The sequence below is a fragment of the Eublepharis macularius genome, chromosome 3, assembly GCF_028583425.1.
Source record: "Eublepharis macularius isolate TG4126 chromosome 3, MPM_Emac_v1.0, whole genome shotgun sequence".
NCBI classification, from domain to species: domain Eukaryota; kingdom Metazoa; phylum Chordata; class Lepidosauria; order Squamata; family Eublepharidae; genus Eublepharis; species Eublepharis macularius.
Window position 1 is genome coordinate 18,298,058 of NC_072792.1, and position 72,089 is coordinate 18,370,146.

Sequence of the window (72,089 nt, forward strand, 5' to 3'; positions counted from 1 at the left end):
CCCGAATTAACGATCCACACCTGTCATCTCCCATTTCCGATCTGTGGATCGTGGATCGTGGAGGCAAAAGAGGAGGGGCGCCCCACTGTTCCCAGCGATACAGGAACGGTGGCTGATGCCGGCGGCATCTGTGTTTGCGTTTGGCTGTCTGTGTTTGGCCGTCAGAGCTGCCTATCAGGGTTTGCAGGGATGAGATTGGAGTGCCCATGGCTACAAAACACCCCCTTCCCCCTCCCTCCCTTGGGTGTCTTCTCCCAGCTGGTGACGGCTTTGCTGCTCCGTGGTTGGAAGGAAGCCCTGCTGATCAAGGCAAGCTGGGCTTCCATTTGGGTTTCCAGGGCGACAGAAGGAGGGCAAACACAGCTCAGGCATTCCCCTGGCTCCATTGCCTGGGGAATATATTGCTGGCACCTGAGTATCTGGCTTCCTGATCCGAGCACGATCACCCCCATCAAGCCCTGATCCAGCCCCCCTCTGGATTGTTGGCCATGCCTGAGCACGATCCGCCGGGTCCCGATCGCGTGATTGCCATTATCATGGGTTTTTTTTTATCGTAATGTGGATCGTGCCCATCTCTAGTTTCAAACAGCATGAACAGTATTTGCCGTGCTCTGTCCTTCTCCAACCATGTCGCTTCTTCTGACAACGTGCACTTAAAAAATAAAATGGAACCAACTTTTGCCACTTTGGTGTAGTGATTAGAGAGCAGGACTGTAATCTGGAGAGCTGGGTTTGATTCCCCACTCCTCCACTTGAAGCCAGCTGGGTGACCTTGGGCTAGTCACAGTTCTCTGGAGCTCTCTCAGCCCCACGCACCTCACAGGGTGTTTTGTTGTGGGAAGAATAATAACATAATTTGTAAACCACTCTGAGTGGGTGTTAAGTCATCCTGAAGGGCGGTATATAAATCGAATGCTATTGTTATTGCTATATACCAATATATGATACTATATGCGTTTTTTAAAAAAAGGAAAGAATGTGCTGCAAATGGTTGGGAAACTAAAAAGGCGGTATTTTCAGAAGTGCCACAGACATTTCAAACAGTACTCTAAAGAGAATCAGAAAACCACAGAACTCTTGAAGAATGGGAGAAAGTTTTTTTAAAACATGACTCGGCCCTACATTGCAAATGGGACACAAACAGCTTTTGTGTGAAAAGGTTAAGAAAAAACCTGTTAACAACTAGCATCCAAAAACAGTTTACAAAGACAGTGTGATAGTAGCCACCAATAAGAGAGAACTTTGAGATTTGCAGTAGGATTTGGGGGAGACTATGAGAAGCAGCAAAAAAAGAGAACCACACATCCCATATGATTCTGGAAATGCAGCTCATCTGCTTGCTGGCTGAGGGTTGGCACCAAAAAAGATGCGGGAGAACAGCACAATATGTAGCTGGTGACGCACCTAGTTAACTTGCTAGTGCAAGGGCATTGCTATGCTTCCATGCACTAGTGATGCTACATCTACGCAAACAGAATTTTCAGGCACGTGTTGTGGTCTATCAGCTTCATAACATTTCTATTTTGGGGGGGTCCCTTGGTGGGTGACCACTTATAGCTGGTTGGCTTCATGAAGTTTGGTCTGTAGCAAGTTTCAGTGTTAAATTTCTCTTTGCATTTGGTAGTTGCTTGGCTATGTCTGTGGGCTTAAGTTCTCTAACTGGGAAGCCCTTCTTACTAGATCATGCTTACTTAAAATAAACCCTGACCATCCATTTGGAGATGGGGCAAAGTATACTTCCTGCCACCAGATCACTATTGGGAGGCTAGTGGCTCCTGAGATTATGGTATCTGGCTATCCCTGGTTTAGGCAACAGTTCTAAAATCAATTGGAATTGTTGGGGGGGGGAGTACAACAGGAATTACAAGTATGGCTCATTTTATCAATTGATCCAAACTAAGTTTGTGCAGGACTTCATCCACAAATACTACCAGTGTAATCAACACCCTACTTGTTTTCCAAAACATTTTCCTGATGTTCCAGCAGAAGAGCGGATCCCAGATTTGCTTTGGACATTGCTTTATTCAAGTTAACTTAGGGCCAAGCTACAAGTGACAAATGACACTTGAATGGCAAGTGTATTTCTCCCTGTTCACTTGCCCTCCACTCAATCCACTTGCCAGGCAAGTGTCTTTCGTCATGTGTAGCTTGGCCCTTAGAATTCTAAAGTAGACTTGTCAATGGACCGTCTTCAAGACCAAGGACTTATTCTCCAATAATGGCCCTTATGACAGAGAAAAATGTGCAATGCATAATTAATTGAATGAATGATGGCCACAAAATAGGACAATCCTCTAGCTTAGTTGCTTTTGCAGAGGGGAAGTATTGTAGACATTTAGGGAGAATTTGTCTAGCAACGGTTATAACCCCTATCAATGAAATGAAACCACCATGTCTTCAGCCAGTGCTGCCTATACATATTGCCTTGTAGCCCAATATGCATTTCTACCAAAAGTACTATCTGCTGAAAAATAAAGACAGAGCTTCAAGAAGAACATAACAAAAGAAAAAAGGGGGCATAAAAAGAGCTTCATTTAGCCATCTGCCTCTTCCCAGTTAGAAATCCAAGGCACATTTTCTTTTTCTTGGCCCCGTGTTCTTTCTCCTTTGAGATGGAGGTGTTATGTTATTTTTTCAAAGTGTTCTATTCTTCTGTTGATTGTAGTCTCTGCATATGTAGTCTAGACCAGAAAACTGCTGGAGTTTCTACCCACTCTAATTCAGGCAGAAACACAGGAAGAAAGAGAAAAATGTATAATCAGGAAAAAATTGAATCTCTAAGTACAGAATGTTTAGTTTCCTTGTGCTCATGACACAAGGCTATCGTTATTTCGTCTAAATCCCCACACCATGAAAAAAATCAATGTCGATATTCATTACATTGAAAAAGCGTGGTGGAAAAACTAGTAAACACAGCATAATTTCTGCATTCTCCCCACAGGGGGCGCACTCTGAAAAGCTGAACCATTCTTAAAGATTAACTGTGCATTCTTTCTATTTTGCATTCCCATAGAGATTGCTATAGCAACTCAGCAAATTTCATATGGTGTCAACAATTGAGAAGAGAGGAAAAACAGCTGAAATTGATAGATTTTTTTAAAAAGTAAAAAAAACAAAAAACTTGCCATAAACGGGCTCATCAGTACTATAATTTTTGAGAAAGGAAAGACTGTTCTATCACCCTCATACTGCTGAACATAAACATTTTTACAATTGTCTCCATGAACTTTGTAAGTGATCCGATTTTGTACAATCCTCTTCAGAGAGATTATCCCTTACCAATCTTCAGTTAAAACTAACTGCCTTCCAGTTTTAGGGTTTTTTTTTGAGGGGGTCAGTTTAGGGGGAAAGGGGTTGTATTTGCAACCTGTTAAAATATTTGCCTTTAACAATTTTACTTGATGTGTTCTGCCAAGGAAAATCGTTACGAGCTGTGATTTTTACAATGTTATAGCACCTCCTGTATTTTCTGCTTTATTATTATTATTTTTTATGTGTACCCTTGAAAGTTCAATAGTTCCCCTGCAATTTGGGTGTCAATTAAGTGAAAAACAGCAACTCCAGCTATCCTGGGGGGGGGGGCATGGAATAATAGAGCTGCAGTTCACCTTCTCTCTTCCCTTCCTCACTTTGTGAAAGGAAACAAATTATTTTCAGTGGAAAGATAATTTGGCAATCCCGGCCAGCGGCAACAGCCTTTCAGGCTGGTGGCTGCTTTTTGCCTCCTCGGAAGGAGGAAGGCAGAAGGTGCACCCTGGAATCTGGGGCTTTAGCATGGGGGCGGAGTCTGTAGCCTTATCAGGCTTCTCCGCCCCCGTTGCTCTCAGTTGCGCCTCGTGCTCAGCCCACCCACCTCACCCTATTGCAGTTCAGGATTAGCCAGTCATCTTTTGGGCCCAGGTAGGAATTTTTCTCTCCTAGTCCCCGATTCGCACTTGGGAATTGAGTTTTTTACCTACCTTGCACGGTGAGAAGAGGGACGTAATTGGCATGGTGAGGCCGAGGTAATTCCCTGGTAGCAGGATTTAAGTTAGGGGAAAATTTGAGCAGGCTGGTGAGCACCCTTGGCACCTCCCCATTGGTGGGGAATAGGGGTCTGTCAGGAGCGGCTGGCTGCTAAACAGCCAAGTTGCAAGAACAGACACCCTGGTGGGAAACCCCTGGACAAGCTAGTCTCCCCCTGCTGCTGTACAGCCAGGTGGGGGAGCTTTAAAGGGGTGAACCACTTCGCCTGGCCATGCTGGGTCCCAGCAATACGATGGATGGCTTGCACCCAGGGCAGCGGGTGTCTTACCCAGACAGGTCACAGTGGAGATCCAGGAGTAACCTCAGGACCTGACCTGTACCTTGCCATAGTTGATGTTTGCATATTGTAACTTTAATAATGTGGCCCATTTTAGAACCCAAATGTTGTGTCTGCCTTTCATTCATTTTAGAACCCAAATGTTGTCTGCCTTTCATTGCGACTGAGGTGGCAATACTTTTATTGACAGTCACTGAAAAAGCAGGTAGATAATGTTTATTGCATATGGCCATAGACATTTACAAATTACAACATATTTATAGCCCTAAAATTTTAAAATTTCAAGTATTACAATCATCTCTAAAATGTCTCATTCAGACTCAAAAGTTACATATCGTTTCATTTGGCTGCTTTCTTGAAAGCCACACTTGCTCTGATTTTCCTAGTGGCTAAAGCAAAGACTGCCATCTTGTAGGAGACATAAGAATCCACATCTGACAGCATAAACATTAATTTGTCAGAAATGGAAAAAGTTAAAGTCTCTAATGTTTTAGCCAGAAATTTGTTCTTGGGCTCCAAATTTAAAGGGCAAAACGAAACATAGCTAAAGAAGTCTTCCATCGAAATTCACATATACAAAAGCATTGTTCCTGTGGTATTTTTAAATATTGTCTAGTAGGTAGCTCCATTGGCATAGTTTGAAAGTGCAACTATGTAAATGCTGTTATGAGATGGTATGCTATAATATCTACCAAATATGGAGCCCCGTAAATGTAGGAAAATAAAATTAACACTGACAGGTTTTTTTTTTTAATGTCCTCGGCTGGCTTGTTCTCTCCTGCTAAGCCACTGCTTGACTGCCATTCCCCCCATAGTAATCAGTAGGGAGAAGTGTGCCTGCAGTGAGAGGTACCTAATTCATTTCTCTGTACAACTGAACACCTTTGTTGAATTGGTTTGAAACTTAGGGGGTCAATTTGAAACTTAGGGGAAGCCAGTTTGGTGTAGTAGTTAAGAGCGCGGGACTCTAATCTGGAGAACCGGGTTTGATTCCCCACTACTCCACCTGAAGCCAGCTGGGTCCCTTGGGTCAGTCACAGCTTCTAGGAGCTCTCTCAGCCCCAACCCACCTCACAGGGTGATTATTGTTGTGGGGATAATAATGACATTGTAAACTGCTCTGAGTGGGCTTTAAGTTGTCCTGAAAGGTGGTATATAAATCAAATGTTGTTGGGTTTTTTGTTGATGTTATCTTTAGATTAGAGGGAGGACTATACTCTGTGCAAATTTGGTGCCATCAACTTTATTTAAAGTTGTAACGGACTCTCCAATACATTCCTCATTGGAAGTAATGGCCTCCAAATTCAGACAGATTTGAATCATGAATAGAGATGGGCATGAACAGCAATACGAACCAAAAAAAAAGACACAAACACCCCAATCTGCTGTTCGTGAACAAGCTGTTCATGAGGCCCCATTCTAAATGAACAGGTGGTCATTGCAAGCCTCGTTCATTGCTGTTCATCAAGCCAGACAGTCTGGCACTTGCAATCAATTCCCTTGGCAACTTAGGCAGGGATTGTCTGAACTCTGTCTGAACTCCTGCTGTTGCCCCGGAAACCTTACTCCAAGCCCAATTTAGCTTGATAGACAGGACTTCCTTACAAGTGTGGAGCTCCAGATTTGTTACAAGGGAGCAAAGACCAGGGGGAAGGGGGGCTCCCAGCTCTGGCTTAGTTTGTAGACAGTGGAGAGGGAGAGAGTTGCTGTTGGCATTTCGATAGGGAGAGTGCACTGGAGCTTGAATTTTCTTTGTGTGTGGTGGGATAGGGATCTACCCCTTCAGGTTCCAGGGCTGCTGCCAGGCTCTGGGCCAAGCTATTATTTATTATTTGTACCTTTCCTGTTGCCTGCTCAGGTAAGGTTTCTGGGAGTGGTGCAGGAGGGATCTTGACTTGAATGATGGCTGGAGGAGAGTCTGCTGGCACCCACGAACAGCCAACCACGAACATGTTCATGAACAAGGGCCATGTTCGTGGTTGTTTGTGAGTCCCTGTTTGTGGATGGCAACGAACAACATATATCATGTTGGTTTGTTTTTTCTGTTCGTGTCCATCTCTAATCATGAACCAGTAATGTCCTCCCCCCAAATCAGCAATCATGATAAAATTTCCCCCAAAATTCCATATCCAAAATTGTAAGTTTTTTTTTTTTCCGTACAGCACACCTCTATCTTTAAACATATGCCAGGCTGGCTGACTTCTCTGATTACATTTTTGGTTCAACTACTTATTGACCTGTTCGTGGTTGTTCATGGTTGTTCATCCTGTAATACAGTAAAATTGGCTTTTCATGCACGTGCATTCTCGTATAGCCCAATTGAGTTCTCCCCTCCCCTTGCTCATTGTGCAACTGTTCCACTCAGCAGGCAACTGTATAAATAGGCCATTAAATCAGTCACAAATCATAACACATAAATAAATGCTGTTTTAATAAAATTCTACCCATTGGTGTTCATCTAACTAGTCCCCAGTTGCTAATGGCTGCCAATTGATTTGAATTGTCAGTTTATTTGCTCAAATGATGTTTTGAAAAATAGAATGCAAGCCTATGTGGCAGCTATTTGCAGCTGCTGCGCATGAATCGAACAGACTAGGTGATCAGCTTTGATACGATTGACAGCATCAAATGGCATGTTTGATCTTCAGACATGTTTGTGGTGAAATTCACAGCATCTCTAGATGGTACTCTTGTCCCTGATGAGGTTCAACTCTAGTTTTGTGCCAGGCAAGTTTTCATCTTACAGGGTTTGACCTATAAATCAGTGAGGTAAGCAGGTTTATTTAAGAATAGCTTGATACCCATGCTTTGCTATGGTATTTAACTAAATCCAGGTATAATACTTACGGGTATGTAACATATTTTTTTGAATTGGCAACCCTAGTGGACTTTGAGGGGAAGACTGGGAGGTGCATTTTACCTCAGGACACATTCAATGATTCCCAATAGCAACTGCAGACTGTTTAGAATGTGGGGGGTGAGGATCAATCAGGCCACATATGCAAATGACCTCTGTGTTCCAAGTGTCTGGGGGGGGGGGATGAAGTGTGGAATGTCATGACCCTCAATCAGCCCTCATATGCAAATGACTTTGAAAGGTTGGCCCAATCAGGGAAGAGTGACTGAGCTGGCTGTGGGCGGGGGCGCAAACAGGCAGGAGCCTGCCAGCCATGCAAAGAAGCTGTATCTCTTTGGGAAAACACATTTTACTTCTTTTTACCCCCTTAGAGGGTGAATTTCTTAAAATTCCTTCTTAGTGGGTGTTGACATCATGAAAGGAATGTTCTCCCCAAATTTCAGGTCCAGCAGTTAGGGCTGGGCGTTGATGAGTCAGTCAGGACACTTGTCTTTATATATAGCCTACAAATACTATGCCAATAAATTATTGCTGCCATGTAATTAACTCCGTAACACTCTCCTGTAAGTGTAAGTGCTGCTCTACAATCCCTATTCAATGATATCCCTCCTTATTTTGTGGCTAGCTTCCCTTGGATTACTGAGAGAATGTACGTAAAATGGTTAGAACACTACAAAGCACTATAGGAGGGCCAGGTGTTATTACTCTTTGGTCTTCTACCCTCGTGTAGGCTTGGTAGCCGTACATCTTTGACCCAACATAAAATTTTATTGCGAAGGACCTAATTTCAGATAGTAATGCCATAAATAACACTAATACTAACAAGAACCACAAAAGCATCATCAGCAACAATTCATAGACAGACGTACAGATGTACAGAAAGACAGATAGATACTTACACGTATAGTATGTGAATCATTCTTTCTTTATAATGTTTACAACGGACTGTTATAATGGAACACATAGTTATGACATAACACTGTGATAACTTTCAAATATGTCACAAGGCAACTGTGTTGCTGTACAGTTGTGCAACTGAATTTTAAAAATTTACTTGTTAGTAGCTTGCTGCCGTTGTGTTTATTTAAAGAATGATATGTAATTATATATAGCTATGTCGTGTTGAAGGGATCCAGCCAGATTATTCCAGACACTGCAGCTTTTGATAAAAAAGGTAAGGAATGCACCAGAGGTGTGTTTGTCATCACATAACCATTTCCCTTCAGCAGTAAAAGATATGAGACTTAACAGTATATCTGTAATTCCCAAGGGGTATGATTATCTCCTGACAACCATCCTCTAGATTTGCCTCACTGCTATTATTTTTAAAAGTCTGTATTGTGCGAGATAATGGAGCTTAATTTTTATAGAAGGTAAAGTCAGTTTGACACCAGTTTGGGCACATTTGCGTTATGCCATAATGGTCGCTTCCACATGTTTCTTTGGGGGGGGGGGCTTTCTCTGTCCCAAAGCGAAGTCTTCCCAACCTGGTTTCATAACCCATCTTCCATATGCAGCATCCTCAGGTGTTTCTTGTGTGTGTTCGTAGTGGAAGAAAAAAAGATCCTAAAACAGAAAGCACGTTCTTTCTGCACCTTGTCACAAATGACGTTGGTGCAGTCCCGTTCAACTTTTCTTTATTTTTTGGAGCACATGTGGGATTGTGCTATATTGTTGTCCTGTCTTCTAGTTTCTGTAGTAATTGGGCATGCGTAGTACTCCGTTCTCTACCGTTGATTTCCCAAAGTTTTAAATGCAAGTGTTTAATAAATATGTGAACAGTAGAGTAGGGCAATCACATGATTCCATATCCTACTATATAAAAGGCAAACCATGTTCCCTAGCACTCACTCCTTATCCCCGCGGAGGTGCTGTATGCAGGGATAAGAAGTGAGGGAGGGGCAAAAAGGTTTGCCTCTCCGCTGCCTCCTTGGGGCCTCCAGAGGCCTAGAAGAGCTCAGCACAGGCTTCAGGAAGGCTCAGTGTGGCAGCGATGCCCTCCCAATGTCCCACAGCAGTGGGGGTGATACTTCCCGCTGCCTCCGTGGGGCCTTGGGAGAGCCGCACACAATCCAAGCAGTGGCTGAAGGATCAGAGGAGGAGGGATCCCCTGTTCTCTTCCCCATTCCCTCTTGACTGATGCCGCCTTTACTACCTGTCAAACTGTGGGTGTTGTCTATTTAATACTATGTAAACGCAATATGGTGTGTGTAGGTAGCACAGTTAGACATTTAAAAACCCGGTTACTGGAACATATGTCCAGAATTAGGGCCAAGCTACACGTGACGAATGACACATGAACGGCAAGTGTATTTCTCCCTGTTCACTTGCCCTCCACTCAATCCACTTGCCGTTCAAGTGTCATTCGCCATGTGTAGCTTGGCCCTGAGACTCAAAGTAATGGATGCACCTATGGTGGAACATTTTGTGAACAATAACCATAGACATGATGATTTCAAATTCACTGTTTTGTTCTTTGATCCAAGGATCCCTAAATATGATCTTCAGAAAGTATTACTTAGGGCCAAGCTACAAGTGACAAATGGCACTTGAACGGCAAGTGGATTAAGTGGAGGGCAAGTGAACAGGGCGGAATACACTTGCCGTTCAAGTGTCATTCGTCACTTGTAGCTTGGCCCTTAGAAAGGAGGCACAATGGATATTTACCTTAAAGAGCCTTAGACCCAGAGGCTAGAAAAGTGACCTTGATCTCTCTTGTTTTTTGTAAGTTGTATTTTGTTGATGTATATACAAAACAGTAAGTTTTGTCAGGATCTCTTCCCTGTTATTATTCATTGATATATAATTGCCCCGGTGGCTTTGCATGGTGCTACTATGCCATATGATACTTGCTGAGACTCATTTTTGACTGTTTGACTTCATGTGCAGTCTGTAAGAATTTACTTTTGACTGGTGGTAAGTCTTTCATACTTTGTTCTTTATATGTATCATGTTATGGTTGATTATATGTACACTGTTACACTTTTTTATGTTGTTAATGATAGAATTTCACCCCTGATGATGTGAACATCATAAAACAGCAGTATTCAGCTGGTCCTGACTGTTGGGCGCAGCAGGCAGCTATTCAGCAGGGCACAACAGGCAGCTATTCGGCAGCCCTTTGGTTCCCTTTTCTACCTGGAAGAAAGGAAGTTTATTTGAAAAGAAATATTTACTCTGTTGGACTTACTGTTTTTGGACCCAATTTCTTCCTTGGAATACTCTAACCATTGTACTTATTTTGATTCTTTGTACACTGGTCAATTAACTGTTTTTGTGTTCACTGTTGAATGTTATTTCTTGATATACTTGAGAGTGTTGGTACTCCAATAGAACACATTTGATACTTTGTAACTGAGAGCGGAACTACAAGTGACAAAAGGCACCCGTTGGGCACTTGTCAGCTTCCCTCAAGTTTTGATGGGAAATGTAGGTATCCTAGTCTTGCAGCTTGGCTCTCTGACTGCTGTCCAATGGACTTTTCAACTGTCACTTGTCCAACATTCCGCCAAGCTGCCAACATTTCCCATCAAAACTTGAGGGAAGCTGACAAGTGTCCAACCGGTGCCTTTTGTCACTTGTGGTTCCGCTCTGAGTGATCCAGTGTAGCAAGCACTGTATTGTAATAGCATAAGGATCATTTTAAAAAGTAAAAAAAAAAGTGGCCAGGACTTATACTATCACGCATGCGAGCCAGACGCTTGTGTGGGAGGGGTAATGGCAAGAGGAGGGGTTGGAGTTTTGTGGGAGGGCACTTCAAAAGTGCAAAAAAGCCTCCAGATGCATTGATATGGTAGATAATCGTGTGAAAAAAGCGGCATCAAAAATGAAAATGAAACAAAACAAGTTTCATCAAAAACGCTCAAAACCCAGGATCATCACGACCTGCTTGCACATGGGAAACGATGACGCATGTAATGAGTGAGGGCCAAGCTACACATGACGAATGACACTTGAACGGCAAGTGTATTTCTCCCTGTTCACTTGCCCTCCACTCAATCCACTTGTCGTTCAAGTGTCATTCGTCATGTGTAGCTTGGCCCTGAGATAACCCGCCAAAATTCCGTTAGCAGGCCGTCTCATTAAGGACGTGTGGAAGTGACCAATGTAATGGTTTGGCTGATTGTTAGCCAATAGGAAGTCTAACCCCAGTGATAAAGCTAAATAAGGGTGGAAATACACATTATTAAGTACCTAGGGGCGTTCAAGTGAACCTCATTTCACGTGTCCCCCCTCCAGCTTTCCATGCACTCTCTCTCACAGTCACACTTCAGTTTGCTTCATGCAAATACATTCATGTGTTCTATATCAGTTCCTCCTCAACTCCTAAAAGAATCCCAGTTTCCCCCACCTCCCACCTCCCAACCAATACAGTTCGAGGCAGCACATGTGGAACAACAGAATTCCTCTGTTGTATGCCCTTTTGGACAACTATAATGTTGTTTTAGGGCCAAGCTACAAGTGACAAATGACACTTGAACGGCAAGTGTATTTCTCCCTGTTCACTTGCCCTCCACTCAATCCACTTGCTAGGCAAGTGTCTTTCGTTATGTGTAGCTTGGCCCTTAGAAGCTGGGAGAACTTTCTCTCCCCTAAAAAGAGTGTGCTTAATAATGGCAATAGAGAGAAAGTGTTCATTGAAGTTCTGAGTTGATATTCTCCTCAAGTAACATATTTTTATTACATGGTTTTTAGGACTGTGAAATGGAAAGAAAAAATGGTGTGTGTGGTGGGGGGAGAGACTTATGAGGCTGCTTTATTATTGGTACCCTTCAATCCTGCATGGGTTAAAACAGAGATATTGCAACCTGTGGCACCTTATTCTCTTCCCACAGAACACCGTTTTCATTTTAGTTTATCCTTCATTATACCAACCTTTATGTTAGGGCCAAGCTATAAGTGACAAATGATACTTGAACAGCAAGTGAACAGACTCACGTGTATTCCCCCCTGTTCACTTGTGCTCCACTTGCACTCCATTTGATCACTATGTGCACAAGTGTAGCACAAGTGAACAGGGAGGAATACACGTAAGTCTGTTCACTTGCTGTTCAAGTGTCAATCATCACTTGTAGCTTGGCCCTTAGAGTGTGTGAATGCATCTTTCCTCTTTTATCTTATAAAATATACTCTGACCTATGTAAACTTTTGCCAATAGAACCCCGTTAAAGTAGTTCAGTGCCCTTCGTTTTCCCCATCAAATTGTGACAAGTAGAAATAACATTAACATTCGGGAGAAACTGTGCTAACCATAGAGTACCAGTGATTCTGCACACGTTAGATAATGCACTTCCAATCCTCTTTATAGATCATTTGGAATGGGGGGGTTTGTGTGCAGAACAAAAAATCAACCTCAAATGATTGATAAAGTGCATTGAAAGTGCATTATCCAACGTGTGCAGAATCAGCCTACAGCAGCATTTGTATGGGGATTTTTGCTTGCTATTTCATGTAGTGCATCTTGTAACATGCTCAATGTGCATGGTTACAATAAAATGTGAAGTTAAATACATGCCAATACTTGTCACAGTGGAGAAAGTGTGATACCACAATGCTTCCTATAGCCAGGCAAAGAAATAGCTGTAGTGTATCAGATATGCTTTTGTGGCAACTATTATGACATTGATGCAATTTTAATGGCACTTGATTTTAATTATAAATATACTGCATGACTTGGAGCCATCCAATGAGAGATGCTGGCAAGCACAGCCTTGTTTTTTTTCCCACTGTGTATTGGAAAGAATGATCCAGACCGTTAAATTCAAATGACCTAAAACGGGCCACTTGTATGCTAATTTGGCATCCATGCTTGCAAACGGAGCTCTGTCATTGCAACATCTCTTGGCAAAGAGATACATCGAGCATGAAATGTGCCAACCCCAAAGAAAAGCGCAGATTAGAGGAAGTTGTCATTAGCTAGACCAGCCTGTTACTTGTGGAAACAGGAGAAAATGAACACATTGGCTTGACAAAGTTAGAAACGTCCTTGAACATTGGAAATACGTGACTGCTAGATTAATGTCCTAAAAGATCAGCTACGGTATGAGTTGGCAAGAAGGAAATAATATTAAAGGTGACAGCGTTCAAATGTGTGTAGGCTTTATATTGGCCAAGATAATCCTCCTTCCTTATCTATTGTCCGTTAGGTCCACATACACTGCAACTGAATTTTCAGTCTGTTTTATATCCTTGGCTTTCTTCATCTTTGGCTAAAGTTAGACAACCCACTGGCAGAAAACTATAGTATATTTATATCAACCGCTTCCTCTGGGAAAAAAAAATGGCTTCAACCAATAGCAACTGATATTACTGAACAGAAATGCAGCTGCAGTTAAAAGATGTATCAACATTTTCCTTTAGAGCAGAGGATGAATTATACACAATTACTATAAGAGGTGTAGAAACTTTAAAAAATAAGTGGCGGATGTACTAATCAGGGTATTTGAAGTCCCTGAAAAGTCCCTCTTCTTTTTTTGCAATTCATGTAAAGGACACAGGTGCTTCTCATGAGTCGCACCTGCCTTTTAAGATAAAGAGGGGTGAGTTAGTAGGAAAAAGCTAGAGTAACAGGTTGCTTGTACTTTCGGAACTGATATGTAAGCTGCTATTGGCCACGAGTTCTTATGGTTACATAGAAAGACATCATTGTTGTTCTTTACCTCTAAGGCAAAAGCACTCTTTGATTGACACTTAGAATGGTGTCAAATAGGGCTGTGTTGGAATTCTCTTTAGTAGTACTACCATTACTGGAGCTTTTGCGGCTCTGCAGTCCACAGAACCTCTTTGATCAACAATGACTGGAAAAATCCCACAGAATCTTGTACCAATAATTTACCACGTTCCTCTTTTCACCTATGCATCATTTAAATGGCGTGCAGTGGAAGAAGGGTCAGGAAAAAAAAGAAAAACTACAGTTCCCATGACGCATTGTAGAAAGCATACCTAAGTTATTCTAGAGCCAGACAGTTTGCCGGTCTTTGCCCTTAGGGAACACCGAATCAGACAGCTGTAAGTGACAAGGGGAAGCAATTCATATCTGTGTGTCACCAAAGTTATACGAATGTAAATGTTTTAATACTTAAAGAACGTGAGGATCTACAGGCAGGGAAGAGAAGAAATGGGAATGGATACTGAGGAGGAGGAGAAACTATGGGAAACTAGTGTAGTTTTTATTTTTTTAACTCCAGCATTCCCACCCGCACCACATGCTATTTGAAATGAAAGCTAAGATTCTTTGTTTGTGGCAGGGATAACTCAGCAAAAAATAAAGCAAAGAGTCTGAAACTTGGCCACCAGTATCAGGATGACTGTGGAGTTGCAGTGCCAAATATGAAGAGAATCAGAACAACCTGGTCCATGTTATCTTGAGAACCCATGTTATTTTGAGGTTACCCAACTCCTGTGTCCTGGCTCGGGGAGGGGTAAGGGTGCACCAACAGGTAAGAAGGAGCTGAGGAGCCAGCTGCCCTGGCTTCTTTGTTCACAGTGGCCTCCCGTATCCCCTCACTGGCACCCCTTCAAATGCTGGCCTCTATGGTTGAGGCTCGCCAGTAGGTGGAGTGTGGTCCCTGCACACAAGCTTGCAGGACTCACGCCTGCCAAAGAGGCAGTCACCCAGGGAGCAGCATTTGACATAGCTTGTTGGGGGGGCGGAGTCTAGAAGCTCTTGGGATTCCATTCAGACTCCCTTGGCCTGGCTTGTGTGGCTCTGCTGCCCAAAAGACAAGGGGTCCAGTGGCATCTTGGAGGCTCCAGCCCACATAGCTTCCCCCCTTCTGCCTCTCAAATTCACTGCAGGCAATGGGGTGGCACTTGGAGTGTTGCCTGGGGGGGCACCATGGAGAATCTCATTCTCAAACAGCACTGCTGGCATCTGATAAGCCAGGCAAAATAACGCTGCATGAGGAGGGTGAGGTTAATGCTGGGATGTGGGGGGGGGGGGTGTAGAACGATGTCCTGGGATCTCGGGGCTCCTCCTCCCCAAGGCCAGACCACTCTCCTTTTTGTGGTTTGCAGAGGTAGGGATGGACTTTGGGAATCTTACTCTGGGGATGGGATGATGGCCCCCAGAGCAGGTTCTCTGGTCCTGGAGGCCGTCATTCCATTCTGGGGACCAGCATCCCAACAACAGAGCACGACTCTCAAGGTGCACCCCACATTTCCCTTGCATCTTTTTGGTGCAGTAATACATTTCCATGGAACCACTGCAGGTTGATGGGCATTCAAGCCTCTCATCATATCCAATGGGCCTTCATGCCTCTCCCACTGTTTCCAATGGCCATTCTTGTCAATTGTTTCAGACCCCTCCCTGTCCTTAAGGAGCTCTCTCTCCAAGACTTGGGGGGCTGACCCTGAGTACTAGGGGCTGCAAGTGTGACCCTCGCTGAGCCCCACTGCCTTTCTGGCCTTACTGTTCTGGGAGGAAGTGCATGTTTCTGAGGGCCAAGCTACAAGTGACGAATGGCACTTCAACAGCAAGTGTATCGAGTGGAGGGCAAGTGAACAGGGAGGAATACACTTTCTGTTCAAGTGTCATTCGTCATGTGTAGCTTGGCCCTCAGAGTGGCAGCATGGAGGGGGAGTTTGTGACCAAGCAGTGCTCCAGCAGCCAGCCTGGCCCTGGTTAGAGATGAGGATTGGGCGAGCAGGTGGGCAGATACTGTGTCTGCACTTCAATGTAACTCACCCCCATAGAACAGGGCTCTTCTTGAGGCAGACACCTCAGGGTGTGAAGAGCCAGTTTGGTGTAGTGGTTAAGAGCGTGGGACTCTAATCTGGAGAGCCGGGTTTGATTCCCCACTCCTCCACTTGAAGCTAGCTGGGTGACCTTGGGTGAGTCATGGCTCTCTGGAGCTCTCTCAGCCCCACCCACCTCACAGGGTGTTTTGTGTGGGGATAAAAATAGCATATTTTGTAAACTGCTCTGAGTGGGCATTAAGTTGTCCTAAAGGGCAGTATATAAATAGTTATCGTTATCGTTATCGTTATCGCTATCGCTATCGCTATCGCTATTTGTCTGCCCTATGCACCTGCTCTCTGCAGGGCAAGGGAGTAGCAGCTGGTGACAGCAAATGCAGCCCAGCCCACGGAGTGGCTATGCCTTTTCCTTCCACTCACGGCATTGGCAACTGCATCTGCCCTGTCATTGGAGAATTCTGCCGACATTGCCAGGACAACTAGGGTGCATTCCTTCCTCGCCATGCCTGGCTGAGCTTGTCTTGCCAGTGTTACGTGCTTGAGAAAGTCCTTTGGGGGAAACAAGTGGCATCAGGGTTCTAGGATCGTCCATACAATGGTGAGGAGCTGAGGCTTAGGATTGCAGTGCATATGACACAACATCAAGAGTAACATAGGGCCAAGCTACAAGTGACAAATGACACTTGAATGGCAAGTGTATTTCTCCCTGTTCACTTGCCCTCCACTCAATCCACTTGCCAGGCAAGTGTCTTTCGTCATGTGCAGCTTGGCCCATAGATAAGCCTTTCTCTTTCCCCAGATGGATATTAGAAGTAGGGAAAAGGCCCCAAAGCAGTTTTATAGAACATGTGAGTTTTATTAGATGGGGAAATCAACCCATTTTTAAATACATGTTATTGGGATATGATTCAAAGCAATGTGTGGCTTTAAATTGGGGGGGGGGCTGCTAGCCCCCATCCCAATGAATATAGGATTTGAAAGATAAGATTGTGAGATGATGTGTTTTAGTTGCAAAGCTGGAAGTGACCCAGGTGATGAGCTTGCCATGAGGGCTGTTAAAACCCTCCCTTTGTGTACATGTATACTCTAAACTGTGTATTTACACCTCCTGCAATTCAACGGATATAAAAGCCTTGGCACAATTTATATATATTTTTTTTTCGAGCAGGAACTCCTAAAAGAGCATTTTTGGGTAAAATGAGGCTTGAGTTACACTCTAGCAGTGCATAATAGGATAATCAGAACAGAGTTTGAATTACCCAGATGTGAGCTTTACAGTGTGAATCCCTCAGATCTTCGCAGGGAGAGACAGCATTTGAAACAGAGAATGGAAAAGTTGGTGGGGTGGGAAAAGAGATAGCAAGAGAAGCCTTTGACAATGAAGTCAAGATTATCATCAGGGCTTCATTTCTTGTGGGAGATTTCAATATGGCTCTAGTCACTTCGTAAGAACATGGTTTATAGGCTGTAAGAACGCTTTGAGTCTTTCTTCAGGCCAAGTAATACATATGCTTAAATCCCAAAGATGCACCACTGTGCATTTTCCAATGTGTACTTATTCTCAGGAAATTCTAAAATAAATAGAGCTTTTCTTAATCCACATTGGCTCCATCCTACCCTGTATGCTACCTGTGGCACACAGATGTTGTTTGTTTGAAAAGGTGTTGGCTTGGTCCCTTAAAAAGCTAAAACAGACAAGCAGGAGAAGCTCGTGTGAAATCTGTATCATTTCATCCTCCAGCTGCGGGAGTCAAATATCCTGTGCCTCAAATATAATGCTACCTATATCCCCCTATCAACCTAGTTTTTACAGGAGCTTCAGTCTGAAGGGGGAGAGCCAGGACACCTCCATCCCCAGAGGAGGTTTGCCGTAAACTCCATCTCCACATCAGCAGTCAGTTCACAAATCTATCTTGCCTCCGAGATAGCTGGTACTTCTCAGGGGGGCTGCACTTAGGCATAGTCCTTTCAACCTCTGCTTGATTCATGTTTTAATTACAGTTTTATGAGGTTTTGTTTTATTTAACATCAGTGGGAGGCCGTGGCCTGTATGCCCCGTTTGCAACTGGATGGACCACTGGACTTATCTAGAAAGGCACCTCTTATGCATGTTCTTATGTAGATCAAGGAGGGTAGCTGTGTTGGTCTGTTTGTAGCAGTAGAAAAGAACAAGAGTCTAGTAGCACCTATAAGACTAACAAGGTCTTATGGTGGTAGGGTGTGAGCTTTCATGAACCACAGCTCACTTCTTCAGATACAGCTAGAATGCTAGTCCATCTGTCCTTATATCTTGGAAGGTGAAGTGATTACAGAAGCAGAATGACAACAGCGGATGAATGACAACAGCAGGCATGATTGAATAGGGTGGGGTATGCAGAGAGGTAGTAGGTGTGGAGAAATCAGCATTGGTAATGAGACAGGAAGCCAATGTCTCAGTTTGATCCAGGGGGATGCATTCTCTTGAGCTTCATTAACAGTTGCAATTCAGCAGTCTCTCTTTCTAATCTCCCTTTGAAATTCCTCTGCTGGGTAACTGCTACTTCTAGGTCAGCAGCTGAATATCCTGGAAGGTTATAATGTCCCTCTACTGGTTTTTGAATGCCATGGTTTCTGATGTCCATTAATTCTTTGTCGAAGGGACTGGCCAGTTTGTCCAATGTAGAGGGTGGAGGGGCATCGCTGTCACATGATGGCGTAAATCCCATTGGAGGATGAGCAGGAATATGAGCCCGAGATGATATGGCTGATGCTGTTGGGTCTGCTGATGATGTTGCTCGAATTGATGTGAGAGTAAAGTGGAGGTGGAAAGGGCATAGGAAGAGGACTAAGGCTTACATGGGTGCAAATTGCACTTACACAAGTGTAACCCCCCTTCTACCGGTGGGCAGGGAGGTGCACCACTGCAGGCAGGCCACTACCCATGTCATACAAACACACAAGTGAGGTGTAAGTCCCCACGCGGCACTGGAGGGGGCGGGGTGGGGGCAGGGCAACAAGTCCACCAACCTCTGCAGGTGAGGCTCAGTGGGGGAGGGAGCAGTGGTGGCAGCCCCTGCCTGCCCCAGAGGCAGTTGCCCAGAAAACTAGTCTCTGTCCAGACTGCCTCAGCCCCTTGACTTCCTCCCGCACAGGAGAAGAGCATCCCAATTCACAGCATTGTCTCGCCAAAGGGTCATGCATCATGTGCATGTGAGCTGCACCTGTGGAGCTGCCACCACGGCACTCAACCATGGGCACCTGCCCAGAATGTTGCAGATTGGGCTGGGCCTCAGCTATGGACTGGCCTGGGTCACTTGCAACACATGTCTCCGTTTCCCTTGTAGGCAGGTTGCAACTTGTCCAGGAGAACAAGGAGCATGGCTGTCCCAGCCCCCATAAACCTCTGTAAATGCTGTTTAGGTCCAGCCCAGGGAGCAGCCACCAGCCTGGCCCTCACTGGACATGGGGGGTGGACAGGTGAGAGGGTCAGTGTTCAATCTGGACCTCCACTGTCACCTCTGCCCCCCTCCCTGGATCTTCACTGTTACCTCTGGTCCCTGACAGGAGGGTTGTTGGTAGGCAGCGGGGATTGCGGTGTCCCCATTGGCTGCACCACTGCTTGCCCCTTGCCTGCCTGTCAGGGGAGTGGTGTGGCCATTGGCTGGTGTGAGCAGGGTTGTCAGGGGAATGGCGGGTGGATGCTCTTAGCTCTTAGCTCCTTGTCTTGTTGCACTCAGGTGCCAGCGTGGCTTTCCTGCTAAAGTCCATAGGGAGTGGCTGCACTGCACCCCTTATGCATTGACACATGAGCAGAGACAGTGACTCAGGGCTTAGGATTGAGCTGCCTGTTACAGCCATTGATTCCTTTTATTCTCTTTTCCCTCTTGTAAGAGAGATTTTTGTTTATAGATAAATCAGTGCTACCCTTCTGTTACTTCCACCCTTGGAGTTCTTTTCGATTACATACCACAGGGTTGTAGCTTAGCAGGAGGATAAGAAGATGTGGGAAGACATTGCCTTCCTCTAAGCATCTACAGAGGGCAAATATGAAATTTTGCACTGTCTCCCTTTCTGCCCCTTCTTTCTCCAAATTTCTCTTTGATCAAATTTACTAGATTAGGAACTGAGGGCCAAGCTACACATGACGAATGACACTTGAATGGCAAGTGTATTTCTCCCTGTTCACTTGCCCTCCACTCAATCCACTTGCCGTTCAAGTGTCATTCATCATGTGTAGCTTGGCCCTGACTCAGCCCCTCCTTGGCAACCCTAGTCGTTGCATTATGGGCTAACTAGCTCAGCATGGAAAGGGCATATTTTATCACCTAAGTAAATGTGTGTGAGAGAGTGTGTTTGCACATGTGTGCAGGCAGATGGGTAGGGAAGTAGGTAGGTAGATGCATAGACAGACAGATAGAAAGACATCCTAATGTTGAAAGAGTTGTTTCATTGTGTAATCTCACTCAAAAATCTCACCCACATCATTATTTTTGGTAACCCCTTTCTCCTTATCTGAGTGGAGTATTTGCTTTAAGAGCATTTCCCTGAAACCCTTCCAGCAGTTTGTTTCCTAGGCACTGAAGCCACAATCTTCTTGATCTTACAATATTTATACACTCACTAAAGGCTAAGGCTTAGAAAGTAAGGCTCCCTTGCTACTAGTTGGAGGAGGGGTGGCTTGTGTGATTTCATACAGGTCCCAATGGACTTTAGGTCTGAGAGGAAGAAATATTGCCTGCAAACTTTCTAGCAATTAGTCATAGTGATCACGGCCTTCCCACGTGCCACCTGTGAGAAGTCCCTTAGGCATATGCATTAAGTGGAAACCATTTGTTCCTCATTCCAGTGTAGAAATCTCCATCTGCACAAGGAAGTGAAGAAGACCTCCGTTTGTTGATTCTCAGTTTCAAGCTGCCAATTTTTCCTCCTTTCAAATTCTGGTAATTGGAGAGGAATTCCTGACCAATGGTGTCTCATAGGACTTGATAGAGAAATTGCATGAAAGAAAGCAGGTTTGATACCAGTGTCTGACCCCATCACCTCTTTCTTGTGTGTGTGCTTAGCTATCTCACATCCCTCAACTCAACACAGCCTGCAGCAGAAGCTACGGCAGAAATTGAAACTTTTATATATGCAGCATAAAAAACATTAAGGAAAAACTCGACAACCTTCTGCATATCTGCACATGCAGAAGCCCTATAGCATTTAAATAAAAATTCTAATAACTGACACCCATTCCTAAAGGCCTGTCAAAAAAAATGTCATTTTTTCCGGCTGAAGTACGACCCTGGTCATTTCCACATGTCCTAGCATGCAATGAGGTCGTCTTCCTGGCATGATTTCTGATGTCATCACGCCACGAAAACGGAATCATAACTGCCTGCTTCCGTTTTGGAAATGGTGACTTCAGAAATCGTGCAAAGCATTCCGTGAGTGTAGCACTATTTTAGGACGTGGGGAAATGACCCCCATTTCAGACACATAATGGGACATCTTCAGTATGGGCTATATGAACTGGTGGTTTGGAGGTTTATGTTCAGGAAGTTTATCCTCATCCCAAGCTCAGTGATTGGTGCGCTGTATTCAGCTGGGCAGCTCCAAAACCATCTAGGCTGTTTTTCACAACATATGCAGCCCCTACAAATAAATGTCACTATCTGTGTTTTTTTTGATTACGCTGAAAATATCTCTAGCTGTTTGTCATATTTCCGTCTATCAAGATAATTGCATCTGCCAAGCATTTGCTATGTTTTCCAGTATTAGTTCTCCAAGTGCGCATCTGGGAAATCATGTGGAGGTAGAAATATTATTATTTGTAAACTATTATAATATTTTCACCACATAAAAAAGAATTAAGTGAATACTATGTTGGCAGATGGAGTTATGTCAATAGACTTTTGGGGGGGCGGTAATAGCCCTTAGTGGCCATCTGATGAACTATTCAGACAGAAAACGAGCTGATTTAAGATCCATCTCTGATTCTACCAAATTCACTCACCGATGTCTAAATCAAGTGAACCACAAAGTGATTATTTTGTATTTAAAGACCCATCAAGTTTGACAACAGATGGAAAGCTCTTAAAGGCTTCTTTCCAAATTCCTACATCAAGCTCATAGGAGGAACATTGGAAAATCTACTCTTTCATCCAATAATAACATGGAACTCGTGGTAGAAAAAGGAACTGATTTATACTCTCTGTAAATACTTTGAGTGACGATTTGGGTGATTTTCTCCAATGAATATGGGTAGTAGACGTTAAATTACATGGGGATAAATAAGGACAGGAACACTGTGGTGGTTATTAAGTAGAGCTTGAACATACCCCTTCTGACTTTGGTGATGCCCCAGTGGCTCCTTTACCAAATTGAGCCCGCATCTCAGCTAGTTTGTTTTGTCCCAATAGCACACAAAATGGCAATTATGGTTTTCAGAAAGATCATTGGTAGTGCAATCTCCCTTAAGCATAGCTGGAGTGCTAATATTGTAATGATGATCTGATGTCTGGAATACATACAAAAGGAAATCTAGCTACCATCCTTAGACAGATGGTTTTTTTGTGCCTGGTGAAAAGGGAAAGGAGCAGAGAGTTTTGTGAACTAAATCAGCTCCATCTTTTTAATCATACCCTGGGTTTTGTTTTTGGTCACACTAAAATGTGATAACAGGAGCTGAGTGGGAGGGAATGTTGACACCTGACAATGACATATGTACAAGCTGGGGTCAGCAAAGGGAACTCATCTGACACAAGATCTAGAGGAGTTAGCCATGTTAGTCTGTAGTAGCAAAATAGTAAAGAGCCCAGTAGCACTTTTAAGACTAACCAACTTGATTGTAGCATAAGCTTTCAAGAAACACTGCTCTCTACGTCAGATGCATCTGATGAAGAGAGCTGTGGTTCTCGAAAGCTTATGCTACAATCAAGTTGGTTGATCTTAAAAGTGCTACTGGACTATTTACCATATGACACAAATCTCCCTTCCAGAGTACCATAAGGTTTTTACTGCTTCAGAAGGTTAGTTTCCAATCTTCCTGTATTATTGCTAGACATGGGCATGATCCAAAAAAAAATACCAATCAAGCTGATTGTGGATCTGCGCTGGTGATGACCCCAGATCACCGATTCACTCCGATCAAGTCCCATTTCCGATCTGGGATCTGGGATCGGAGGGGCGCCACCCACACACACACTTAGAGCACATGGGGGAAAAAGTTTTTAACCCGGCGACGATCCGCCTTCCCTCAGGGAGGGGACATTTTCTCTCTTGCACACACACACGCACGCACGCACGCTATTAGAGCAGAAGGGGGAAAAGTTTTTAACCTGTCCCTGCCTCTCCAAATAGAGAGACACCCCCGTCAACATGTTTCAGCCAGCTTTTAAAAAAAAGCAGAGATAGAATCCTCCATTCCTCCCCACCCGATTTTAAAAGCAAGCAGCCAGTCTTCCAAAAGCATATTTTAAACAGGAAGGAAGTAAAACCAGGATCCACACGGATCTTCACGTATCCTATGGTTTTTTAAATAGGAAAAACACAAATGAAACATCAAATCACATATCACAGCCAGGTCCACAGACTGAAATATAAAAAACACAGATCCAAAAATATTTGGCGCTGCCACGGTGAAAAAACATGAATCTGAGACACGGATCCTCATGAATTCATATGATTTTTACATTGAAACAAAACAAAAAGGCTGTCATATTTTAGATCTTTTGGTCCTGTTTGTGGCATTGGACATGATCTGGGACAGTATACACTCCCGCTCTGCTCCTCTGAGCCCTCTATTTGCCATTGACCCACTGGGCTGAGAAGCCAGGAGGAGAGAGAGATCTCTTTTCAGTGTTAACTCTTTCAACGCACTGAATGAACTCAGGATGGAGTGCAAAACAGCTTCAGTTGATAGCTGCTCTCAAAGCCAGGGGTTTTTGTTTTCTCTCTCTCTTAACCCCTTCCTCTCCCAATCACTTTGCTTATATTTTTCTCAGGAAGCCACCTTTTCACTCACAACTGTTTGCTTTTCCTTGCTAGGGGAAATATTATCAAGTTTCAAACAGAGCTCAAGCATTCCCCTGCCTCCGTTGCCAGGGGAATAGATTGTTGGCACCTGAATGTCTAGCTTCCCGATCCTATCACAATCGCCCCGTCCAGCCCCAGTCCAGCCCCCTCCCGACCACTGGATCTTTTGCCGTGGAAGACAACGATCCACCAGGTCCCGATTGCGTGAATGCCATTATCGTGGGTTTTTTAAATTGTAATGCAGATTGTGCCCATCTCTAATTATCGCTGAGTCCCTTCCCCACATTTAATTGTTTAATGACATTTCTTGATATTCCAAGAGCAACTGATGTACTCAGTCTTCACCATTCTCAGTATTTTCACCTCTTGAATTGAATTAATCCTTCATTTTTGCTAAATTTGGTTCAATGCTTCTCCTTATTACATCCTACATGGCTTTTCCCATGTAAGTCCCATGATTTCAAGAGTACTCTTTTTGTGTGGTTAAATGGAACTTCTTCCTTCCTTTTTCAAACAGCTGCTTGGATTTAGCCCAATTTTGGAGCAAAATCCCAGCAGCCAGTTTGGGCTAAATCCAAGAGCCAGTTTGGTGTAGTGGTTAAGAGTGGCAGGACCAGAGCTTTTTTTCAGCAGGAACGCGGTGGAATGGAGTTCCGGCACCTCTTGAAAATGGTCACATGGCCGGTGGCCCCACCCCCTGATCTCCAGACAGAGAGGAGTTTAGAGGGGCCCTCTGCACCCCCTCTGTCTGGAGATGAGGGGGTGGGGGCACTGGCCATGTGACCATTTTCTCCGAGGGCAACCCACTGAATTCCACCATCTCTTTTCCCAGAAAAAAAGCCCTGGGCAGGACTCTCATTTGGAGAGCCGTGTTTGATTCCCCACTCCTCCACTTGAAGCCAGCTGGATGGCCTTGGGTCAGTCACTGCTCTTCCAGAGCTCTCAGCCCTATCTACCTCACAGAGGGACTGTAGTGAGGATTATAATAACACACTTTGTAAACTATTCTGAGAGAGCATTAAGTTGCTCTGAGGGGCAGTATATAAATCAAATGTTTTTATGTTGTTATGATTTCCCCCTACATATTGAGAGTATGGAGAACCATTGACCCTTAATACAGTTAGGTCCCTTTCATACCTTTGTGATAGGGGCTTGGACATGGAAATTGCAATTAAAGGGAAATAAATATAGTGTTATATAGAATGTCATCATAAAAAGTAGACTAAACCAGGGCTTTTTTTCTGGGAAAAGTGGTGGTGGAACTCAGTGGTGGAATTCAGGACCGCACAATGACATCACTTTGGGTCAGCTGGAACAAGGGGGGAGTTTTTTAAAGTTTAAATCACCCTCTGCGAAAATGGTCACATGGCCAGTGGCCACGGCCCCTGATCTCCAGACAGAGAGGAGTTTAGATTGCCCTCCATGCCAGTGGCACGGAGGGCAATCTAAACTCCTCTCTGTCTGGAGATCAGGGGGCAGGGCCACTGGCCATATGAACATTTTCAAGAGGTGCTGGAACACCGTTCCACCACATTCCAGCTGAAAAAAAGCCCTGGACTAAACTATTTTATTCCTTCAAGCAATTTACAGTGTAGTTTTATGCAGAGTTACTGCAACCTAATCCATTCATTTCAATGGGTTTACATGGAAGTTTGATGGAATGAGTTTTAAATGCAAGGGTTATCAAATGCTGCATCCAGAGGGTTAACACTAGGGATGTGCACTCTGGGTTTCTGATTTGGGTTTTTAACCCAAATTGGGCCTGATTTGGAAAGATTCGGGATTCCCAAATTGGCCCCAGCATTACTGAGCTGATTTGGGAATCCCGAAGCAAAGCTTCCCAAAGTGATTCATATCGCTTCGAGAAGCTTTGGGAAAAGCAGCAGCAGCAGCAGCAGCAGCACTTTTCTGGCTGTTTTGCATTTCCTTTCAAGTGTTGCTTTCAAACTTCGTCCCACCGCATTCTTCATCCAATGGGAGGGGGAAGGGGGTTCCCTCCTCCCCCTCCTATCAGGTGAAAAAAAGCGGCAGGGTGGGAACTTTGAAAGCAACACTTTTCTTGCCGCTTGCAAGCATACGAAAATGATTTAAACACCCAAATCCCTAAGCAGCTTGGTTCTTCGAGATTCCAGTTATCCTAAATTATTTTCCCGCTCTGAGTAAACTCGAATATTTTTCGGGTAACGCCAAACATTTTTCAGGTAGACCGGAAAACCCAAATATTTTTCAGGTAACCCCGAAGCGGGAAACCCGAGTGTTGTTCAGGTGCACATCCCTAGTTAAACCAACTGCTTGAAGGGAAGATAATTGACATGCTGTTCCCCCTCTCTCTGTGATTGACCAGCAAGAATATAACAAATTGGAACTGACAGGAGTGTCAGAGGAGAGTCTAAGCTTGGAGTCTGACAGGGAGGGTCAGACTGAGATTCCTCTGTGTGAGGAACAGGAGAAAAAAAGTTTGCCCTAACTGGGACAGCTTAAGGTTGATAAAAAGTTTTTAATGAATGAACTAGAGTGGGGAAGGTAGTACTAATTTTACTCAGACAAGATAGAATTGGGAGCGCGTGGTTAGCAGAGGAAGTGGGTAGTAAGGAGACTACCCTTCAGGAGAGAGAACAGGGTTATTTCTTTAGTTGAAGAGTCATTCCTGCCAGTATCTGGAAAGGGGTTATTGGCCCTGTGGGATACCCTGGTTATGGAGGAAAAGTCAGAACACTTAAGCTGTAAAGTGAAATTTATGAAGGAACCTTGCTTAAATCACTTAAGGCTGAAACTACCATCCTCTCACTTCTAAGATCTGTAAATATTTGAAACTAAGCTTTAAGAAGCCTATTGTGCCTAATGCTTATGAAGTATTCTGTACAACAAACAAAATTTACCTCAGCGTTCCTTTCCCTTCCTACTGACATACCACACCTGCCTGTTGAATAAACCTGTTATCTTTTTGAACTATAAACCTGTTATCTTTGAACTTTACTTAGGCTCTAGTGCTATTTCATTTTAAAGAAGATGTGGGCTTTTGCTTTTCCCCTACTTAATTTTGGGCTGTAATATAAATCAAATATATATATGTTCTTGAAATGTAGGACAAAACAAATTCTAAGTTATACCCAGATACTTGCTACCAGAGGCGTCCCAGCCACAGCAAACAACCTCATCAGTTTTGGAGGGAAAATCCACCTCACAGTGGGGGTAAGTAGGCAGGGATCTTATAGGGAGTAACTCTGCATTGGATCGCACTGTCACAGTTGAAAGATTTTGTTTCAAAGTTACATGAAACCTGTCCCCATAGGATTTTCAACTGCAAATATTATAGGACTGTAGAGTTATAGAATCTTGAAATGGAATCAACACAAAAATGAGCCCAGTATTGCATTGTCAAGGCAGCCACAAATATACAACTTTGAACAAACTTTCAAATGATTCACCAAGGACTTCAGTGGCATTCCTTGCAGGATAACTATACCAACAGAGACCATCTGAATTTGTGTTGGTTCATTATTATTCCAGTATCTTATACTTGGCAACATTTATTATAAATCCTTTATACCACATCAGCTTGAGGTGTTCTCTCTCTAGTATTTCTGAGTGGTGTTGTGTATTTCTAAACAGTGCAGCAGCATTTCTAAGACCGGATGGTTTTCTACGTGACCTTTGTAATCATGGCAAGTTCCTTATTGTTGTCTTTGATGATTTGATTTCAGCTCCAATTCCAGAGAATAGCTTTTATTTTTAGTTTAGCTGGAGGCAACGTATGCTAATTGGGGGAGCTCTCAATGGAGACTTGGAAACCTATTTCAGTTCTGTTTGTGTGCTCCTATGTGGCCTTCTCTAAATAATTTCTGGGGGGAAAAATCCATCCTGATGCTCTGAATTTATAGATCTAAATGCTTATTCAAAAATTGAGACTAGTGACCTCGTTTCTATTGGCAGACTGGGATGTATATATATTTACCGACTCGTGCAGCAAACAATTAAATAAAGATACATCTTGTGACATATGTACTTATCTCTGGTGACTGGAGGATAGGGGCTGGCAACTGGAGGGAGTCTGGGAGAGGGTGAAGACAGGCACAATGACATTGTGTGACTCCACAACATCGTTTCCAGCCTTAAAACGGGAGCAAAATAACCACATTCTGCACTGCTCTAGGAATCCCCCAATCTCTGTGGTTTACTGTAAAGATCTTGGGGTTTCTTAGAGTAACGTGTGATGCGGTAATTTTACTTCTGGTGTTTTTGCCCTAAATGGCATTGCTGTATTGTGTTATGCCTTTCCTCCCTCCCTGATTATTCCTGCTGTTCGTTGAAGCAGCCACTGGGCCTGGGGACAACCTGGTAGCCCTACTAGAAGAAAGAGGTTAGGCCAGATGCTAAGGGGTTCAACAAGTGTCTTGACTTCGTAACGTTTCATTGAAGCCACCAGAATCTCCCTCTTAATTGGTAGGATACAGTGGCTGAACCAAGCAGGGGGATTAGCTTCCCTCTTGTGAAGTAGATAGTTCTCTAGAACTGGGCCTAAGCTGGCGCTCAACTTTTTTCTCAGTTGTCTCTAAAAGCCATACTAGGTGTGATATGGAAATAGAACCATTTCAATTGGTGACTTAGGGCCAAGCTACACATGACGAATGACACTTGAACAGCAAGTGTATTTCTCCCTGTTCACTTGCCCTCCACTCAATCCACTTGCCGTTCAAGTGTCATTCGTCATGTGTAGCTTGGTCCTCAGAACCCTCTCTGGTGTCTTGGACATCATGATTTGGGCATTCTAAAGAGCTGATAAAAAGCAGTGGCAGTAGTTCCACTTTGCCTTTCTTACTTTAATCACCTGGAAGGGAAAGAGATAGGTTTCTATACCTTTCCTTGTGGGGAGAAAATCAGCTTCGAGGAGGGTGGTTTTGAGATGGGAAATTGTTAGAGGAGAAGGAATTGAGCGGCCTCTTTGCACCAGCGTTTTCTCTGCCCAGGACAGAAGACTGTTCAGATGGCTTAGGGGGTTTGAGGGGGTCAAAACAACATGGAAACCTATGTAGTACTGGTATCTAAAATACAGATTTCCGTTAAGATTTCAAGGAACCAAAATAAAGAATAACATCCACGATTGTCCACAAAAATGTATTTTTTCCTAGCCAGCAGCAATTCTATAACTAGAGGGAGAATATGATTGGGGCTGTAACCACTTGCCAGAATTTCCACAGCTGCCTGGACTCTGCCTATTACTGATTCCCAGCCAGGTCTAGAGGATAGCTCCCTCCAGGACCCCCTCTGCATTCAATCATCATGACAAACTCCAAAGATTAGGATTGGTCACGAACACAGCTGTGCTTCCTTGCTCCTCCCTCACTCCTGACTTCTCTCTCTATCCATGGAGCTTGGATCAATCAGACTTCTTGGATCAGTCAAACTCCAATTCACTTTGACATCCCTATGCTCATACTTAGGCACATTCACTCCCCACCAAGGAGGATTCTGAACCCTGCTTTAATTCCAGTTCCAATTCCCAGGAAGTTTGCAGTGTCAAATCAAACTCTGTGAGTGAAGGGAAGAGGAAGGCGGAAAGAACAGGGAGGGGAATGTTTGAGCACAATAAGAAGTTGTGTTCCTACACAGATTTTTTTTTTTTAATTTCAAATTTGTATTCCGCCCTCCCCGCAAGCGGGCTCAGGGCGGATACCAACATATTAAAAATACAATTAAAATACAATAAAAAATTCATATTCATTAAAAACAACACATTTAAAACAAGATGGTGGACAGCCTTCACAGGGAGGGTTTTATACACCCCTTTTTTCCAGGCCGGCAGAGGCCCAGCCTCAGCCATATGCCTGGCGGAACAACTCTGTCTTGCAGGCCCGGCGAAAAGATAGTAAGTCCTGCCAGGTCCTGATTTCAGCAGACAGAGTGTTCCACCAGGTGGGAGCCAGGACCAAAAAGGCCCTGGCTCTAGTCGAGGCTAGGCTGTTTAGTCATAGTCTGTCCTGCTATGTGAATGCAGCTGCAATGGGATACATTGAGAAAAGTTTGAGAATTTGTTTAGAGGAGAAACATTTATATTGAAAACTTTCATTATGATGCATTATTTATTATTTCATGTAAGCTACTTGGAATCTCGTAGGAGTACAGAAAGGAACGTTTCACCCACAAATGAGAATACGTTTTGTATGATTTATACTGCTAAGCACAAGAACTGAAATCCTGGCATTATAAATGCTACTTCGCTACCAATGGCCACCAATTTCAAACATGCATGGATGCTTGGTTTTGCTGGGATGTGCAGGGGCCAGAATTGTATAGTCAAAAGTAAAAAAAAAACACATACTTGTGCTCTCTGAGTTGGACATCCAATGCCGTAAAGGCGGCAACTAGTATTTCCTTATCTCACTTATCAGTATCAGTCAGCATTCTGAGACACTAGCATTCCATACTAAGAATGGAGAACTAGGGTGAACAGAATGAAATGGACAACCAACAGGGGACTCACCTTGGGGAGAGGGACATGGCCTAGAAATGACATCATTGCATCACCATCAATATTCCAACATTTGCCCCATTGTGTCACCTGACCCAAGGACATCACTTTCAGGTTGTGCTGAAAGTGATGTCACCCCTGACCTTAACCCAGCTGGTATTAGGAGCGGAGCACTGGACAATACCTCCCTCCCTTCACCTAGCTGGGATCAGATGCAGAGCAAGTGGCTTTGCCCACCCACTGCCTTAACCCAATTGGTATTAGGAGCAGAGCAGATGGCAATGCCTGCCCCCCCTTCACCCAGCTGGTATCAGGAGCAGATCAGATGGGAATGCCCACCTTACTTCACTAGATTGGGATCAGGAGCCGAGTAGGTGACAATGCCCCTCTCCCACCTTAACCCAGCTCGTATTAGGGGTGGAGCAGAAGGCAATGCTCACCTCGTGCCTTCATGTGTCTGGGATCAGGCACAGAGCGGGAGGCAGTGTCCTTCTCCCTTTCACCCAGCCAGAATAAGCAGCAGAGCAGGTGGCAATACCTTCCCTCTTCAACTGACTGGATTAAGCCACTGAGCAGGCGGCAATGCCCACCCTGTCTTCACCCTGCTGGAGTCAGGAGCCAAACAGTCAGGTACTGAAATTCAAGTGTAATAAAGTGGCGCAGTACAAACTTCAGCGGCAGTCCACCACACTGTGTGCACGGCCAACTAAAAGAGGCGTGGTGGACTGCTGCTGAAGTTTGTAACAGTGGCAGCAGTGTTTTCAGAGATGTTTGGTGAGGAGGTCTGTAGGCCCCTGATGCAGTCTGGAAACAAGCGTTGTTGATGACCGGTTCCTTGTCGGGTCTCAGTCCTGCAGAGTGTTCCATCTCCTTGTTCCATCTCTCGAAAGAAAATGAAAAGAGTACATCATATTAAGAACTTACCTTGAACAGGAACAAGGGGTCCTCACAGCTTCTCTAGTTTTCTATCTACGTTTCATCTCTGTTATGAACTCCGATATGAATTTGATTGCACCATAGAAAGTTTCTGAATTGGCCGACTTTAAGCTGTTTATTGTATAATGCTCGTTTTTGTGACTTTATATGCTTGCAATATCATTGTTATTTATATTGCACTGCACCACTTTATTACACTTGAATTTCAGTACCTGACTGTTTGTTTCCCTTAGTTGTTGGCTTCCACTTTGATCATTAGGGTTGTTGCTAAGGGAGCTTCTTTTTGTTTGATAGGGAGTCAGGAGCCAAGCATGCAGCAATGCCTGCCCCCCTTTCAACCTGCCAGAATCTGGAGCGTAGCTGGTGCCAGTGCCTGCATCCCCTTCACCCAGCTGGGATCAGGAGCAGAACAGGTAGTAAAGCCCTTCGCCCACCTTCACCTGTCAGGATCAGGCACAGAGCAGGAGGCAATGCCTGTTCCTCCCTTCACCCAGCTAGGAGCAGGTGCCAATGCCCACCCCGCTTCACCCATCTGGGATCAGGCTCGGAGCAGGTGTCAATGCAGCCATAGTCAGGGGCAGAACAGGAGACAATGGCCCCCTTTATGTGGCATGTATCAGACATGGAGCAGGTCGAAAAGCCCACCACCCCTTCATGTGGCCGAGATCAGGCAGATCAGGCATGGAGCAGATGACAATGCCCACCCACATCCTTCACCAGCTAGAATCAGTGATGGAGGGGGAGCAAACGCCTACCTGCCCACCCTCCCCTTTCTAGATCCCGTTGTATTTTCCCCCTACAACGGGCTTTGTTGCTAGTTGATAATAATCATTGAAGTGTTCATTCTAAATCTATCTAAATCACGGTTTTTGTACCCCAACGATTTTTAAATCTTGCAAAAAATTGAAATAAAGAATGGCATTGTAGAACGGGGTGCCGATTGTAGATTATTTACTGAAAAAATTAACCTTATTATATTATGGCCAAGGTGTTTTGAGATGGTGCATAAAATAAACAATAAGAATGAAGGTTAATTACCAGATTATTATTCAGGCAGATGTGTTTAGACCAATTCTTGGCAGGATTTGATCCCAAGAGAATATTCCCGATTTCCCTGAACTGCTTGATTGACTGTCTCTCCTATTGGAATTATAGCCGAGTGAAATAGTTTTAAGTTATTATCTGTCCGTTAAACAGGACGCATTAAGAGGCCTAAACACTAACTCCAAGTTCCTTCTCATTTTGCAAATGTCACAAACAAGGTTAGTATGAGTGTTTTGTGACTGGCAAAATTTTTTCCAAATCTTTGCAGAAAGGAATGGGGTTTATTCATCACTAAAGAGAAAGAGAGAGAGCAAGAGAGATGGAGAGAGGCTACGCAGGCAGGAAAAAGGAGTGAAGTGATGTTTCCTAAACTTCCAATTGCATGAAAATTTATGGCACATCTCAGTCTGAAAGACAAAATGTTATGTTTAGTGCATGTAAGAATAAACCCACTCACTCTTCCGTTTCAGCATATTACTTGGTTGGGCTACCAGGTCCCCTAGTGGGGAAAGGGGAATCCCCCACTCCCAGCCTCTTAAACGTGATTTATGTGCACCCACTCCCAGCATGGCATGCTGATGTCACTTCCGGGAGTGACATCATTGCACCTAGCAGTAGGCATGCTCCTGCCTTTCATTGCCCCCTGTGAAGGGCAGGAGCATGCCCGCTGCCGGGTGCAATAATGTCACCCCTGGAAGTGACATCATCATGCCGTGCTGGGAGTGGGTGCGCATAAAGTACATGCAAGAACCTTCAAGAGGTGAGTTCTGGGTACCCACCAGGAGGGTAGGGGGCCTGGCAACCCTAATCGCTTTCGGCATTTTCAGTTAAAAGGATCAGATAGTAGGAGATGTGAAAGGCCTCTGCCTGAGACCCTGAGAAGCTGCTGCTAGCCTGAGTAGGACTGAGGATCTGATTCAGTATCAGGCAACGTCATACATACAAATGTTCATATCCTCTGCAACTACCCTCTCCTCTTCTCCACAGCCTCTGAACTCTCATCTCAGCTGGATGGCTGTTGGTAGGAGAGCAAGCTGGCTCTGGAGAAGCATGAGCAACACCTCCAGAACTATGGCAGCTTCCCAGGTCAAGAACAAGCTGGCCACAATGGTGGTGGTGGTGGTGGTGGTTTAACTTCTCTTTTTGCTCCAGGCACCATAGCAATCTCACTCTCTTCCCCAACCATGTTGCTGATACTAAGAAGAGAGTGGGAAGGCAGAGATGGAGCCTCTCCCCTGCATTCCAGATACACAAGGGCTGGCTAAGGTGCACTGATTATATTATTTTACAGAGCCAGTTTGTTTTAGTAGTTAAGAGCGGCAGGACTCTAATCTGGAGAGCCAGGTTTTATTCCCCACTCCTCCGCTTGAAGCCAGCTGGGTGACCTTGGGTCAGTCACAGCTCACTGAGATCTCCCAGCCCCACTCACTTCACAGGGTGATTGTTGTGATAATAAAACACACTTTGTAAACAGCTCTGTCCTGAAGGGTGGTATATAAACTGAATGTTGTTGTTGTTATGTATTTGATGGGGTAATGCACAGTAGTCAAGTAGATTTTTTGGTTGATGGTAATAGCCAATGTAGGGTGGGAAGGTGTTGTGGTATCGCCTACTCTCATCAGCTCTCAGAAGCTAAGCAGGATCCGTACTTGGATGGGAGACCACCAAGGAAGACTCTAAAGAGTAAGGCAATGGAAAACCACCTCTGCTTCTCACTTGCTTTGGAAGCCCCTTGCTGAGATTGCCCAAAGTCAATTGTGACTTGACAGCATATACACACACAATTATCAATGTGGCTTTCTGTGAGCTGCAGAGTGCATACCACTGGGCCAGGATCTCATATTACAAATAAAATATACTTTTCTTTCAAGACATTGAAAGAAAAGAAGAGGCCTCAATAAATATGCCTTGTGATTGGCTAATTGGCAAGGGAGAGGAGGGAGGGCCAGCCTTCTGGGTTATTTCCAAGTAAGGAAAAAGAAGGGAGGTCTCTGTAGAGAGAGAAAATATTTTAGAAGCAATCACAGTTACTTCATTGAGCTGAAACTTTTGATGGGAAATTAAAATTAGTCAAAATGGGGTCACTCTGAACTAAAAGGATATAATTAATATGAGCATAGGTCTCTATTGGTGAAAATACGAATGTGGCAAGATCCTTTGTGTCCAGCAGGATGGCTTTTTACCCCGTCAGTTCTACAAACAGTTCACAGGAGAGCTGAGAAATGACATGGGACCAAAGCAACATCCATCCCATCACCATGGCTGCAATTGAAACTGGCCTTTTCCTCTACTTTTTGAGCAGGATGCCAAGAGATAGAGGGTCAACAGGAGAGAGAATCGCGGTAATAAGCAACTAACAAATTCAACCTGCGAAATCTTATTAAGTGATGTTTACAATTGTCAGTAATAAATATAAGGCAAGTAAAGCAGTGTCTTATTTTTACTTACAACAACAAAGTATACTTCTATATAGTCATATACAATCCAACGACAAGGTTTATACTCCGTACCAACAGGGAGAAAGACTCTTAAAGTGACATGTACATATAAAAACCGTTTATATAGAGGTTGCTTATACCCAGATTATAAAGTGCTAGTGCTCCAATGTATACACCAATGCAAAGTCCATTTGTAGCATATTGCACCAAAATCCATAAGCACCTCCATAGTACACGTCTCAAAAAGTCAAAATGTTATACAATTCATCATTCGTGTGTACCCTTCATTGTAGTAGCTTAAGAGTCCATGAGTAAAAGTTCAAATAAGATGTTCCATGGATGGCTGTGATAATTCTATATATGACAGGTCTTGACACTTTCTCATACCTTAAAGTAATACAAATTGGCAAGGCAGAGGAGCCTACGGTGTCCATCCCTGGGAGTTCTCTCTGTGAAAACAGAGATGAATTGGAGCTCTGCCCTCCCGACTCGGCGCTCCTACTCACTTGCAAGCGCAATCACACAAAGGGAGCTCCTGTGAAAGTGGCATTCATGTGTGCCCAGCAAGAGACAGCCTGTACTTGAATTGATAACCACATGTAAAAACCTGCTCTTTAGTGTCCCCAGGTAAATGACAACGTGCATTTCCATTCAGAGTCTTGTCCTGTTTGGCTCTTAGTGAAAAAATCTTTTGATCTTTGCATGGTATTTATTTTTTACCTAAACAGTTTGCATTTCAGGAGAGCTGCTTCTAAGTGATGCCTCCTTTGATAATTGGGTATGGATTGCAAATGTGCTTGTTTTGATCTCTTGGGCACTTCAGATGTAAATCGTAAGGAAAGCCAAGTGTACGAGCCAAGCCTGCTTTTCCCTTCCAGCTCATTTTGACGAGGTCAAGTCCTACCCTGTTTTGAAGGACAGCCATTGATCTTTGCCCATCATAACCTCCCTCCCTGTATTGGCAGGCATATCTGATCCAGACTGACCCGGTCTCTACTGAGAATACATCAGAAGGAACTTGTGGAGGAAATTTCATGGCATGCTACAGATTGTTAGAAACATCTGCCGAGACATACGAGGCCTTCGTTACGTTTGGGATGCTCATCATCATTTCACGAGGGACTTCTTTGAAATAGTCCCTTCACAGAGGTCAAAAGAGAGCTCTAATCTTCTGATGATGAGTTCTTAAAAGAAATGCGTCAGGGAGTGTCTGAACTTACAAAGGCTCTTGTACGATGTTAAGGGTAGGAAAGCTGAAGTTGATTTTCCTTTCTACTTTAATGCAGAGAAAAGGAACTTAAAATACAGTTAGTTCACTGTATGTCTTTCCAACATATTCTTGGGCTTAGGAACTCCATTAAGGCAGGAATAGTTGACAGGCAGCTTCCAGGCGAGACCTGATTCGTAAAGTCCTTCATCTAGCTGCCAAATTTGAATCTAGTTTCAAATAGTTGTGTGCGTATGTATGCCTATGAAAGAGATTCACTATTTTTCTTGGGTTTATACACATGCCGTTCTTGATGTATAGCTGCAAACATATACAAAAATAACGAGGCAGGGCACAGGGTAAAAGGTAGGTACAATAACTAGCAAGGGAGCACAGCTATTGTATACCCTTGACCAAAGAATGGTACATTCCTTCTCTCTGGGATGGTCGTCCTCTTCCACTGAGCGTGCAGCTTCAGGAGGGATGCACATGGAGTGGTGAGAGGAGGAAGGGGACACCTGCCTAGCCAGCCAGATCAGCCGAATCAACCCTGGTGATCAATGGGGTGACAGATGTTGCAGCCAGATTGCCCTCACATCCGCAATAACTAGGCTAAGAACATTGGCTATAATATTGCCCGACAAAATCCATGTAGGGGAAAGGGAAAAAAATGAGCTAACAAGCCCTTTCTCCTGCCAAACAAAATGCAACTCACCAGTCACTAAAGCCACAGGATTAACTCTTCTCATGCCACTGAAAAAGTCTGACATGATCCTTGGATCCAGCAGCGCACAAAAGGAACCATAAATGGATTTAATGCATTGCACAAGAGCACGTGCAACACCTAGTATTTTCCTCCCTAGGTATTATAATGCCCAGAAACTGGTTGCACAAGCAAGCAAAAACACAAGTGGGGAAACAGTAAGCCTGACTTGGTGCAACCGGCAGTTCTCCCAAGAGGTCACATGTCAGGTGGCCCCGCCCACCTGACTCTCAGCCATTTGGGGCCTGTTTCAGCCTGGATTGGGGTCGAAACGGCCCAGATCGGGCCTCTGACGGACTCTTTCCCACTCAGCAGTGGCCTGATCCTGACCATTTTGGGCCCGTTTTTGGCCATTTTCAGCCCTTTTTTGCCATTTTGGGCTCAATTTCGGCCCTGAAAGGCCAGGATTGGGTCCAAAACAGCCAGGATAGGTGATGTCAGGGGGTGTGGCATATGCAAATCAGTTATGCCAATGATACACTTCTGGTGATGTCAAGGGGCATGGCATATGCTAATCAGTTATGCTGATGAGTAATGCTAATGAGTTCCTCCAGCTCTTTTTCTACGAAATGACCCCTCGGTACATCCAGTGTAGTACTGAATGTTACAATGATGTCAGTCTGGAATTTTGTTTGTAGATAATTGCCCTTGAAAAAGCACACTGATTTATAATATTTAATATTATTTAATAAACAAAGAGTGTGGGAGATTCTTTTCTACTAACAAATATTGTACGTCAAGGGTCATGAAAGCAATTAAAGAGAGCCAGCAGGCTCTCCTCCAGCCATCATCCAAGTTTGGTCATGATCCCTGTACCACTCCCAGAAACCTGACCTGAGTAGGCACCCCCTACTTTCCTACCTTTTCTGGCTGTTGTATTAGGGTGTCATGGAGAAATTTTGTTTCTCTGAGGGCCAAGCTACACATGACGAATGACACTTGAACGGCAAGTGGATTGAGTGGAGGGCAAGTGAACAGGGAGAAATACACTTGCTGTTCAAGTGTCATTCGTCACTTGTAGCTTGGCCCTAAGCTGCTGCTCATTTGGCATAAAATATCCACAGTGGAAATAATGGGGCATTTTGGATCAATCTTGCATAGCAGAGTATAAGTAAAGGGGGCGGGGGGTGTCTATTCACCACATTTGATCTCCTTACAAATCTCATGGCTTCCAAAACTTGGCTCATGTGTTCCTCTGTCCAGTGTTATGGTAGATGGCAACAAAATCAGTGGACAATATTGGTGGAATCCAGCAGAACTTTTACCAAATAACAATTAACTACAGAGAGCATAACACTATATGGGCAGGAGAATTCTCTGCAGCACCCATCCACATGTTTAAGAGAATTTTAAATGTTGGTCCACACAACAGCAAGGGAGGCGGTAAAACTTTTTTCAGCATCGCTTCAATGTCCAAGTGAGGGATAGTATGAAATGCTTCCAGAGCGGAGGATTTGTTACACCTACCAAACTAGTATATTGGTATAGGGAGTACACTCTGTCAGCCTGACATACGTCACAAGATGGTTGTGGTGATAAAATGAAGGAGAGCGGATTGGAATAAACCACCTTGGGTTCCTTTCAGGGAGAAAGGTGGGATATCAATGAAGTGAATAAACAAATTATAGCTTTGAGTTTGCAATGGGAAGACAACTACAGAGGGCTATGTTGGGTGAGATGGAAGGTTCTTCAAAAGCAGAAGTTATTTCAGTAACACACTTGATCTTAGCCAAAAGGAAGAAGGTGGGGGGTGGGAGGACGCACCAAGTCAAGTCAAAATGAAGAAAAAAACAAAACTTGATGCAAAGAGAATATTCTTTAATGTATAACCCCTATGCGTTTCACCTCAGCTTCGGCAGGGGGATCTATCAGTAAAACAGTGTATGAAATATAATTAATATGACATTTCAACCATAGTCATTATTATGGCAAATGTTATAAAAAACATTGTAAAATCAGGACTATTATACAGAGCATGTGCAGAGTAAAATACATAATGCATTTAATATGTGAAGACTTAAGGCTGCATAAACTTATTGTCAATATTTCATTTTCTACATTCACAGAAAAACTTTTATTTAAGCTCTTTTAGAAGTTAGCATAGAGAGACTTTACTGACCTTGAAAATTTCCCTGGACCGCCTATTCTCTGTTTGCACTGATTGTGAAGTGGGAGTGTGTGCTAGTTTCGGTTCTTATCTTAGAATAGTGTTTGCCACAGGACAGTGTCATTTAACCCATTAGGGTGCAGAGTCCTGAGTTTGAGAATCCATTCTATTATTTCAGTAGCAGTGCAGAAAAAGGAGGAATACTGATGTCTCCTCACATAAAAATGGCTGTGTGCGGGACTACTGGTTCAGCTGAGAGATAAGTACAAACCTAAGTCATAATCTGAATCCTACAGGAGGAATGGAGGGAGTTGTGAAGGTCCCTGGAAAGGCCACTATGAAGAATCAGGAGGGAGATTGGAGCTTTTGATTCATATACAGTAATACTTGGAAAATGGGCAATAAACAAGATCTACTTGGACTCTCAGTACAAAAAAAGTAAATATGACTTAATAGATATAACTGAGACCTGGTGGGAGGGTGTGCATGACTGGAATGCAGCCATTGAAGGATATAACTAGATCAACAAGAATAAATGCAACAGAAAGGAGGGGTAAACAGCACTGTACATCAAAAATGTGCACACCGGCACAGGAATTGAAAAACACAAATATGGTTGCCCTGTGGAGCGTCCCTAACTCTGGGAAATGCCAGCTGCCTCCAGAGTGGCAAATAACGGCCCCTGGCTGAAGCAATTGCCAACTGCCAGCCAGGAGTGCTGCATTCTGTCAATGTATTAATGGTGCTAAATCTAATGTGGTGACAACATACAGGCTTGAACAAATGTTTTATGTCTGCAGTATATTTCCCTGGCTTCTTTTAGACTGAAAGTCCATAGTTCTGCTTAGATAATCAACTGGAAATTTAAATTTCATTTAAAACAACCAGGTTAAAATAAGAAGAGGCTGGATGAATACTTGTCAGAGATGCTTTAGGCTGATCCTGCTCTGGGTAGGGGGTTGGACTAGATGGTCTGTATGGCCCCTTCCAACTCTATGATTCTATGAAATAAGAACAAATCCAAACAGCAAACATATCCAGTAGCCAATAAAACCAAAGGTATCCAAAGACAGGAAGAACATAAAGCAGATTAAAACCAGCAGAAAACAGTATAAAATCATAAAAAACAGTAAAATAATGTCAACAAATCAGTAGTTAGGCAAAGCTCTGGGGGAAGAACATTCCACAGACAGGATGACACCACTGGGAAATTTTCCTGGTGCAGTGGCACAGAGAACAAGATCTTAAATCAAAAGCAAAGAAGAAAATGCCCCAAAACATTTTTATATCACATCAGACTTCATTGAACATGCATGGTCGATTAAGGTTTTATATAGACGATAAATAATAATGGTTGTTGGGGGTTTTCCGGGCTGTATTGCCGTGGTCTTGGCCAAGACCACGGCAATACAGCCCGGAAAACCCCCAACAACCATCGTTCTCCGGCCGTGAAAGCCTTCAACAATACATCGATAAATAATAATGATCGTCTAAATCTATAAGCAACAGATTAATTGATTTACTATAGTTACGTTGGTATTAATGGTATCTTATCCGAGGGAAAGGCTATTAAAAACCAGTTGCTGTTACCAAAGAGGAACATATTAATATGAAATCTTTCAGGATATTTCCACATATCCCCCCTACCCCACACTGAAGGCTGGTCTAAGCCCTAGGGTCAAATTTTCTTCCTTTGGGGGAATTTTTTTTAAACTGCTTTCATCTCTGAATTGAGGTACAAGAACAAGAAATCTTACTTTTTAGAGCAACAGTTTTGGCAAAAGCATAAATGGCTGAAGTGCAGAGCAAAATTAATCCCCATTTTCTTCTCTCGAAGGGGGGAAAATCTGCTACTTTTATGATGGTAATGGAGTACCGCTGTCTGAGAGCCAAGCTACCAGTGATGCCTGACACAGGTTGGACACTTGTCAGCTTTCCTCAAGTTTTGATGGGAAATGTAGATGTCCTGGTCTTGCAGCTTGGCTCTCCATTTAATTGAAGCTTACAGAGCGGCAGTCTACGGGAGGGAGAACATGCGCTCGGGAGGGGAGTGCAGGTGTCGGGCTCTTGCTGGGCACCTCCCTTCCCCGACGCTGTGTATGTGTGTATGTGTGTATGTGTGTGGGTTTCTATAAACTTCAATTAAATGGAGAGCCAAGCTGTAAGACCAGGATGCCTACATTTCCCATCAAAACTTGAGGGAAACTGACAAGTGTCCAACTTGTGTCAGGTGTCACTTGTAGCTTGGCTCTGAAATAAAACTTCCTTAGCCTGCACCATGATCCAGCAATGAGGAATCGTTCAAAGTTCTCAAGCAAAAGAAGCAATTCCCTGGAATATTAAATCCGTCTAGATCTTCATAGCAGATGCAAACAAGCCGAAATAACCATGACTGTCCTTATAATCATAAGAATGCTCACCAACCTGAGTTACCTTTAAAAAGTTTTTGGATAGGATTATTATAGAAATTGAACCTTAATTAGTACTTAATCACCATAATTATGCACAATTATCCATGTTTATGACTCCTTAAATTAGCAAAAAGGTTGGGGGCTTTTCTCCTCCTGTTAGCTATCAGACTAACAGTGAAATCCAAACAGTTACTCCAGTCTAAGCCCATTGAAATCATAACTCTGCTTAGGATTTCACTGAAAAATGACTTAAGATTGTCTAGAATCATTGGCCAGGATGATTGTATGGGCTTCAGTGACTTTATTGAGCTGTTTAGTTTGGTAATTCAATTAAGAAAGAGCTAATTTTCAGTGACTGCCCTTTGACTTCATTGAAGAACATGATGGGAACTACAGGGTTGAAGATACCTTCCGTTCATTTTTGGTCCTTGAAATGTTGACGAGAAGCATTTGTACAGTCTCTGGATTTATTTATTTCCATCTTGACCTGTCTCTTTTGAAGCTGGGTGATGGGTAAGGTGACAAACCTCAGGCAATGATAAACAAAGTTCATTCAATGGTTATAGCTCTACATTTGTATGATGGAATTACACTCAAACTAAAGCTGTGCTCTGGGTAAAAAGAAACTTTTTTGCTGTTACTGCTGTACCGGATCAAACCTAAGGTCCACCTAATCTAGGGCATTGATTCTGGCAGCTGCAAGCTATTTGTCTTACAATCAGGATTTTCCCCTTTGTTTGTCCTGAAAATCTGAGGACATATCATAAAGTCCTCCTGACTACTAGTCACACATGTGTCCAGATCACATGAAGTGATGATATTGTTCTACCCTGCTCTGGTTAGACCTCATCTAGAGTATTGTGTTCAGTTTTGAGCACCACAATTTAAGGAGGATATAGACAAGCTGGAACATATCCAGAGGAGGGCAATGAAGATGGTGAAGGGTCTGGAGACCAAGTCCTGTAAGGAAAGGTTGAAGGAACTTGGTGTTTTTAGCCTGAAGAGGAGACAACTGAGAGGTGATATGATAACTATCTTCAAGTGCTTGAAGGGCTGTCTTATAGAGGATGGCATAGAGTTGTTTTCCATTGCCCCAGAAGGTCGGATCAGAACCAATGGGTTGAAATTAAAAGTTTTTGGTTAAACATAAGAAGAACTTCCTGACAGAGCAGTCCTTCAGTGGAACAAGCTTCCTTGGGAAGTGGTGGGTTCTCCTTCTTTGGAGGTTTTTAAGCAGACGCTGGATGGCCATCTGACAGCAATGCTGATTCTGTGAACATGGGCAGATTGTGAGAAGGAGGGCAGGAAGGGTTACATCAGTGCTTAGTTCTCATGGCCCTCTCTAGCATGCCCAAGATAATGTTGATTGCCACTTTGAGGTCAGGAAGTAATGTTCCCCAGGCCAGTTTGACGAGGGATCCTGACAGTGTTTTATCATCTTCTGGGTATGGAGCAAGAGTCACTGTGCGTGTGTGTGGAGGGGGTTGTTGTGAATTTCCTGGACTGTGCAGAGGGTTGGACTAGATGACCCTGGAGATCCATTCCTACTCTATGATTTTATGATTCTGTTCCTTGCTAGATACTCAATTCCCAAGTCACAGAGATCCATTTGGAAGTAGAGATGGGCATGAATAGAAAAAAAACGAACATGATGTTCCTTGTCTGTTGCCATCCACCAACAGGGACTCATGAACAACCACGAACATGGCCCTGTTCATGAACATGTTCATGGTTGGCTGTTCTTGGGGGCCACCAGGCTCTCCTCCAACCATCATCCAAGTTTGGTCAAGATCCCTACCGCACCACTCCCAGAAAGCTTACCTGAGCAGGCAGCGGGAAAGGTACCAATAATAAATAATAGCTTGGCACAGAGCCTGGCAGCAGCCCTGGAACCTAAATGGGTAGATCCCTATCCCACCACACACAAAGAAAATTCAAGCTCCATTGCACTCTCTCTACCAAAATGCCAACAGCAACTGTCTCTTCCTCTCCACTGTCTACAAAGTCAGAGCTGGGAGCCCCCCACTCCCCTGCTCTTTGCTCCCTTGTTGTAACAAATTTGGAGCTCCACACTTGAAAGGAAGACCTGCCTATCAAGCTAAATTGGGCTTAGATTGGGGTTTCCAGGGCAACAGCAGGAGTTCAGGCAGAGTTCAGGTAGTCCCTGCCTAAGTTGCCAAGGGAATTGATTGCAGGTGCCAGACTGTCTGGCTTGATAAACGGAAACGAAGGAGGCTTGCAACAACCACCTGTTCGTTTAGAATGGGGCCTCACGAACAGCTTGTTCATGAACAGCAGATTGGGCTGTTCGTGGCTTTTTTTTTGTTCGTATTGCTGTTCGTGCCCATCTTTATTTGGAAGTAAGATAACGGCATGTAAGGAAAAGGGGCTTACACATAAGCTGAGTTATGCCCATTAAGACCATTGGACTCAATGAGCTTAGAGGGATGTAACTCTGTTGAGGATTGGACTATGGGGTTTCATGAAGCATTTGATGACACAATCCTCTGACTATCCATTTGTGAAGAACATGTCTGTCCATTGGCATTTGCTCAATCAAGGTGAGGTTGTACAAGTCTTCACGTGCCAAGCATTTGGGCTGCCAGGTCTCTGAACCAGGCTTTGGGCTATATGCCCTTGGGCCAACCTAGGTTCAGAAACAATGCAAACAATAGAGAAGCCACGGCTAATGTGCTGGAGGGTGCACTATGGATGTGAAGTCAAATGGAATGACAAGGGAAGGATAACAATACAATCTGTTCCTGGTAACCTTATGGCTGCACAGAAGGGAATATGGAACTGCGAGTACCGCCACTATGCTGATGATATTATTAAAAAGATTATTCATTCAGCTGAAGGGTAACGAAGTGAGACGAGCATGAAAAAGACTTTTTACTCTTTTGCAAGGTGCAATAAATTTAGACTTCCGCTTCGGTCAGTTAGCCTCCAGATTGTAAAAGATCACAATGCCCAGGGTAAGCTAACGTTAGAGTTAAGCTACTGGAATAGCTCCACTGATCTGTGTCCACATGGTCATCTTTCAAAATGCATTGTATAAGTCCATCTGATCTTGAAATGTTTCTCTTTCAAAGGAGGGTAATCGTCGCCCTTTTCCTGCCAAAATGAACTGCAAAGCGAAAATATATGCCCATGGAGGTATACAGCGCTGGGAATGCTAACAGTGTAACACTATGTCATGTCTGTGTTCAGTCATGTCATGATTGTCTGTATGTTGTAGCCACAATGCTCGTTATTAACCTGATGTATTCTCTCCTTAGCACAAGTGTTACTTTTTGAGACTTAGAGTGGGCCTCTCCTGTTATCTTATAGAAATATGCTCCTCTAGGCTAGCACTGACCTTGGAGCTTCCGGATGCCAGCTCTTGCTACTTCGCTCAGATGCTGGGAATGTATGATTGTATACTGAATGTCTAGCTGTAACTAAAAAGGGTTCTCACAGGACCCATGTAGACTGCGCGACAAACAGTTATTTGAGCGTGGGAAAATCAAGTATAACATAGAATTGCTTGCCTTGCCTTACCACTTCTACCAAGCTCCATTATGCAGACCGGAACTGCCAAATCCTAAATAAAGCTTTTCTACTGGAACCAATGCGTGTTCACTGGAGAGGGGCTGAGGGATCTACCTGGCAAGAACTGACACACTAAGCACAGAACGATACCTGAATCCAATCCATGGAGGTGAGATGGGGGTCACACTTGCTACCAACGAAAGAGCCTTCTCTGTTTTTTACCTTGCCTATGAAATGGACTCATGGATACATGAAGCTGTCTTATACTGAATACTGATGAACTCGGTCCATCAAGATGTGTATTGTCTATTCAGATGGGTAGCACCTCTCCAGGTACTCAGGCAGAGGTCTTTCACGTTACGTGATTCTTTTAACTGGAAATGTCAAGGATTGAACTGGAACCTTTTTCATGCCTGTCACTGAGCCACGTCCCCTCCCTCTGCTCAGAACTTGTGGATATTCTTTCAGCCACAGCTTGAAATCTATTTGATTGCTTGGGTCTTTTTGGCAGATTAGTAGTCTACGGTTTGATTTGGTGGTGGTGGTGATTAGATTTGCTGGATTTTATTGTTGTCGTTGCTGATGTTGTTCTGGATCCATTAGTTTTTAATGATTTTATATGTTCTTGCTGCTGTCTACTTAATTGCAAAAGGGTTCTAATTTTTTTTCTGCTTTTGGTGTTTTAAAACTGCTTTTAGGGGGTGTTCACATGCACAGTGGGCTATTGCACTACCATTGTGCTATGGCAATTATTTATGACTAGATTTTCCTGCATGGATAAGATCATGATGTTGTCAATTATTGCAGCACACTGATAGTAAAATAGCCAACAATGTGGGAATGCAACCACAATTACTTTGATTTTGTTTATTTGGGAGCAAGCATTTAGTTGTATAATGAATTTTGCTGATCATGCCATCTAACTTTATTGTGATTTTTTTTGTATGGTATACAAATATATTAAATACATGAATACTGGTTACATGTGAGTGATAAATCACATAGATCTTTACTAGCACAGTCCCATACATTAAGATGCAGTAAATGGCTCTCTGCATCCACTCATACAGCACCTTAGAGAACCCCCCAGTCACTATTAAAATACAAGAACAGTTTTGGCATTCGGGACTTCAGCTGCCAGTGGAATGACCTTGCTGCGCAACAGTTTCTTCCTCTTCTTGACAATTTCTTCCCATTGCTTACATTGTTCTCTTTTTTAAAAATTGTGGCATCCACAAATCATGCATCTTCTGCAGCAGCTAGAAATTTCCTGCTCAAGTTTCTCCATGTCCTATTTCAGATGATATAGTCACAGCAACAAAAGGGCCTGTAAGATCATTTCAGACAACTGGCTGCCCCAAGGCATCATTATCCACACATCAGGATTACATAGAGCCATGATACTTGGTTGTATCTGAAGGTCACTTATTGCTTAAGGCAATTAAACAGAAACATCGTCATAACTCTGGAAAGGGACTTCATACATGAGGGAGGGGGACTATTCCCATCATTGGAACTAGATAACCGAAAGCTAACAGTATATACCTAAGCTTGCTTCTAAGTAAGCTTCATATAACTTATTGGGACTTAGCTCTGAGAACATGTATTTAGAATTGACATGATATGGAAGTAGGGTTATCATTCCCCCGCCAGGGGTGGGGGATCCCCTGCTCCCACCTTTCTGCCTCCCAGGCCCACTTACTTGGGGGGGGGGAGGCATGCCCCGAGCCACACACCCTGAGCCGAGCCAAGTTGCACCACGCACCTTGAGCCAAGCTGGGTCCTGTAATTGTATTCTCACTTCTCACTTACAATCATGAATCAGCCAGCAGAGTCACCAGCACAGGTACCAGGCCCTGCAACAGACCCAGATGCCAGCTCTGCCCCTAAATCTACCCAGGGAATACAATTACAGGAACCAATGGCATCAACTACACTGTCTCTGGCTCTTACAGCTGCTCATCCTCCAATCTGATATATGCCCTCATGTGCCAACAATGTCCTTCTGCTCTGTACATTGGACAAACCAGCCAACCTCTACGCAAAAGAATAAATGGACACAAATATGACATTAGAAATGCCAACTTCCAAAAACCAGTGGAAGAACACTTCAATCTACCAGGGCATTCCATCAAAGACTTAAAGGTCGCTGTGGTTCAACAGAAACCTTTCAAAAACAAGATCCAACGGAAGGCTGCTGAATTGGAATTCATATGCAAATTTGACTCTGTCAAGCTGGGACTGAATAGAGACTATGAATGGTTATCACATTATCACAGGTAACAGATTTCCTTTACAGAGGTGGGGTCTGGGGGAGCCCAGTGGCGCCTGGTATGGGCTTTTGGGGATCACAGTTCTCCTTGTCAGATGCATCTGGCAGGGAGAGCTGTGGTTATCGAAGGCTTATACTACATAGGAATTGGATGCTTATACTGCTACAAACTAACACGGCAAACTGACTCCACACCAAAAGGAGATGTTTACATTTACTAGCAAAGGAATATTTTGGTTGCCTCCCCGCTAATAGCATCTTGTCCCCTTCTGATATATGTCCTCTTCTCTCCCCTCTCCTTCCTCCTCTTCTGTATCTGCCCAGTTTGTATCATGCATCTGACAAAGAGAACTTGATTCTCAAAAGCTTATGCTACAATAAAATTGGTTAGTCTTAAAGGTGCTACTGGACTCTTTTTGATTTTGCTACTACAAACTAACACGGCTAACTCCTCTGGATCTTTAAAAATCCTGATTATTTAAGGCACAGGAGGAAGAAGATGAACCAATTCCACTACTGGAAAAATGCAAAGGGATGCCAGACATGCATCAGAATAGTACCCAAGCTGATTCCAGTGCTGGTGTACTGGCTGCTAAGAAAATCTTGGATAAGTTGAGATGCTCAAAAGCCTGAAGTGATACAAGAATATGTCCTGCAGAGTGCAGTGGATCCAGAGGGACCTAGGTTGATCTGCAGTACAGGTCCTCCTGGATTCTGCAGTCACACATCAACCATTGGTCAGCCTACTTCTTCCCAGTCTTAACAATTTAATACACCTCCATGATGTATTTTATTGTTTTAGACAGTTAAGATACGCTGTGTTGCGCCTTATCAATGGATAGCTTTTTTTGAAGGCAAAGATCACAACTCAGTTCTAGAGCACACACAATTCTTTACAGATCATCCTATATTCAATCCCTGTTGTCTCCAGATAGAATGATCTTTTTAAAGCATGACTGGGAAAGGCCCATTTCTGAGACCAAGAGGTCTAATTGCCAATCAAGGCAAACAGTACTACATTCGGTAGACCAACGTTGATATGAGAGTTTCATATGTGTACATACTTTTGAAATTTGCCATCTGGAGACTTCTGGGTAATTCACAGCATGAAGCCATCTTGGCAACTTTTCCTAGTGCTTTTTTAAAGTGAAGAGTAAGAAACAAACAAGGAAAGAAGAATTCTTTAGCAGAGTAGTTAATTTATAGGCTGAGAGTGCATTTCTTTTTACAAGCTATTTGCACATTTTATTGAGCATTAAATGACATCACGGTACCCAAATGAAAAAGAGCATTTGTAAATATACTTAGAGACTGAATAAAAGCTCCAAATTAACTGCTTCAATAAATCAAATTCTTCTCCATGTATGAGATCAAAAAGCAAGTGAAGAGTTAACACTAACAGTGAAATTGTAAGAAGATCGAAAAGAGTCCAGTAGCACCTTTAAGACTAACCAACTTCACTGTAGCATAAGCTTTTGAGAATCACAGTTCTCTTCGTCAGATGCTCATCTGACGAAGAGAACTGTGATTCTCGAAAGCTTATGCTGCAGTAAACTTGGTTAGTCTTAAAGGTGCTACTGGACTCTTTTCAATTTTGCTACTACAGACTAATGCGCCTAACTCCTCTGGATCGTAAGAAGAGATCTCTCTTCTTAGGATTACACTTCTCTTCTTAGGATTACACTTTCAAAGTCAAACTCATGAATACAAGTGTAACGATCTCCCCTGCAAGGTTACCCTCAATCCCCACCTCAGTTTCCAGCTGAATTAGGTCATTCGTTTGCTCATTCGTTCATTCATTCATTCGTTCGTTCATTCGTTCATTCCTGAAATAGGCAGATTAGATTTTGGAATCCCTTTTTCAGACTGCAGATGCCACCATTATTATTATTTATTTATTTTATGGAATTTATACCTTGTCTTTCTGCCACCATAAAGGCCACCGAGACAGTTAACCTACTTCATAAAATCACATCTTAAAAGCCATTAAAACACAAAATTGAAACAATTAAAACCAGAGCTAAAATACATGCAAAAGCATGAAAAAAACAACAATTAAAATGTTGGGCATTATGAAGGGATCACTGAGGGAACACCAGAAAAAAAGCCTTCACTGGTGTAAGATGGCAACAGAAGAGGACAGATGAGTGTCCTGGGGAAGAGAGTTCCAGGGTTTTGTTGCCATGACTGAGAAGGTCCATTTAAAGCTGTTGTGGGTCCACTCCAAACAAGCCATCAAGAAGCAGAAGCTCTCAACCGTCGTTCTTGAGTCACAGTCCTGGCTGACAACATTGCAAGCCATCTTCTAAAAATGGAGTCTAGCTCACGAAAGTTTATGCCCCGATAAACTGGTTAATCTTTAAGATGCCACAATATTCTTTGCAACTTTAGAACGTCATAGTAATCTGTTTTCATTTATGTGGAAAACAAATATAATAAACTGTGAATTAAGAGCCCTGGTTTCAACAAGGAGAAATTAATTACAGTATACAGTAATTCACAGGTAAATCTATAGTGCCCTACATTTAATGTACACAAAGTATTGGAGGGTTGCAGAGGGTACAGACCATGAAATTATACTCATATACTCAATTAACACTCACATCACAGTTAATTATAGTGAGGACATTTTAACAATGCCCTTTCCATCCACCTTGTGAAAGTTTCTTGATATGTGTGGGATAAACTATCCCCCAAGGGTGATTAAGGAAGGTGTCTCTGAAGTTTGCCGATGCTGACAACTTTTCTAATGGAGCCTATCAACCATGGAGAGGCAGCATAAGTCCATTGGAGTGGGGGCGGAGGGATCAGGCCGACCTTCAGAATCAACTGTCTGCTTATCAGCGAGATATTCCTGTGCATCCTCCAGAAGCTAAAGCATCTGATGACCTAAAACTTGTACTGGACCATAAATTTGGGCCTGCTCACACAACCAACTGACAATGAAAAGAGGAGTACTGACCTATACTTGGGATGGAAGGGTTGTATGAATGCTTTCCCGTGAGAAATGCCCAACAATGCAAGCTGATGAAAACTAGAGCAGGTGTTTTATTAGAAAGCTGTGTTAATTGATTGGGATTTTATAATAATAACAATAATAATATTTGATTTATATACCGCCCTTCAGGACAACTTAATGCCCACTCAGAGTGGTTTACAAAGTGTGTTATTATTATCCTCACAACAATAATCAACCTGTGAGGTGGGTGGGGCTGAGAGAGCTCTGAGAGAACTGTGACTGGCCCAAGGTCACCCAGCTGGCTTCAAGTGGAGGAGTGGGGAATCAAACCCGGCTCTCCAGATTAGAGTCCCATGCTCTTAACCACTACACCAAACTGGTTCTCACTACACCAAAATGTCTCTTATCTTGTATATTTTACCTTCAGTTGTGACCCGTCCTGAGCCCGCTTGCAGGGAGGGTGGGATATCATCATCATCATCATCATCATCATCATCATCATCATCATCATCATCATCATCAACAACAACAACAACAACAACAACAATAATAATAATAGAGCATTATTGAAAAAACAACAAAAATTGATACCATAATGACATGGTCTTGGATGAGTTCAAACTGTGCACATGACCAAGCCATCCCATAGCCTCTTGTACAGTGGGGCACAATTTGATAGGGATGCACACACCCCTGCCCCAAATCGATATTTTTCAAATACAGATTTCAGGAAGGCACCAATACTGATATTTAGTGGTATTCATATCCCCCAATATCATTTTATGGTTCAGGTTTGGGTTTGCCCCCCCCCCCACCACCCTGCATTCTAGAATTATTCCTGGTTCCATTATTCCCTATGTGGCACTTATGGGGAGGGATAGAGGGGCTGTTTTTCAACCAAATGGCACCAGACTTGCAAGCGACATAGAACTGTCTGTGCACTAAAGACCCTTAACAAGTTACAAATTTTGACCAAAGAGTCCAATTCTATGGGGTTTAAACAAGGTGTCCAAAGCTATTCCACTTGTCACCATTGTTTCCTGTGGGGGAGGGGAGAATTCAAAGAAGTGAACAGTCAAGAGCAACCACTGGCCCAAATTCTCCAAATACAAAAACAAACCCAACAGAACCAATGTCAAACCAGAAATCCCAGAAGAACTATAGGCCCAAAGAACTAATATCATTCAACCTAAGCAACGGATACTGTTGCAAGCCCAGTAGAAACACTCTCAAATTAGAGAATCCAAGTCAAACCAACTTTGTGTTTGTTTTTTGAGGTGAGGGAGCACAAAAGGGAAGGAAGACAAAAACCACCCATGCCTACAAAACAAAGTGCATAATACTGTTTCTTCATTTGGAGTAATGTGTAAATTGTCCCCAGGCGAGTTAGCAACTGTTAACATCAATTTTTTTTGAGTTAAGTTTTCGTATAGAATTTTAAAATGCATACTAGGTTGATCACTGGGATGTTTCTCTCATTTAGCCCCAGGTATTTTGAGTGGGGGCGGGATTGGACTAGAGATCAAATATTGTTTTTCTCTCCCCACATATAGCTACCATACATTTGTATGTGCCCTTTCCTGGAAAAAACAAAAGGCAAAAATAAGAGTTGCCATTTGTGGAACTGGAGTCATTAGGCATTGGGACTGGGGTTAGGATCTCTTCCCACCCCCTCTCTTTCTTTTTCTCCTACCTCAGAAATGTTCCTGCCTAAACTCCTTTTACTTTCTCCCATAGAAGTGATGAAACACAATTCTCTTTTAACATTAAAAGTACACTTTTCAATGTGCAAATAATGCATAACATCTGAAGGGGGAAAAAAGAGTTTCTGTGAGAACTGTGAATTTTCCTGGTATGCTTATTTGGCTTGGATCTTATGTCAAATTTCCAGGGGCACCAATTTCCTGCTGTCATGGCTGCCCCAAACACTCCTGAAATGCTGCTTCTAAGGGACAAGAGACATTGCCAAAATAGCTTGGGGGGAAGCAGAGGCCTCCTGAAAGGGAGAACTGAAGACATTTGAACACATGAAGCTGCTTTATGCTGAATCACATCATCTGTCCATCAAAGTCAGTTTTGGCTCTCTGAATTCTCAGGCAAACGTCTTTCACATCACCTATTACCTGATCCTTTTTTAACTGGAGTTGTTGGGGATTGAACCCGGGACTTTTTGCATGCCAATCAGATGCACTACCAGTGAGTCACAGTGCCTCCGTGGCTCAGGGGAAATTACTCCATCCATACCTGTAGAAATTCAACAAAGATCCAGGCCTTGGAATACAATTAAATAAAGTGCCAAACAAATCTGGTCTCCCAAAAATTCTTCACTGTTATGAATATGGAATATTTTCTATATGGTTAATATTTCCAAAATATTTGACATTGATCATCAGCATTAGAAATCCGGTGAATTTCAGCTGCAGTCAACACTGACATGATTTTCAGCAGAAGTCAACATGACAGCAGATAAACACCATTTGATACATTTTGTCCTCACTTAAATTTTTTTGACTAATTAGTTATATCTTTGGAATACATAAATAGTCATTTCTGTTGCATTTGGATTCTGAAATTCACATTTCTAACGTTGATGCCAAGATTAAACACCTTCAAACAAAATTTTATAGACCGACAGTACTAACAAACATTTGTTTTTCTGTGGCTACTAGTATATAGCAGGGAGCCCTGTGGCACAGAGTGCTAAGCTGCAGTACTGCAGCCCAAGCTCTGCTCGTGACGTGAGTTCGATCCTGGCAGAAGCCAGGTTCATGTAGCCGGCTCAAGGTTGACTCAGCCTTCCATCCTTCCAAGGTTGGTAAAATGAGAACCCAGATTCCTGGGGGTAAAGTGTAGATGACTGGGGAAGGCAATGGCAAACCACCCTGTAAAGTCTGCCAGAAAATGTCATGATGCGATGCCCCCCCATGGGTCAGTAATGACTCGGTGCTTTCACAGGGGACTACCTTTACCTTTAATTAGGTTTACAGGGTTGATCCATTGGTCCATAGCCAAAAAAACTGCACATACCTTTCCTTCCATTCTCCTCCTCAACACTAAGAAAATCTTTTATTAAAAAGAAAATTCATAGTTTATTTATTGCTGATAGACAAAAGCTGTTGCAATCTATTTTATTTTGTCCCATCTCCCACTGCAGCTTCCCAACCCACATGACTGTTATTCCACACATCCCAACTCACAATAGTCTTTCCTGGGATCTGAAAGAACGACTGGGGTGGAGGAGAATTTGCGACCATTGGTGCATTCTCTTGACAGATTGCTGGATATAACTCAACGAATCCTTGATCCTCAAAACAGTGCCTGTAGCAGTAATATTCATTTCCATTTTATAGAAGAACTGGGGCTGAAACAATGTGATTTACCAAGTCCCCTCCCTGTGAACTTATACCTCAGCGGGTATTGAAAGACTACTCTCAGCTGAATTGTCACATTCTTGCTACTAGACTACATCTGTCAGCTGGCTTAAAATGGACCCTATCTCTGATACTCTGGGATCTGGGTAAGTCTTTTCATTAAGCTGTCTGCAGTGCAGAGAATGGTAGGGATGGAAGCCACCTGCCGAAAAGCTAAAACAAAGTCTCTTTTGTCTTAACAGATGCTGGAGGTGATTAATTAGCTCTTTTCCATAGCTGTCAAGTAATGCAGTTTGACTCGGTGACACATGACTTTGAACCTATTCACCTGAGTCTATATGCACAACTCTGCTGTTCACTTGATGTATTCCTCTCCATTTCATTCTGGTGAGAGAGAGAGAGAGAGAGAGAGAGAGAGAGAGAGAGAAAATGAAATGAATATTTTCATCAAGGTAATGGCTTACAGTTCATGGCTGGCTTGCTAAGGTTGCTCACCTGGCCTATTTTCCAATAAGACTAAAAGCAAATACGGTTATTTAATATTTCAGTGCATAGCAATCTCGCAAGAGCAACAAATCAATAGAAGTTATCTAATAATTTAATTGGCCAGTTATTTGGATTTTTTTAAAATCCTTATCAAAATTTCATGAGGACTATTCCCCTTTATGTTAAAAAAAATCAATATTTTCCTGACAAATGTATTAGAAAAATCTCCTCTGAAAGAAAAAAAAAATGAGACTCATAAAATAAGCCAACGATGTGGATGCCAATAAGGAAAAAGTCATACCCATCTTAAATATTCACACCAATGTCTCTGTATCAGTGGTATAATACAGGGAAGTGTAAAACTCCTCCAAGGAATGTTTCTAATCAAATGGAAAATCTTTTAGCTGTCCTTGAATTACTGCCTTTTTTTTTTTTTTGCTCCATCTAGAACCTCTCAAGTCACTTTGGAAATTCAGCAGTATCTCTTCCTTTGTATTTTTCTGCATTGACAAGCTACTGTCAGAAAACCTATGGAAGCAGCAGCTCTCATCCAAACCACAAGTATCTGCCCTATTTTCACTATAAAATGTCAACATTTATACTCAAAAGGATACAGTGGGCCCAAGAAGTTTGTCTTTACAAACAATGATACTCCCGATTAGACATGGGCACGAACCGCATTACGAACCAAAAAAACCCCACAAACCACCTGATCATCTGTTCGTGATCCAGAGGTTTGTGAGGGTTCATGGCCAATGAACCAGCATTCGTTGGAAGCCTGGTTCGTTGCGTTCGCCCGTGGTTCATGAAGCCAGACAGTCAGGCACCATCAATCAATTCCCTTGGAAACGGAGCTGGGGGAATGCCTGAACTCTGTCTGCACGCCTTCTGTCACCCTGGAAACCCGAATCAAACCCCAGCTTACCTTGATCGGCAGGTCTTCCTTCCAACCATGGAGCTGCAAATTGGTTACAATTGGTTACATGGGAGAAGACACCCAGGGGAGGGAGGGGGAAGGGGGTGTTCTGTAGCCATGGGCACTCCAATCTCATCCTTGCAAACCCTGATAGGCAGTTCTGACGGCCAACCCCTTGTACACTGGGCCAACATCAACTGGTGGCTCTAATTGTATTGAGTGAGAGTTTCCTGGGGGCCTCGGAGAGGGTATAGCTCCAAGATCCTGGTTGCAATCTTGACCAAACTTGGGTGCTGGCTGGAGGAGAGCCTGCTAAACACTCTCTGTGAATATGGGCTCTCTAAGTGCAACGGAGGCCATTCCAACACCCACGAACAACGGACCGGTTCAGTAACAGGAAATGTTCGTTATGGTTTGTTTGTTCAGTTTCATCAGTGGCACCAAACCACAAACCACATGTTCATTAATTTTTTTTTTGGTTCATGCCCATGTCTACTCCCAATGTCTATTTTGGTTTTCCTTCAATATCATTCTCATGTTTTATATGGTATAGTGGTTAGAGTGTCATAATAGGTGCTGGGAGACCTGAATTCAACCTATCTTGAAGCTAATCAAACATCCTGCGAATTGGTCATACACTGGGGTTGACCCTGCTCCTATCCTGCCACACCACTGACCATAGTTTATTAAGTTATTTATTATGATATTTATACTCCACCTTTCCATTTGGCTCAAGGTTGAAGTCCTCTTCCATTCTAAGTCCTCTTCCACCAATTTAAGGAGCTTTTCCATTGGAGGAAGAGCCACAAGTTAAATGAATGGCAACTTTAAGTTGGAGGAAGGCAACTTAGAGGGTGGTTGGATTCACACTATGGTGGTTATTGGGGAGATAAGAGAGGGAGAGCTCTGGGACAACTGAAGGGTGGTATATAAATCTATTATTATCATCATCATCATCATCATCATCATCATCATCATCATCATCATCATCATTTCAGCTGGAACGCAGTGGAATGGAATTCCGGAACCTCTTGAAAATGGACACATGGCTGGTGGCCCTGCCCCCTGATCTCCAGACAGAGGGGGGTTGGCGTGGAGGGCAATCTAAACTCCCCTCTGTCTGGAGATCAGGAGGCAGGGCCACCAGCCATGTGACTATTTTGCCAACGGTGATTTAAACTTTTAAAAACTCCCCCCTTGTTCCAGCTGACCCAAAATGACATCATTGGTCTTGGGAATGTACACGATCTTTGTGTGCATACATGTGGTACCAGGGGCACCACCTCCCGCCAAGTGTTGCCCCCTATGCTGGCAACCCACTGAGTTCCACCACCTCTTTTCCCAGAAAAAAGCCCTATTTATTATTAACTGCAAGAATTGTTTTTTCAAAAGGTCCAATCTTACAATCTGACCTCTCCTTATCTCTTTTTCCAACTTCAACTGTTCATAACCAGGTAAAAGGGGGACTCAGCTTAAGGTAAAGATTTGGTAGCATGTAAGATAAATGTTCTCTAAAGGTCTCTTATTTTGGATCCTATGGATAAGGTTGCACTTATTTATGAGGTACATATAAATCCTCTCTTAACAGATGTTTGATTGGATAGACAAGACACAGATGGAGATAAAAAACACATTTTTATGTGACAGAAAACGAAGTGTTTAAAGGCTTTGGGTGGAGTACTTCAGTATATAAAGTAAAACTTCTACTTTCCTGCCCCCTCATATGCAAAGTTGCAGTTGATATCATCACTTGTACCCCCCTCTACCCACTTAGTTACCTTGTGCTGGGAAGAGTGGGTTTGATTCTTCATACTATTGTTTGATTTTAATATATTTATTTTTTGAAAGTTTTTTATTTTTTATTACCTACATTAACTAAAAATACAGAGGGAAAGAAGGGGGGCAGGGGAAGGAAAAAAAACAGCAACATATAACAACACTACACTACAAATAATGCTTTCCCTTCATACTGCCATTATTAAAAAATTAAAACTTTGTAAGATATTGATGGAGTGGTTGACCTTGCAAAATACAGATTACAATTCAAATTAAGTCTTCCTCCCCCCCTCTGGGCCTCGGACGCAGTTGTCTCTGAGCAACTGCAACCGCAGTTCTCGTCCCCGCCCCCCCCCCTTCAGACTTCAAATCCTTTTCTTCTTGCTTGGTGTCTTGCTGAAATTCTTGATTTTTGTCCTCAAAATTAGTTGATTTTAATATATTTAAATGTATTTATATGTTTTATCTTTGTGTAATCACACTGCTGTAACCTGCCCCGAGCCCGCTTGCAGGGAGGGTGGGCTATAAAGCAAATAAATAAATAAATACTTCACTACATGCAAGTTTGGTATGTTGAGCCCTGAAAAGGATGCTGTTGCTTATTTATCTCACCAAAACAAGCTTAAACCAATCCCAAATCCTACCCCAAAAGCCAAATAAAGTCCCTGTCAGAGGAAAAAAGTTTCTTCCCCCCCCTTCGTAATGTGGCTGGTTTACCCCCCTCCCACCCACGAGAGGTCAATGGGCTGTCAATTGACTGACAACCAATTGGATTTGCATAAGGCTAAAATCACAAGCAGGACTTTTGGGGATGATTGCTACTGTAGGGTATAGTATATCTGAGGAATGATCTTGAGTCTAATCAAGGACTGAATGAAGATAATTTATTCAGGAGCTACAACTTTGATAGAAGGCTGATAGAAACAGAATAGAGTCTAACTGCCTCACTAAACAGGGAGAGAGGAGGAGGAACTTCCAGGAAAAATACCAATCTGGAGACATGCAAGAAGGACAGAAAAGAGGAGGAAAGGAGGATCCCATCCTGCTATCTATCTAACTGTCAGACCTGCTGCCCCCTGCAGGTATTCTGTGGGTCAAGCTAGAAGTGATGAATTACACTTGAATGGCAAGTGAACAGGCTCACATGTATTCCTCCCTGTTCACTTGCACTCCACTTGCACTCCACTCAATCAGTATGGGCCAAGCTACACATGACGAATGACACTTGAACGGCAAGTGGATTGAGTGGAGGGCAAGTGAACAGGGAGAAATCCACTTGCCGTTCAAGTGTCATTCGTCATGTGTAGCTTGGCCCTGAGTGACTAAGGGCCAAGTTACACATGACGAATGACACTTGAACGGCAAGTGGATTGAGTGGAGGGCAAGTGAACAGGGAGAAATACACTTGCTGTTCAAGTGTCATTCATCACTTGTAGCTTGGCCCTATGTGTCACTTCTAGCTTGGCCCAGTGTCTTCTGCCTTCTCTGTACACAAGACATTGTATTTCCAACAGCTACAACCCCACTTTCACAGCCTAACCTACCACACAGAGTTGTTGTTAGGATATTATGAGGAAGGGAGAACCATGTATGCTGACATGAGCTCCTTGGAAGAAAGAAGAATGTGCCATTGAGTTATACGGGTGAATTGTGCCAACTCTTTCCATGCGGCATTCCAAGAGACAAGCGGAGGTTTGCCATTGCCTTCCTCTGTACCCCCCGTCTTCCTTGATAGTTTCCCATCCAAGTAGGGCAAGATAAAAATGTGCTTTCAATCACATATATATTCACTTGAATCACCAGTATTTGTCCTGGGTTTTTTTTTTCATGATACAGCCCATACCAGCTGGGTGTAGATCCTACTCCATAAGCTTGACCTGAGGTCTTATTGGTGAGTAGAAGTGATGGATTGAATTTCATGATTAAATATCCTAGAACACTGTTTCCCAGCCTGAGGGGCCCCACCCAAAAGTGAGTCATGAGGCATTCAGAAGTGGGTCACAGACACTTTACAGGCTAGTGATGGCCATTCCCTGTCTCCTCTTGCCAGGTGCTCAGCCAAACTCATGTTGAATCTCTGAGGTGGAGGAGATGGAGCAGTTCAATGCAGCCATCCAAAAAGAAGTCAATCGGAGCAAGGCTGCAGCTCTACTTACCCAGGAAAGCAGTACACGCTAGAGATGGGCACGAACAGCAATTTAAAAAAGCCACGAACAGCCTGCTCTGCTGTTCATGAATAAGCTGTTCATGAGGCCCCATTCTAAATGAACAGGTGGTCATTGTAAGCCTCGTTTGTTGCTGTTCTTCAAGCCAGACAGTCTGGCACCTGCAATCAATTCCCTTGGCAACTTAGGCAGGGATTGTCTGAACTCTGAACTCTTCCTGTTGCCCTGGAAACCCCAATCTAAGCTCAATTAACTTGATAGGCAGGTCTTCCTGTCAAGTGTGGAGCTCCAAATCTGCTACAAGGGAGCAAAGAGCAGGGGGGGGGGGTTTCCCAGCTCTGGCTTTGCAGACAGTGGAGTGGGAGACAGCTGCTGTTGGCATTTTGATAGAGAGAGTGCATTGGAGCTTGAATTTTATTTGTGTGTGGTGGGATAGACATCTACCCCTTCAGGTTCCAGGGCTGCTGCCAGGCTCTGGGACACGCTATTATTTATTATTGGTATCTTTCCTGCTGCCTGCTCAGGTAAGGTTTCTGGGAGTGGTGCAGTAGGTATCTACCCCTTCAAGTTCCAGGGCTGCTTCCAGGCTCTGGGGCCAAGCTATTATTTATTATTGGTACCTTGCCTGGTGCCTGCTCAGGTCAGGTTTCTGGGAGTGGTGTGGTAGGGATCTTGACCAAATTTGGATGATGGCTGGAGGAGAGCCTGCTGGCCCCCACAAAAATCCAACCATGAACATGTTCTTGAACAGGTCATGCTCGTAAGTGTTTGTGAGTTCCTGTTCGTGGATGGCAATGAACAACGAACAACATGTTTGTTTGTTTTTTTCTGTTTGTGCCCATCTCTAGTACAAGCCCCGTCCTGTGCAGCACAACAGCAGCCATCCTTGTCCTGCATTTCCTCATCTTAAGCAGCAGTTTGTGAGGTTCTGCCAAGTAACTCTCAAAGACTTCACTGCATGAGTCCATGAACTGCATGAGTTAAAGCATTTTATTTGATAAGCTACTAGTGCATTCACTACTACATTCTTTGCTAGGAATGGCATTTCTTTACAAGCACACAAAGTATATAGGAGTCTAAGCCCATCCCCAGCTCCTCCCCTGCTTCTGAGAACAGTTTAACAGGGGAACAGCAGAACACAGCAGAGATGAGAGATGAGAAAATCCAAGGCCTTCCCAGGTGAAATAGAGACCACGGGCTGAGGAAGAGATAAGAGCAGGCAGTCACATTCCAGTGAACAGCTTCTAGCATCAGTCACACAGAATCAAAACAGGCTTTGCAGAGTATGGCAGGAGACATCCTGACTCAGTTTCTACAAGTACCAGTTGAGAGATGCCTGAAGGCTCATTGAAGATAATGGAAACCAGGAACTATCATTCCACTCTTCAGGCTGTCATTCTTTTCCCAGAGCAGTATATATAATCCCAGGGAGGATCATTCCACTCTGGTGGTGGTCATTCAGGACAGGCTTCTCAACGGGAGATGCCTGAAGGCCCATTGAAGGTAATGGGAGCCAGGGACTGTCATTCCACTCTTCAGGCTGTCATTCTTTTCCCAGAGCAGTACATATAATCCCAGGGAGGATCATTCCACTCCAGTGGTGGTCATTCAGGACAGGCTTCTCAACGGGAGATGCCTGAAGGCCCATTGAAGGTAATGGGAGCCAGGGACTGTCATTCCACTCTTCAGGCTGTCATTCTTTTCCCAGAGCAGTACATATAATCCCAGGGAGGATCATTCCACTCCAGTGGTGGTCATTCAGGACAGGCTTCTCAACGGGAGATGCCTGAAGGCCCATTGAAGGTAATGGGAGCCAGGGACTGTCATTCCACTCTTCAGGCTGTCATTCTTTTCCCAGAGCAGTACATATAATCCCAGGGAGGATCATTCCACTCCAGTGGTGGTCATTCAGGACAGGCTTCTCAACGGGAGATGCCTGAAGGCCCATTGAAGATAATGGAAACCAGGAACTATCATTCCACTCTTCAGGCTGTCATTCTTTTCCCAGAGCAGTACATATAATCCCAGGGAGGATCATTCCACTCCAGTGGTGGTCATTCAGGACAGGCTTCTCAATGGGAGATGCCTGAAGACCCATTGAAGGTAATGGGAGCCAGGGACTGTCATTCCACTCCTGGGGCTGCCATTCTATTCCCAGAGCAGTATATATAATCCCAGGGAGGATCATTCCACTCTGGTGGTGGTCATTCAGGACAGGCTTCTCAATGGGAGGTGCCTGAAGGCCCATTGAAGGTAATGGGAGCCAGGGACCGTCATTCCACTCTTGGGGCTGTCATTCTATTCCCAGAGGAGTACATATAATCCCAGGGAGGATCATTCCACTCTGGTGGTGGTCATTCAGGACAGGCTTCTCAATGGGAGGTGCCTGAAGGCCCATTGAAGTTACTGGGAGCCAGGGACTGTCTTTCCACTCTTGGGGCTGTCATTCTATTCCCAGGGGAGTACATATAATCCCAGGGAGGATCATTCCACTCTGGTGGCGGTCATTCAGGACAGGCTTCTCAAAATACATTCTGCATTTTCTTTCCATCTTTTTGTGTTGCAGACATGGAGCCCATACAAGGCATTCCTGGCTCCCATTATATCCAATGGGTTCAGGTATCATCCTTTTTCCCCAATGACATTTGTTTTAATATGTTCCACTTCTACTACAGCAAAACAGAACTGTGCTGTTGGAGCTGAATGGAATAAAGGAGAAGGGAATCCTTCAACTGTAAAACCACGTTGAAAGAGGGAGGAATTTCAGCTTCGGAATCTGAACCTTTCTGCTAAGTAGGGATCAACACAAACCCCAGTATATTTTTTGCTTTCTCAATCTCTAGAGAGGAAGTAAGCTAAATTATCCAATATGCTTATATTTTATATTCTTACTGTTTTGTATTTGTATGTTTTATTTTGGCTGTACACCGCCCTGAGTCCTTCGGGAGATGGGCTGTATAAAAATTCAATTAAAGTTAAAGTTAAGAGGGGCGACAGGAGCTGGGACCCTGGCTCTATGTGCTCAGGTGAGGAACTGGTTAACTCCCCCCTTCTCTGTGTTTTCTTTTAAGTAAATCATATTTAATTCAATGGGGCTTACTTACAAGGCAATCCTATGCCCAAGCCAAAATGGGCTTTATTGTGAATAAAAACGATTAAAAAGTTATTAATTCATTATATCTAACACTGCTTATACAATTGTACATTTTTAGATTATACCAGTAATCAGATCGTGGTATTCTCACATTTGCATTAAAGAAAACTATGACTACCTTTGTAAGTGCAATAAGTAATTCAACAAATTCCTAATTAACAGGTGCGGTAAGTAAGTTTTTGCTTGGAAAACTTAAGTAACAGTTATACATAGGCAAACTTGCAGTTAAGTTTCAAGACAATGATGGCTGCCAAAAACCTATAGTTCAAAAATCATGTGACAATAAATCAATGGGTCATCACCAAGCCAAGAAAATTTGAAATTGTGGGTCACTATAGCAGAAAGGTTGGGAACTGATGTCCTAGAAAATGTGTTACTTCCTTTAAAATATATATGCCTTGACTGAATTGGCCCTGCTCCCTGTTTCCAGGTTTCCACATTTCTCCACCTTTGCAAGCAATGCAGAAGTCAAACTTCTGACGTGCTGTGAATTTGGATGCAAATCTCTTTCAGCCATGAAGTTCCAGATAGCAGCTTGCAAAGCTGTAAGAAAAAGATAAACAGATTATCCTGTTTAATGATATTTAATGCAGATGTCACCACAATGGCGGCTGGTTGGATCTGTGTCATTAGAATGAAAAGATATGCTTGAAAGCTTTTTACTGCTCTCATTACCCATGCTAAGTCCAAGTAGTGTTGATATTGCATTATTACAACACAAACTAGAAACTAAGACACAGAAAAAGCAACATTTCATTTGAAGTCTTAATACAGGAAAAGGGAGCCAGAGCCAAGGTTAAACTCTAGTGTGGCATCACACAACACACACACACAAACACACACAGTAATGCAGGGGATTTTTATTAAACATCGGAAATCCACAAAGTAGCATTAGAGCACAAAAGAATCTAATAATTTGAAGATATATCTCTGTCTCTGTCTCTGTCTCTGTCTCTGTCTCTGTCTCTGTCTCTGTCTCTGTCTCTGTCTCTGTCTATCTATCTATCTATCTATCTATCTATCTATCTATCTATCTATCTATCTATCTATCTATCTATCTATCTATCTATCTATCTATCTATCTATCTATCTATCTATCTATCTATCTATCTAAAAACAAAACTCTTTAAAATTAGTCATATGAGAAACTCCATCAAATCTCAGCTTTTGTGTTTATGTAACAGAAGCCGTGATGTAATTTGTGCGCGAGCAATTGCTTGTTCTTTCTCAAGGTCTTTCTATTTTAGTGTTCAGCGGCAGAAGATTTCATAAAGGTGTTAAAAGATGTCAAACAAAATCTTATCCTCCTGGAATGCTAAAGAATTGATTAACTGGGGTGGGTAGGTGAAGAGGTGGAAGTTGGATCCAAAATACCACCAGCAGAGTGGAACTGGTGGTCTGAGACTTGCCTGTTTCTCCTTTCCTGCTACAGCCCTCTGAAATTTTCCTCAGGGGACTGGTACCCACAGGCACAGCATGAAGAAGCATCTCAGTAAAAATTGCCCTATCCTTTTCCACCAATAGAAGTATCATTCCACACCATCTTCAAATCACATAAGACTTGGGTGCAGCCAGGATGCTTAGGTGGATGAAACCAAACTATCAGTGATAAGCAGAGCCCTTCAAAAATTCTCTATTTTTGTCAAAACTCTGTGTAAGTTCACTGTAAATCAAAATGTTTCTCCCTGATTATGAAACACCAAATTGCCTCAAAACTCTGCGGAAGATGAAACTCACAGGCTATTCTACATGCAACCTTCATTGTATTTCTTCATCTTGAGCAGGAACCTTCCAGTTCACTTGGAAAGATATTGTGTTGGGGGTGATATTTGGTGGCAACTCCAATTCCAAGACTTTTAGCCATTGACAACTGGATGGAGCTTTCAATTGATCTGGGTGCTGAGAGTCTATATAATGTGAAAAGAATGAGAAGAAAGTTTGATTGAAGCCTTTTCCTCCCTTGAGGCTTTACTTTCAAGCAAGACCCTTTAAATTTATCTTGAGATTTTGTTCTAAGAGGCATTGTATTATTGTGGCACTGTTGTACCATTGTGTGCACGTATGTACGTACATGTGTCTTTGGGGGCGAGCAGCTGCAACTTTCTCCCTGGGTGTCCTGCTCGGCTTCACCGACATGTTGGCTTTCTCCAGAGCAGCTCCCAGGGAGCAAAACGCCCAGGGAGAAAGCTACAGCTGCCCGCCCTCAAAGATCATTGAGAGCAGGCTTGTGACTGGAGGAACAATTTGCAAAAGCTGCTGCTGCCGCCGGCTTTCTCTGGCTCTTCAGGCAGCGATTCTAACAGAGAGGGGAAGGACACTGGGACTTCAGTTCCCGGGAAAACTTGCAAAAACGATCAAGTGTTCTCCACGTGAAAAAAGTCACTTGTAGCTTGACTCTCAGGGCCAAGCTACACATGACGAATGACACTTGAACGGCAAGTGTATTTCTCCCTGTTCACTTGCCCTCCACTCAATCTACTTGCCATTCAAGTGTCATTCGCCATATGTAGCTTGGCCCCCAGACTGCTTTAGCTCTGCCCAAATGAAGGGCAGAAGGAAATGAATTGATGGTACCTTAGAAAATGACCTCTCTCTACAAGTGTCTTAGGGAAAGTGTTATACGGATTAATGTCAAATTTGACATGAAAATGGCTCCCTAGATTCTTAGGGGGGTTTTACCCTTCATTTTATGAAGCAATCAGGGTTTGGAAATGTTATTAGTGATCAAAATAAAATTGCTAATACAATAACACCATCTAGTCTGCTTAGGCTTTGTTAGCACGTACTAATAGATAGAACAAATAGCCAGAGTTTTTATTCCTCAAGTAGCTACGGATGTCTGTCCTGAAACCTGAATTGCCAGGCAGCTATTTCTGATCCACACATTTAAAAAGATAATAATAAGGTACATGTTCATGCTAATTGCAGGGAATGGGAAAAGGCACTGCTTCCCTTTATTCTTTGCCTCTTTTAAAAGAGGGGCTTCTCTGATTTCTCTTATATTTTTCAATGATTTCTCAAAGAGTCTCTTTACACAATACATCTTATACGGGGACACTCAAGTGTAGGGAGACACAATGTTAGCCAGGAAGCTAACATTGTTTAAATTTCACCTCTCTACAGGAGGGTAGTTTAAAAAGATAGAGCCAGCAAAGATTGCTACTCAGAGGGTTTACTAATTCCATCTTAGGGCCAAGCTACACATGACGAATGACACTTGAACAGCAAGTGTATTTCTCCCTGTTCACTTGCCCTCCACTCAATCCACTTGCCGTTCAAGTGTCATTCGTCATGTGTAGCTTGGCCCTCAGCCTCCCCGAAGTCTCTGCCAAGATTAAAATGAACAAACTCACTGAGGAGCGACCACCATTGGCTCTGTCCTTTTAACATCCCCCACCCCGTGGAGAGGTGAAACTGAACTATGCTTCCCAGCTATCATTGCATCTCCCTACATTTGAGAGCCAAGCTACAAGTGATGCCTGACCCAGGTTGGACACTTGTCAGCTTCCCTCAAGTTTTGATGGGAAATGTAGGCATCCTGGTCTTACAGCTTGGCTCTCTATTTAATTGAAGTTTACAGAACCCCCCCCCACACACACACAGCGGAGGGGAAGGGGGTGCCCAGTGAGAGTCTGATGCCTGCACTCCCCCCCCAACCACATGTTCTTCCTCCCATAGACTGCCACTCTGTAAACTTCAATTAAATTGATGGGAAATGTAGGTGTCCTGATCTTGTAGCTTGGCTCTCCATTTAATTGAAGTTTACAGAGCAGCAGTCTATGGGAGGGAGAACATGTGGTCGGGGGGGAGTGCAGGCGTCAGGCTCTCACTGGGAACCCCCCTTCCCCTCTGCTGGGTGTGTGTGGGGGAGGGGCATCACTTGTAACTTGCCTCCATGTGTCCTCATATAAGATGTCTCATCAATGCACCCATTTGTAACTTCAGCCCTAGCAGTTTTTTTTAATGTTATACACCACAAGGTGGAGCTGTAGCAGAAGAATAGGAAAGTTTGGGAGGACTTTGCCTGCCTCTGAGCATCTACAGAGTGAAATACCAACATTTTGCAGCACCTTTCTGTCTGTCCATCTTTGGCTTTACATAAGAACATAAGAACATAAGAGAAGCCATGTTGGATCAGGCCAATGGCCATCCAGTCCAACACTCTGTGTCACACAGTGGCCAAAAACCAGGTGTCCTCAGGAGGTCTGCCAGTGGGGAAGGGACACTGGAAGCCCTCCCACTGATTGCCCCCCCCCCCAAACACCAAGAACACAGAAAGCTTTCTCTTTGATCCAAATGGTACTGGTTTGGAACAGACTCCGTTTTTTTTAACAATGCTTCAAAGATGCTATTTATTTATTGCACCTATATTCTATCCTTAATCCAAAAAGTTAAGGGTGTCCCATTTTATTCTCACAACAGCCCTGGGAGGTGGGTTAGGTTGCAGATAGTGGCTGGCAACAGGTAAATTAGTTATTTTATACAGATTTTGACACACAATTCTCCACCTCTTATTGGTCTGGAATCCCAAATTCTGGTTTGTTTCGATGTCAAGCTTCCCCCTCCCCCCTCCAATCATGCTATGTTGGGTATTGCTGTACAGATCTTGCATTATATCTGACTGTGCAAAGGACAAAACTACTGAATATTTTTTATGAACTATCTGGCATATTTAGTGTCATTGTAAGTACCAATAACTGAAAATGGAGAAATGACTCAAAAGCAAAGACATTTGTAAAGAACAAGTTTGTAATTTGATACCTTATGTGATATATTAATGCCCTGCTTGTTAATATTTCCTCTCAAAAGCTCATTAGAACCTTTTCTTTATACATCAAGAAGATTAAATTCCAAACATATTTTGAAAATCATTGTTAACTTCTTCTCTCTCTCCCTTTTTTTCTTTTCAAATCACAACTATTTGAGATGAAGGGAAGAAAATGAAGACTGCATAATAATTATATGCTGATGGAAATCTTCTCATAAAATTGTTAATGCTTGAAGAGAGACAGAGATTATTCTTTGGGAGAAAAAGTACAGAATCAATCAGTTCAGTTTAGAAACAAAGTTCCTTATCAACACACTCTGTTGCAATTAAAATATATAAGTATTCAGATTAATAAATACTGCAGAAAGGAAAGTTTCTGGCAGCTGGATAATACCGGCTTACCAAGTCCTGGTCTCCTCTAAGGTCTATGAACATACATCGAGCTGCATTCTACTTAGTCAGATTCCTGGTCTTCCAAAGTCACTATTAGAGGCAGGCACAAACTGGGAAAATGTAGGCATGGAGCTGGCACACCACACAGTCTACATGCTAACTCTTTACATTCCTGCATTCTTGATTCCTGGTCGATTGGCACACCACCCAGGAACCAGGAAAGCAGTGTCAATATGTTTCATCTGAGCATAGTAAGTCTCTTATCCTTCTCAGAGCACAATATTCCCATACACTCTCAGGGCCAAGCTACACATGACGAATGACACTTGAACGGCAAGTGTATTTCTCCCTGTTCACTTGCCCTCCACTCAATCCACTTGCCGTTCAAGTGTCATTCATCATGTGTAGCTTGGCCCTAAGTAATATTCTTACATGTCTTAAAGGTCCACTGTGTTCCTCTCGCTATGCTTCATAGATAAGACAAACGCTGATCACAGCATGTTTGCCCGGTCGCCTGTGACTGGTTGAGAATATGCTCCTGTTGTTGTAACTGTTCCTATAGACATATTTGGGCATTGCTCTTTTCTGGGTTCCTGAAAGCTTTCTCAATAAAGCTCTCGCCTCCATGTTGGAGGGACAGACTTTGCATCCAGATCTCGGTCTCGTGTCGTTACTACAGGAAAATGGTGGTTTGTTGCTGTTTGTGGTTCATCACATTTCACAAGCCACGAACCACCATGAACTTGCCCAGTTTATGAACTGGTTCATTTGGTTCATCAGTTTGTCACTTCCGAAGATGCAGAAGGTCTGCAGAAAGCCCATCCTCCTGTTGCCTAGGTAACAGATAGATCTGCGCCAGGTTGTCTGCAGTGACTAACTGAAAAATAAACCATATGAATTGCTCTAAAATCATAGCAGTTCATCGCGGTTCGTCAGAAAGGAGCTTCAATGAACCACTGGTTCGTGAATCAAAAACTGGCCTGGTTCATGACAAACTTTGGTCCGTATGTCTTCTCTGACTGGCAGTACCTCTCTAGCATCTTTCACATCCTATTCCTTTTTAATTGGAGGTTGACCCTGAGACCTTTTGCATGCAGAGCCAAGGAAGTAGTGCAATCTGTCATCATATAATATTTGAGTTGGGTTTGGATAGGGAAGCCCAGGGGACAACTTGATCTGAGAGCCCCCAGTGACTCCTGGCAGGTCTGCTTCAGATGCCAAATTTCTCATTGTTGCCTTAATGACTATCCCATTAAGAGATATCTCAGGGCCAAGCTACAAGTGACGAATGACACTTGAACGGCAAGTGTATTTCTCTCTGTTCACTTGCACTCCACTCGATCCACTTGCCATTCAAGTGTCATTTGTCACTTGTAGCTTGGCCTTCAGTCCTGACATTAGCTAGAGTTAAGGGTGACCGGGCGTCCCATTAGAAGTTAACTGAAATTCCTATTCATTTATTTAGGAACTTCTTAGACTCCCTTTCCATACGCCTTCTTCAAAATCCTGTTTAAGAGGAAAACAATTCCATCTTATCAGTTCTTATCCTTGGAACCAATATATTTCTTCATCATGGATAGTAACAGAAGGGGAAATCCACTTTTGGAAGGGGTGAGGGGAAGGACTATGTTCCCCGGTGGGTTAGCTAGGTTGTGACTAGAAATTGAGGGGTAATTTGGGGTAGGAGACATCAGTGGGTACAACATTGTTGGAGGTGCTACATCACTTCTGGAAAAAACTGGCAGTGATGTAGGGTACCTCCGGTGAATCACAGAGCTACTCTTCTTCATGTCTGCGTTTTCCTCAGAAGTGACATAGCAGCTCAGACATGTAGCCATTTTTTTCCTGTTTTTCTCCCACCACTGCTCTCCACAGTGACAGGAACTAAAGTTACAGGTAGGAAGCCTCCTGCCATTGAAGGAAGCCTGGCAGCTCTAATTTTTAATCTCTTCAGTTAAACCATCTAAGATATTTTTGCTCCATTCTTCCTCCAAGCAACTCAGAACAATGTCCCTTCCACATTTCCCCTTCACGTAGTTCTGTGAGGAAGGTTAGTCTAACAGTACGATTGACCCCAAATTATGCAGTGACCTTCGTGACTGAACGGAGAATCAGATCTCGAAAAATGTGGATTTGGGGAGGACAGTGTGTCCGGGTCAAAGTAGACGTGCAGGTTTTTAAAGAGTCGAGCCTGGGTTCCCTAGACCCAATTTGATTTCCCTAAAGCCACACACAGCTGTGGGGAATGGCTGTTAAAAAATAACAGGGAGCCCAAAGGGACTCAGGGCCAAGCTACACATGACGAATGGCACTTGAATGGCAAGTGTATTTCTCCCTGTTCACTTGCCCTCCACTCAATCCACTTGCTGTTCAAGTGTCATTCGTCATGTGTAGCTTGGCCCTCAGAATGCCACTGGGGGGGGGAGTCTCCTGCCTTCCTCCCAAGCTGTTTCCTCTTGTCAAAATAGCATGGAGGTGGGGGGGGGAGGGTATTTCCTTATTTTACTGCTCCATGTGCACAGAACACTCCACATGGTGCAGCAAAAAAAGAACCCCCCCTCCTCCTGCCTCCTCAAACCATTTTCCAAACTAGCAAGGCAGGCTGTCTGTTTTTGCTGCTCCACACAGTCCTCAAAGACTACCAGTACGGTGTAATAGTTAGAGTGTTGGGCTAGGATTTGGGAGACACAGGGCCAAGCTACACATGACGAATGACACTTGAACTGCAAGTGGATTGAGTGGAGGGCAAGTGAACAGGGAGAAATACACTTGCTGTTCAAGTGTCATTCGTCATGTGTAGCTTGGCCCACAGATTGGAATCCCCACTCCACCATGGAAGCATGCTGGGTGATCTTGGAGCAATCACACACTGTCAGCCAACCTACCTCACAGGGTTGTTGTGAGGGTGAAACAGTAGAGAGGGAAATGTAAGCTGGGCCATTTCCCCACGTCTTAAAAATCATATAACACTCATGGAATGCTGGCAGCTTCATGGTGCAATTTCTGGCGATGTTATGGTGCCACAAAAATGGAACTATCACTGCCTGATATCAGAAATCACACCATGAAGCCACCAGTGTTCTGTGAGTGTCGTACAATTTTTAAGACGTAGGGAAATGGACCTGCTTTGGCTCCCCTTTCCCGGCTCCTCCCAGCCACATCCTATCAGCCTTCCTGCATCCATTTCTGGGGAAAGCACTTTGTATTCAATTCTTGGATCAAAAAATAGTCACATTCTGATGGGCTGTGGAAAATAAAAATAAATGTAGTAGCAAAAAATTAAACATGATGGACAGTTTCTGCTCAGCTGATGGGGAAGAAATAGGGACAAATTAGAACTGATTCACATGCAAAGAACTATTTATGTACGACTGACAGCCTAGCCATGCAACGGGAAAGATTGCATCAAGTCGACAATAATATATCCAAAATAATCTGCCCAGAGCATTGATGCACAGCACGCTTTCTGTATTTTTATGTGTCGTTATATCCAGACTGCCAACGTTTTTAACAGAGGGGGCTGCCGGGCAATTTAAGCAATCTGTAAACAGCTGCCCTTGAGAAACATAGCAGAACTGCTTGATCAGATGTGGGCCAATAATTGAGTTTGCTCTTAAATTTTCTCCATTCCTGAGTGCTGCATCAAGCCAAGTTGTAACAAAATGGCTGCTTGCTAACCAAGGCAATGCTTTGCATACAGCTATTGGCTCTGAAATGAGCAGCGGGAAAGGACCGATAATTTTGGAGTCACGAGGGCAACTTTATAATCTTCTGACTGCCGATATATAATTGTCAGTTTTCAACTACACTGCTCTAACAACTAACTTGATAAAAAGCGGATAATGAATTGGGGAGTAGCTTAAGGGAATGGACCCTCTTAACCTTCAGTAACATTTGGAATCATAACGGACTCTATCGAATCTGTAAAAATTTCATCTCAATGTTGTCTCTCTCTGCGTTAATCTCCTATAACAAAAGGTCAATTGTTCTGTGTTTGTTATGGCCCCGACATGGTGAAAACTCCCATTTAACAACTGAATAGCTGCTTTGCATTGATTCAGCAGTTACAATAAGGAGGTTTTAATCATGCAAGAGTTTTGATCCTTACTTCCGGGAGATTTTGAGGTGAAAGGAATCATGTACAAGCAAGATCCCAGGGGGCTCTTAAACCCAATAGGAATTAACATTCCACTCTTGTATAGTTCTATACCATAAATAATAACAAAGGGGGCACTGATTCTCGAAAATTCATACTGTAGAAATCTAGTTGATCTTTAAGGTGCTCCTGGAACCAAAACTTGCCCTTCAGCCTATATAAAATTTCCTCATTTTACAGTGATTGTAAGATATGTTAGCTTGGATTCACCAGTGGTTTTATGTGGGTGCAAGGATTTTTGTCCACTACTGCAGCAGTCTGAAACACTCCACAATGTTCTTTTCCCAGGGCCTTCTTCACAGGCTGCAACTACATTGGCATCTGTGGGCCAAGCTACACATGACGAATGACACTTGAACAGCAAGTGTATTTCTCCCTGTTCACTTGCCCTCCACTCAATCCACTTGCCGTTCAAGTGTCATTCGTCATGTGTAGCTTGGCCTTGTTTGAGCCCTCAGAATGGTCTGCTGTTGAAGTTACTTGGTACATTTCATCAATGAGGTTGGGGGCCCAGTGAGACACAAATAGCGAAGCCAAATCATTTCAGAAACTGTGGTGAGGTAAAAATTGGCATCCCTAAGTTCATGAACTCCTGATCCATTATGAGCTGAGCTCCTCTCTCATATCCCCTCTACATTTTGGTTCATAATGGCTGAGCATGAGAGACCCGCCATCATCAGCCTTCTCGTTTGCGAGTTTTCCTTCTCTCTTTGTTCAGCAGAGTTTCTCAAAGTTATGGGTAGACATGGGCATGAACGGAAAAAAAAATGAACACACTGTTCATTGTTCGCTGCCATCCATGAACAATGAACAACGAACATTAACGAACATGACCTGCTCACGAACATGTTCATTGTTTGTTGTTTGTGGCCTTTTAAAGATCCCTTTAAACTATCAGCTGGCAGGCAGCAG